At 37.3% G+C, this 64,324-nt stretch overlaps 2 protein-coding genes across 5 annotated transcripts; both read left to right on the top strand.

Annotated features, from left to right (window-relative positions):
- The first annotated feature begins 8,457 nt into the window (after window positions 1-8,457).
- Window positions 8,458-33,718, top strand: LOC139138364 (uncharacterized). 4 transcript variants are annotated; one of them, XM_070706703.1, is made up of 8 exons: window positions 8,458-8,542; window positions 14,727-17,640; window positions 18,049-18,193; window positions 23,616-23,703; window positions 25,429-25,517; window positions 27,860-30,770; window positions 32,254-32,398; window positions 32,873-33,718. In XM_070706703.1, exons 6-8 carry the CDS (start codon window positions 27,897-27,899, stop codon window positions 33,061-33,063), a joined length of 3,210 nt encoding a protein of 1,069 aa, XP_070562804.1. In that variant the 5' UTR covers window positions 8,458-8,542; window positions 14,727-17,640; window positions 18,049-18,193; window positions 23,616-23,703; window positions 25,429-25,517; window positions 27,860-27,896; the 3' UTR covers window positions 33,064-33,718. The 4 variants fall into 4 exon arrangements, 2 of the variants coding, with proteins under 2 accessions (XP_070562804.1, XP_070562803.1); XR_011553592.1 differs by lacking the exons at window positions 27,860-30,770; window positions 32,873-33,718 and having other exon boundaries at window positions 32,254-32,387; XR_011553593.1 differs by lacking the exons at window positions 23,616-23,703; window positions 25,429-25,517; window positions 27,860-30,770; window positions 32,254-32,398; window positions 32,873-33,718 and adding an exon at window positions 18,680-19,919 and having other exon boundaries at window positions 14,727-17,701.
- Window positions 33,719-56,179: 22,461 nt separating this feature from the next.
- Window positions 56,180-63,245, top strand: LOC139137881 (uncharacterized). The gene is made up of 3 exons (XM_070706149.1): window positions 56,180-57,399; window positions 60,884-61,028; window positions 61,919-63,245. The coding sequence occupies exons 1-3, from the start codon at window positions 56,248-56,250 to the stop codon at window positions 62,107-62,109; spliced, it is 1,488 nt and encodes a 495-aa protein (XP_070562250.1). The 5' UTR covers window positions 56,180-56,247; the 3' UTR covers window positions 62,110-63,245.
- Window positions 63,246-64,324: the final 1,079 nt, after the last annotated feature.

The following is a 64,324-nucleotide window of genomic DNA, read 5'->3' as shown; positions in this document are numbered from 1 at the left end:
ATTTTGGTAACACTGTGTTCCACTTTCCGTTTATAATGGTATGGAATTAGTGTTCTCGTGCACCATGCTGACCCTCCTAAATGCCGCTCAGGTTCCACCTATTGCTCTAACTGACTAAGAATTTTTTTTTGAAGTTGCATGTCTAACACAAATGATACCTTCCATAGAGAAGTACAATAACATTTAATTGTTCTTCACAAAAAAACAGGAATTGAGTTGTGACTTTTGCTTTGTTTGGGCTGTACTTTCCACAGCCCTGATGTGCTGTATACTTTGACTTACCTAACACACGGTTGGAAGTAATTTGTGATTATTAGATAGTGCAGGAAGGCTGCGTTTACAAAAAAAGGTGAAGATCATTCGGGGGGATTCGAAATTTTTCGGGGTAGTAGAGGGGGACTTGAATTTCTTTCTCTGTGTATAGGGGGACCTGAAAATATTTTCGTTCCCTTTTACTTTTTACATTTTTCGATTAAGGTTTGGCAGATAATGTAAAGTGAATAATATTTTTATATCACCCAATTGTTCTAGTGCTATCAATAATTGAACAAAATCAAGAACCATTATGTCACTCAGTTTCATGACTTTGATCTCGAAAAAATAAAAACATGTACGATTTTTCGATAAACAAGTGGACATAGTAATGGAGCAGAAGCTGCAACTGTTGGTATATTTTTCAATATTTCTATGCAATATCTCAAATACAGTTTCTTACTGTCTCGCAACAGCATGCTGAGACACACAATATAGCCTGTATATGTAAACATTTGGTGATAATTGAATTAGAGTCCAGACTGAAAGTCATTTGTCAATGATACAAATGTACGGTACGCATACACACATTGTACTGGCAAGCTGAATCAAAGTTAATACAGCTACAGCTCTGCTATTGCAGTGTCACTATAACTACATACTGGCATTGACAAATTTGGCAAAATAAAGCCAGGAATAAACGATTCGTTTCTCTCTCAGGATGGTCATTTTGTGTGCTCTTCAGCAGGTGTCATTGACTCGGTCAAAGTTGGACTAACTCAAGTCAACTGAGACTGATAAATCAAAAAAGTCCACTGATGTGTTAAAATGAATCAATTTAAGAACTTGTCATGGGAATATTGTGTACAAACTGCTAATAACAGCTGGTGTCGAAATCAGGGAGCAGAACTGCTAATATATATTTATCATTTCTTTGCCTGCATTCTTTATTAAAATGTGGCTATATGATAACGGAGGGACTTGACAAATATTGATCATTTAGACGGGGGACGTGAAAACGTTTTGAGGCTATGAAGGAGATCTGAAAAGAATTCAATCACCATTCCTCCGGCCCCACCGTTACTTATGAACACCGCTTATGTTGTTGGTTTAAGCTAAGATGCGTTTTTGTCTTTGCCATACAATTTTTTTAATGTATAATTTGTAATTATGCAAGTTTCAGCTATTGGACACCTAACACCCTTGATAAATTAGGACAATCAACGATAAATAATCGCAATCATATCCGTAATCCATTACACTAGGTCAAAATTCGTAGTACATTAGTCATAAACATAGACACAAAACAGCACATAACAGACATTAAAGCACCGATACACACAAAAAAGGCAAATTCATGAAAGAAAGATATATGGACCTCTGGGCAAAAGGCCAAGAAGTGATGTCAGATGTTTCGAAAATAGTAAGCGCATCCTGCCCCACATGTGGTAATCCCAAATTAGTTCAAATCGTTCTAATAAGTGTAGATAGTATGTAACACTAACACACACAGACACACACTGACACACACAGACACACAGGCACATTTTATGTATGTAAATATAATGAATATGATGTATATATATATATATATATATATATATATATATATATATATATATACTTTATACACTTTATACACTTTATACACTTCAACCTTATTTTGAGTATTAATGACCGACTTACACGTTACAATACGCATTGGAGACAAATATTCACAGTCTCGAATGTGTTTCAATATTATACTGCTCTACCACTTTGTTTGGGGGAAGAGCTTATTTTAAAGCTCTTATTAAAGAAAAAAATCACCTTCTGAGTGTTTCATAAAAAGGAAGAGGTTTCGTTTTCCTAACCGAGTTAACATAGGCAGGGCTGCCATTTTAAATGTCGAATATTGAGCAATATTAGGTTCTTTATATATCTTGTAACAACATCTGTACTGTTTCCCCGAACTTGGTAAGAGCATGGTTGAAAGTTTGATTGAGGAGAGATCAAGCAAAAGTTAAAGTATTCACGTTCGAGGCCCGTAGTATCTAAGAGAATATTGTCAAATGTTGTAAGGGGAGGAGGTGACACATATTGCGAGCTAAACGTCCACGTCTTCTCATAATTACAGTCGATAAGCACCTGGAAGAGAACTTCACATTGAACTGTTATCACATGATTCAGGTTTACCATAATGAAAACATTTACCTACTGGCAATACGTGCGTCGACTGAAAATATGTTACTAAGTTGCATAATTGCATCATTTAAGAATATGCAAAAGACAGTCGGTATAAATATATTTTTATTTATGAAAGAATTGTTCCTTTATTTGCATTCTTCGTCAGATTGCGACAAGAATACATCAGACGGCCAAAGCAAAGATGCATCGGGACGGAAAGATCATTGACATGCCACCAACGCTGCATAAGCAAATATGTAATAAATTGAACGTAGAAAATGTGATTGCTGGTGACTGGCGAGATTTAGCAGGTAAACCGTTTGCAAATTTAAGATAATGTTGGCATCATACATTTGTGACCTAAATTACAAAAGTATTGATTCATTAGCATGAAACTTACAAAACAGATTTGTTCAGTTTTTAACTGTTTTAAGTTATTGATGATGACGCCTTACACGTTACATAAAAGAACATTACATTTTGGATAAAATAATATATAAATATGCATTACTTCACGTATTTTCGCACACACGCACGCCTGGCCTCACGTACGTACGTACGTAAGTATGTACGTATGTACGTAAGTATGTACGTATGTACGTACGTATGTACGTATGTACGTATGTATGTATGTATGTATGTATGTATGTATGTATGTATGTATGTATGTGTGTATGTGTGTATGGACGGACGGAAAATGGGTCTCAAATAATCAGATAATACACTGCAGACAGGCACATTTAGAAAACCTATCGGCACTCCATGCTGTGTGGCTATTTTAGCTCTTGATAATCCCATAAACTAGGGCAGATCACACAGTTAATAATAGGTATCAGCTCTTTGAGGGCCAACCGAAGTATTTCAGAATAACTTCCTCCCAGTTTTCATGGTTTTCGAGTACAGCTATAATTCATGTAAATTGCCATCGCAATATAAGATATATGGATGTCTTCCCTTTTCTCTATGATATCATCAGATCTTAACTTATATTTGTGATATTTCATTCACTTATTTCGAGCTCTTTTTGCAATATTTCAAACTTACATCTTGGCATTGTTTTTTGTTCTTTGCAACTTTATTTTTCAATGATTTTGCAGGCCTACTTTCAGTGAGAAAGCTAACAAGAACTGAGGTCTATTGAAGCTTAGTGCCTGATCGTAAATTGTTTGTGGTGTAACTTTTCCGTCCTTAAATTTGTTTAGAATGTCACTTCTTATTTCCACTCTCTTACCTGACACAGATAAACTTGGCTGTTCGATTGAAGATGTTCAAGTGTTCTCCAATAGTGAAAATCCTTGTGGTGAAGTGTTGTACTACTGGACTACAAAATACCCTGTAACCATCAAGGAGCTTACGGAAGTTCTTCAAGATCCGCCCTTGTCCAGGGCAGACATCATTTCACTCATAGAGAACCATATCGTTTCATCGTAGGACAAACATGTGACTCCTCGAAATAGTCATTCATTTTTGCTGTATACTATATAAACTATAAAAAAGTAATTCATTTACCGTGTCAATCAGTTGAAAACCTGCACATAAACACCCAAGTGAGGCTTTGGATCTACTACAAAAGAGTCGAGCAGCGAGCGACCCTCGCACACTGATCTCTAAACAAACCTGACACTATTACAGATTATTCCAAAGTGAACGGTTTATTAACCCAAGGAACATAAACTAAGATGTAGGCATTGTTTTGCTTTTGGCCACGATTACTGCAACAAGCTCAACCTAGTGCATTATCTGCACTTGCAACAATCGATATAGATTATAGTACAAAACTCGTCATGAAAAACTCAAAAATATGTACGATCAGTCTTCTCAGAGAAATGGCGTCTGTTGACAGATAGGAGTTTCATTCTGAACATGTTTTTTCATGTTGGATGGGATGTCAATGAAATTAAAATACGTCGGTTTTGTTAATCCAGAAAGCGTACTGACTCTTCCACTTTCAGTGAAAAATAAATTACAATATTCTCCTAGCAAAATGTTATGCTTTATAATTTTTTTCAGATCGTGTTGCTATTTGTAATATATCTACAAATACAATCTTGAAAAAGAACTTTATAGTTTTGGGGTTAAGAATTAGGTTAAGAATGTGTGTTTTTAATAGGATTTTGGCAAAGAACAAGATTTTGCTGTATTGTAGCCTTTGTAGACTTTAGCCTGTACCTGACATATTTTACTTTGACGCATATTATTTTGTTATATTTGAAGAATAATTATGGTAGATTTATGATATGTCAGTTGCCTTCATTTATTAGTTTTTGTATGCATTTCAGTGTATTTCCCATAGGCTTCAATTTTAACCACGGTCTATATATGCAAGAGGGGTAACTAATCTTACAAATGTAGACTACGTAGTGACAGCTATTATACAATAAAGCATTCCGGGCACGGAACATGATTTGTTTAGTCCCACTTATTCTCTTGATCATTTTTTGGATTATAAAGTCAAAATCGTAGTCCATGATCAAAGATTGCTTCAGTCTGGAAAACAAGGGTTAAGGAAATGCACCATTAAAAAAATTGAAACGAAGGAGGCTGGTACATTTGCAATGCCATCTTTTTTAATTGTTATATGATTGTAATCAAAAGAAAGTTTACAAATTGAGGAATGTGATACAATGTATGGGATATTTCTGTGACATAGCGAAGATTTTAATTCTGTCCTGTAAGCATCCGTGAAAATCTCCTAATTTATTTCAATGTTTACCGAGTTTGCTTTTACATATGCCAATAAGACTATTGACTTTTTTGTATTACAAATAAAACCCTTGCAGTAAAGTTCAAACTTTCTTTTCGCATCTGGATCTGTCGGCGACCAACAACGAAAACATTACAAATCAAGGTAAAAAGTGATCCGTATACTGATGCAACACTTTTTGCATTAAAAATATATACCACAGGTACGGTCTTATTAATGTCCGACCAAAGTCCCTTTATCACTTTGGTTTCATAAAGCTATTGTACGTAACTTTCATACTCTCTATGACAAATTCTACAATCTGACGCAGGTGCCTTTGAAGACATTATTTTGTGAATAATTTATGCAATCTATATTTTGTTTTTAAGACATTGTGGTTATTAATTTAGTAGAAATTTTTAATCTTTGTACTTAAAGTGATTCCAAGGGACAGCTGATAAATTTCTTTACAAGTTTTATGTTTAAAAGATGGTCGAAATGTAATTGTCGAGCCGAAATTGTAACACGATTTGCATTCGGATGTGCAGAGTGATATTTTTTACTTAAACTTACTCAAAGTTTAAGAAACATTGGAAAGACTAATTTGCACATTAGATTTTAACATTCTTTTTTTCAACATCACTTGTAATATCAATAGCACCATTCAAAATGTTTGGCAGTGCTTCAATTTTGCCGCACCGCCTTAAAATGTCTATTGTGGGAGTCTATATCCGACAATATTCCAATTCTTAACACTCCCACGTCTTCCAAAGTGTTGGCCAACATCTATGAGCTCAAAGTTATACAATTCTTCATAGAAAAACTGATTTGCCTCATATTAATTTTTATTATTTATTTAATTAAAAACCTGGCTTACGGAATGCTAGTATCTCCTTCAGTACCTTTCGTCAATTCTTTACATGTCCTAAGTATACTATTTTCAAACTCAGATAAAATACAGGTGGACAAGGAATACTGCTTTTAATGACTTTTCAGACACAGTTTCCGGCACAGAAACGGGGAGGAACCAGTTTGTTATCTTTTAGCTTTGTACAATAATATCTGGCATTCCAAAACCTCCTTGATCAATTCTTCAAATAGTCTCGACTTCCAGACCCAGGTCGCTTCGCTCTTTCATAAAAATCCCAGAAAATTGCGCCGCAAGCGTTGGGGAGGAGTGTTACTCAGCATCGAGTCCACGGTCCACGACATGTCTTCCCGTACGGCCAGGGGGCGCACTTTACTTCAATGGTTCAAATTGTGTGAGCGAAGCGAAGAAGGTCTGGAAAGCGAGATCGTTCCTCCAAGTGCTTTTTTGAGAGTTATTTATAAGGACCATTCCCTAAAAGGAAAACAATAAATTATAAATTTGTTTAAGATAATCAAAGTGAGATACAGTGGGATTTGAGCTTGGTGGCAGTTTTTTCATCATACGTTTCATCATCGTACGTGAATATTCATTGTCATACAGGCTTCCGCTTCATATCATTTGATGGCTTCCTATAGAAAAGGATTTCTTCTCATTGGTTTTACGGGCAGTCTGTCAGCTTGTTCCCCCCCCCCTCTCCCTCTCTCTCTCTCTCTCTCTCTCTCTCTCTCTCTCTCTCGCTCACGTACGTGTTGATATGTTGACATTCACTTTAACCCGAAACCTTGCACTATCATTGGAATGCAAACGAATTGTGCATGGTTTATTGCTATTATAAAGTGTTAAAGTTCATTTAACTGAGAATCTGCAGGCACCCTGACCACGTGTAACACTTGAATCACTTACACTTGTGTTATTTAACCACTCTTTTTTAAGGGCGGGGATATGACCGAGCGGTTTTGACTGTGATGTCTTTGCTAGGTGACTTGGTGCCGCACGCTGTGAGTTCGAATTCGATCGAAAATCTTCTGTATTTGCATTATATATTTTCATGATTTCATTCAAATATTATAAAATTATTTAAACCTTACACTCTATATTATGAATTTGTAGACAGTATAAAAACAGGAAAAACTATTTTCGCCATTTATAACTCGCAAGATTTTTTACAAAATACGATAAAAATAGTACAGGAAGTTGCCCATGTAATTTGAGTCATGGGAAAAAAGCTCCAAGCTTGGAGCTTGCATAATGTGATATGGAAGGGACCATCTCCGGACGGGTATGGCCCCAACATTGTCCACTCACAGTAACACAGTAGTAAACAGCAATACAAAATCTGACAGTGGAAAGTTCATTATAAGTGAATCATCGTTTATACAAGGATACTCAGTATAAACAAAAGGTTATGTAAATACGCACAGCCTGGTTTAAGCATGGGTGAGTTGACAATGCCATACCTATGGGAAAATGGTCCCTTCCATATCACATTATGCAAGCTCCAAGCTTGGCGCTTTTTCCCATGATTCAAATTACATGGGCAACTTCCTGTACTATTTCTATCTTTTTTTGTAAAAAATCTTGCGAGTGAGAAATGGTGAAAAAAGCTTTTCCGGGGTAAGTGACCACAAAGCTATGCTGACGCGATGCATCGTAAACAGTATACATGCAATTTAATAACTTTAAGTTCTGACCACTATTCAGAGGACCTTACGAGCGTATAGGCTGTATTGACTTGTGGAATACCTGGCACAGAGAATGAATCGTTTCAAGCAATTTGACGTTTAGTGGAAAAACAAAGTCTTACAAGGTGTGAAATAGATATAAATATAAATATATATATACACATACATACATAAGCACCATGTCAATCAATATACCCTTTTGCCCATTCACCACAGTAGAGTGAATCAAACCGCATAATCATATTTTTGTAGAGTTGAGCCTGTACCACGGAAAATAGTATGATGGAGTGATAGTTTGGAAATGGCTCGTATTCAACATGACAGCACTGCCTTACATATGGCTACATAGATAATTATCACTTGAATTCAACTTTCCGTGATAATAAAACACGGTTCATAGTTTTGAGTACTCAGCAGCTAAATATGTTATTTCGGTCAAAAACATGAAAATGTATAGAGTACAATGTGTTTGCCCAAAATGCTATGTTTACACCTTAAATCACTGAAAACGCTTTTGTTGAAATGTCTTCAAATAGGCATATTGGCTAACCCTGGTGTAGTTTTCATCCAAATGACTGGACTAATTGACCACTTGTGGTGTTAGATCGTACTTTATACTATTAGTCCGCTGCTCTGGTTTTCATGATGGTACGCGCAACATTCTATGCATGCCATAAAAAACGTAGCATTTCAGGCGTAAACAGAACAGAAAAACAGCAACTAATCAAACACTGTGGCTGAGTCAATATGACGTGAAAGGTGCAACGTAAATTTTATATCACTTCTGCTTCCCTGACAGGTCAAACTGAGGTCGTCTGACATCAAATGATCAAGCCTTCCCACAAATTCAGAGACGGGTCTTTCTGGACGCTTTTCTTGTACTGGAAGGTAGGTACAGTATTTTTTAAATGCCACAAACGTTCTCATAAATTCAAAACCAGGTTTTTCAGGAAGTTTATTTGTACTGGAAAGTAAGCAGTGTATTTCAAAATGCCACTAGCTTTGTAGCAAATATACAGAACTCGGTCTTTCAGGACGCTTATTTGTACTCGAAGGTATAGGTACAATATTTTTTTTTAAATGCCACTATCGTAAAGGCTTATATGTTTACCGGCGTCGTGCAAAGTCCCACCGTAGTGAGACAAAGACAACCCTTAGTTAGACTAGTAGTCTAACAAAGATTGTGTTTGTAATCCTGATTTCGGTCTGAGCTTGAAATGTCATAATTCCAAGAGCAATGTCTGCCAACGAACAAATTTTCTTTCTAAACCGATGCATTTCCTGGTAGTGGAAGAGAAGAGTGGGGCTAATAGCACAGTTGAAATTGCGGGCTCCTGGCAGGAGTTGACTGAGTTTAAGCAAGCAAGAGGCAAAGCGTGATGTCAAATGCAGGATTTGCATTTGTTCAGAAATCCTTTCATGCTGTAGGATAGCTGCACTATCGATACATAAACGTTATTTCAGAAGAAGATGCATATGAAACTTATCTTAGAAAATATAAACGTAGGAATTAAAATTAAAAGTTCCTTTTACTTTGTTTTCTATTGTCAATTAGAATTAACAATGGCACACGACCACTACAGACATGCATTTTGTATGACAAATCTCTTACAAAATAATGATGAAATACATGAATAAATTGTAATTTGTCAGTTGTTATCACCATGCACTGGCCAGAGAACTCAGTACCGAGTTACTATAATAGAGGTAGGTACTTCGGTATGGCTGCAATACTGTTTCGTTGAGCAAGGCATTTTTCCTTACGACAATGCGGAAGAGGCGAGCCCTGTATTGTTGAATACTTTATTTACCCCTTGTTCTTTGGCATTTTTAGTGATGGCACAGTATCCACAATGTTGTTTGCGCGATGAAATACAATTTTTGAAAGTAAAAAAAAACTAGTGACTCCAATTCTATGTAACGTTTGTCACCATCACCGGAGCTGCATGCTCATGAGCGAAGTTCCACTATAACGGCATAATGAAAAACAAATAATGTTGCTGTCCCCGAGCTTTTTTCATCGTTTTGTCCCAGTCGTTTCTCCGTACGTATACGTAACAACAGGAGCTCATGGACTGTTTAGTTTTTACGGCTAGGGAAAGGAAAGTCCATGTCATAAGTTTTCAAAAGTAGATAGGCCCCCCCAATCCAGGAATAAAATATAATGACCCCAGGAAAAATTAAACAATTATGAACAGCATACTAAAAAACTAGAAATAAATTACGACACAGTCCCTCTATCCACGGACAGTGATTATGAACTAACTTTATATAAACTGCTTATATAATATTGCTGCAGGTTTTGTATGGTAAAAACATGCAGATGTACTTTCTATTGACACAACACACATTGCAGATGGACAAGTCATATTATCATTAGCGTTCTTACTGGTCGATAAGACAGGAGACTTAGGCCAAAAAAATAAATTGTGCCGTTCCGATAACATGGTTTCAAAATTAGGGTTGGTAGATCGGCAGGAATTTTTTTTCCAAAATATTTTTATTTTTAAATATGCATTTTTCAGGTGTTCAGGGCGGTCAAACACTGGCCACGACATTTCCAGAAAAATGTATCATGCATATAAAAGGCAAAAGATAAAAGATATCCTCGTTCAAGCAAAAATAGTAACGAACGAGTCATTTTACGTTTTTTTTTTCATTCTTTTTTTTCTTCTGTGTTTACGTAGCTCAAAAAAGTTCAGGGTCGGCAGGTAAAAATAGGGTAGGTTGGATTATCGGAACAGCAAAACTATTTTTGTTCGGCCTTAGCTTTGACACAGTTACTCTCTCATTTGTAATATGTTTGACTAGTCTAAACGTGAACCTGAACTACATTAAAGGGGGCCTGTCTGTTACTACATTGTAAAGATTCGGATTGGTTTACGCATTGATCATGAACAGTTTTTGGTGAGTGGCGTGGCTGCGTGTCTGATACTTGGGTGTGGTCTTGCCATGAATCATGATTGAGAAAACCATTTATGTTCAACTGTTCCATTTTTTGAAAATGCAGTGATCCCCTGAGTGCTTCTTTAAAAAGATGACCCCTCCCTTTTCGATTCCAAAATTAAAGTGATTCCCCTGATCCCCCATCATACAGACTGAAATGAACGGTCCCTTATGAGGAAGATATCTTTTGGCATTCTTCCAAGTATAATTTCCCTATTGGTTTATCTGACAGTCAATCAGTAGCTTGACTAAGTTGCTCAGCAGGTCTGCCTGCCTTCCTGCCTTCCTGCCTCTCAGGTGACTGACTGTCTGTCAGCCTTTCTTTCCGTCTGTAAGTACGTATCTATCTATGTATGTATATGCAATACCAATAGGATCGCACAGTCCATAGGCACTGTCAGCGTCACAGGAGCTCAATGTATCAAACTGATTAATGCTACAGAAATTACCATTTTACAATTGAACCGGAGTCGCGTGGTTTCAAATGTTACAATACTTATCAGAGTAAATTTAGGGCAAATGCTTCCTGGTACAAGTGCAAAGTTCGAGAGAGAGTAAACTAACGATACCTCTGCAAACATGTTGCAATACATCAAGTCTGCTAGCCATGTTTATTGATTTTGGTAAACGTGTTTTGGTAACATCACAGCCGTGTTAAATATCACATATCAAGACGACCTTATGAACCGATGACTCAGTTTCCCATGCAAATGAAAAGGAATAAATGAATAATACAACCTAACAATTTATTCACATTATCAATAGACTTGTTTTCGTAGCCTAAAATGAGGACTTTACATGTTAACAAGCTATGTAAAAACAGCCATCTCCACACTGTAATCTTTAATGTACGTTAGAGTGGACGTGCAATGCAATGATGTGACCAGGGAATTCCATGACGTGTCTTGTTCATGTGTTCACATAAAAATTGTGGCTAAACAAGTCTATATTTCATACTATGATGTGTTGATCCATTTTGCCTGGCTCTCATAGACGACGAAAGACCAATAGATCTTCTAAACAGTGGTCACGGCACTGAATCACTGACCCTTAATACTAAAGAATTCTTACGTTATTTCCTCAGTCGTGGCATTTTCCAAATCCAAAGCAGACACACGTGGAATTACTCTTATGCAAACCACACGGAAGTAGTACGGATCCGTCCGGATGAGCAACGAAAGGCTCGACCGTTTGATGGGAAAACACCCTTTTCAACAGACAATGTACACAAACATGCTAAGAAGAGTCAGATGCATAACATCCTTTGCCTAGACTTTCGTGATCAAGGTCACATCACTAAACTTCCCTCTAGCATTCAAGTACCAGAAATAATACCAGGAAAAAATCGCGCTTAGTAAAATGGTGTGATTACGAGCGCGTCAAACTTCAGCCTACATCCGGAAAAACCACATACAAAGGCTTGTCCAGGAGGACAGTTCATGATATTTATTGAGAGGCAACTCGGAGCCACTAACTACCACGCGCCCGAGTACAAAATAACACACGATTGCTTACATGGAAAAAATATTGTCCATCGTACAAAGAAGAGGTTTAAACATTTAACAAGTGTCAAGCAGCGAGTTGGCTTACTATATGCCCAATTCAACGCCTTAGCACTAGTGTAATGATAATGTGCATACCATTTGAAAATTAACCATAAAATCAGTTGTCTCACTCAGGTTTACGCGTTTGACGCACTTTAAATACGTACTTAAAGCGGCAGCAGTAGAAACATTTGATGATTTTCCCCTCCTGTTTGGTTCAATGTCAACTACAGTTTTCTACTGTATTCCCTCAGCATATTGAGAACTCAGACTGTACAAGCAATTTTATTTTTGACAAATTAATTCTAGTTCAGACTTAATTTCAAATATAAAATATTAAAGGGTATTTTAAACATATAGAAACTGTGTTGACAACGTTTATAGTGATTTACTTAAAGGCCTATTTTGACGTAGATCAAGAACTTGCATTTGAGATACGAAGCAAAAATGAAACAATAATCAAAAGTTACAATTGCTGGCTCGCTAAAGCAAAGATGATTAATGGTTTCTTCAGATCGGTTCTCTTCTTTGTTTTCGGGGGAAGTCTTCTTATATCAAATTGTATTTACAAAAATTGAATTTGCATTCATATCCCGTGGCACATTTCGGCCAACCAATAAACCAATTTGCACTTTAAAAAATCAAAGTGGAACTAATTTTCAATTTTCAAATGGTTTTATCATCTTGATTATTAACTTTTAGGCCTATTTCTTAATTTAAAATCTTTGGACTGAGATTGAAATATAGAAAATGGGTGTACACTGCCCTGAGGATTGCACTTAGCGACCGTTCAAATTTTCCTCAGGCAAACTCTATTTTCAACAATGCATATTTCCAGTTTTTTTTTGGATTTCCTAACATACTGAATATCCAATTTTCCTATTTCATTTGGGGCGTGGAGCAGTATCTTTGGAATCTTTGGATACTATGGCAGAAATAAATTTATTGAATTGGAATAGAAGCAAATACTGTTCTTCGGTTGGTAGAGTACTTTTACTTCAGGCAATGAATTTACGTTGGTGCGTTCAGCCGCAAGAAATTCAGGAAATGGTTAATAAAGAAAGTCACCGCGAAATCGCGAAATAAGTGTTCATCTCCAAAATGTTTTGCCTAGTGCAAGTGGTATCTCTTAACGAGGTGGAAGATGACACTGTCTCAAACATGATATCAAACGCCTTCGAGGTCAAGATTTGGATCGGGTTGTAACGGATGCAATTCATAAAATGGGCCGGCATATGGTTAAAAACTATGACGGGGTACATAGATAATTACGCGCAGAACATCATCGCGTACAAAGATTGACAGCTGAATAAATGAATCAGATAAAATTTAATATGGATGCCGCACTCTGATTGGGCTAATGGCTGTAGCATTTTATCACAACGTAAAGTTTGCGACATAAGACAGGTTTGGCTACACATTTCACGTTTTTCGTGAACGCGAACGTCCCGAATTTCTGTGATTATGTCATCGACTTGTGCGTACGTTCTTCACGTACACGAAGCCGGCGTCGCGTATTTAAGTGGAGACAGCTATTTCTGGTAATTTGTAAAAGTGTAAATTTAAATATCATCTTTAGGTAGCAAAACATAATAAAAAGTGTGCATAATTCATGCACAATTCAAGTTGGATATATGATAGTGACATCATCAAAGATATTTATATGTTTTTCTTATTTTTATGTGAAATTTCTTCGTTGATTCGTGGCATACCGGATAACCATTAAGCTATCCCTGTGATGCGCGGCGGAAACCTGTCTATTGACGGGAAGCGAGCAAAACTGTAGCAGGTCAGGTCAAACCGATTATATTGAACTTTCCTTTCCGTCGGCTTTCCTTTGCCTGCGCAAATAATTGACACAATTTGATGCATTCCTAGGTCAAAGTTAGACACTATCAGCTGTGACGCCCAAAATAAAGTAGGAAAATGAGATCTTTCGTAAATTGAAAATCGGGAAAACGGAAATATGTATTGTGGGAAATAGAGTATGCTAAGGGGAAATTTGGATGGCCGCGAAGTGCCATCCTCATAGCAGTACATAACAATTTCCTATATTTCAATCTCAGACAAAAGATGTTAAATTTAAAAATAGGCCTAAAAGTTAATAATCAAGATGATAAAACTATGAGATGAAAATTGAAAAATTAGCTCCATTTTGATTTTCTTTTTTGAAGGTGCAAATTGGTTAATTGGTTGGCCAATATGTGCCACGGATTATTCATACTTGTTCATTTATTGTTTTGCCTTTTTCATCTTCCTTTCAATATACTCCAGGGTTGCAGGGATTGTGCAATTTTGTATGTAAGATAAATGAATAGCAACATAACTGATTAACTGGTGTTCTTGTATTTGAGCCCTGTTGGAAAAAATGACTCGCCTCCTAATAATGAATACATTTTCAATTTTTAATCAAATAAAAGTGGACATAAGTTCCTTGGTTGCGAAACGTTAACATTATGGAGTTAAATCATGAAAGATTGCAAAGTACTACATGATGGCACTACCCTGATTTACCTGCAACCTTCGAGTTCATTGAATGATGTGACAACTTGATGCATTGTTTCCTTCTTTGCCATCTTCAGATCAAGCAACTTAGTGCATCTGCGTATCTGATCAAGCATGGCAAGCCAATTCCAGAGATGGTTGTCAGGATTTTCGACGTACCGCAGCTACAATCTCGGGGTTCTTTGCAACGATGAAGAAATTAAGGAAGTGTATGCGGAAGCCAGAGGACGCGGAAAGCTTCCATTTAACAGAAGCAAGGTTATGTTTTTGGGCGACGCTCGAGTTGGAAAGACAAGCCTCCGACGTGCTTTGACGGGAGAAACGTTTCGAGAGAATGAAGCAAGCACTGAAGGAATCGAAACAAGAATGTATGAATCCACGGAAGTAGATAGTGCATGGCATATGAGTGCAGACAACAGCCATGATGATTTTGAATTTGCGTCTGCCTGGTATACTGCCCTAAAAAGCAAAAGTGAGAAAAGAAAATTAGGGAAAAGGCCCATCGGTAACCAGTACAACCGTTCTTCGCTAAAAGCGACAGCAGGAAAGTACATTATTGATGCTTTTTACATATTCAGGATTTATTTAAGCGTTCAGCTTTTGTGCATCATACCACATTGTGATATCTTCAGCTACGGCTTTGCTCCATTTGAGTGGTTCCTGTTCCTAGCAATGACTATCGCTGGACTCGATTTTCTCACCGAAGCCTATCGCTTTGGTACAGGTGTTGCTCTTGTGTTATTCATAGAACATTACATCCGCTGTTACCTCACAGTTGATGCAGTCATCCTTTTTTGCAAAACGCCTTTTTCAAATGTTACTTTCATAAATTACTTCACGTTTATGATACTCTTTCTCTGCATAGGGTTTGTCTTAGGAGCTCTTTGTGGTTGTGGTTTTCGAACTGGACTGGCCTTCGGCCTGTGCCTGCTCCTTCCACCCGAATGGGCGATACAGAAAGACCCAATTCTGGTGTTTGATTTCACAAAAGGTGTCTCAACATTTCTCGCAATGGCACCGATTACCCTCGGCCATATGATAGGACTTATTCTAGTGCGCTCATGGACCCTAACAATGGGACGATTACCATCTAAACTTACTACTGATTTAACATTTTTGATGTTGAGTTTGCTTGCTATGAGTGTTCTTCTCTCAATAGCAATCCCTGAGCCGAACGTTGCTCTTTCTTTACTGGGTAGCATACTGTTATTCTTTGGAAAAACGACGGGAGAGTTCATCGGAAGAGAAATCGATGCAAAATTAAATTTTAATTATTTTACTTATAAAGGAATCGGCACACTGATAGGTTTGGTAGTTGGATATTTCATGGGCTGGACATTCTGTCTTACAAGCATAGTCTCCCCGACTTTTCTGGTTTTTCTCATATCAGTTTTAACTCATCCCATAATTGAAATGTATGGGTTTTGGAAAGTGAAATCTCAAACATTGCCCGTTATCGATGTCAGGAATGCTTTTAGGGCACAGAAAAGAGGTTTCACACATCTCCCGACGAGGTTAAGCCTTTGGGATTTTGCAGGTAATGAGCTGTATTACTCTACTCACCATGTCTTCCTTGCGAGCCATGCTATCTATCTTCTTGTCTTTAGTCTCGAGCAGGCTACTAAAAATAAGTATAAACAACTAAACCGGATACTGTTTTGGTTACAATCGATTTCCATCCACGCGAAAGATAAAGATGCTGTCATCTTCCTTGTTGGAACGCACAGAGACAGTGTTGGACTGTCAGATCAAGAGGACATAGATCAGTACCTATTTGAAAACCTCTATGTTAATTTCTGTGACCGTTTAAAAGTAAATCCCAAAAGGCGTCTGGTGTTCATGGTGGAAAATTCTGTAGCTAATGATAGTGAGAGGTCCAGAATTAAATATTTAATCAGCTCCATAGTTAATGAAGCAGAGTATATGACGAGGGAATATCCCATCAAGTACTTAAATTTCTACAAGCTGATACTGAGTAAGAGGAACAAAGACAATAACAGACATTTTTCTCAAAGCATCTCATCCTATACTGATGTGGCACAATATACATGCAGGGAATGCGGAATTACAAGCGATGATGGTTTTCGAGACCTCCTCAGTTTCTTCCACCGGGCTGGGGATATAATATACCGAACAGATGACCCAATACTGGAACAATACGTTGTTTTTGATCCGCAGCTCCTCGTAGACGTTATGAAAGTACTGGTGAATATTCCACCACATTATAAGAGATCGCAGAAGGTTGCACCATACTGGCTTAAGTTGGAACAACACGGAGTTCTCCACAGTTCCCTTATCGAGCACATAGTGAAACCGTTTAATGTGCCAACGAATGTCATCATTTCACTGTTAACTGCCTACGACCTAATATGCCCCATACTTCAGAAGACAACAAGAACCGTGGATGAACTCTTCAGCGTACCTTGTCTAATGCCACGTTATTCAAGTATGATAAATGAAGCACCAGGTACTACGATGAACGATTGGTGGATATCTAGTGAAGATGAAGAGACTTATTACTTTGACTTCGGCTATTTGCTACCCGACGCTGTCTTTTCTCGACTTCTAGCACGGTGTTTAAATGAAGATCAAGTGAGAGACCAGGCAAGAATGCGAGAGGTTTTCTACGACGTAGGCAAATTCATTGTAGACTCTAAGATACTTGTTAAACTCGAACTTCTGCATTTCTTACCTCAACAGAATCTGATAAAAGTCACAGTTCAGAGACCCATAGGCTCCGATTCAAGAAAGTGCATAGCCTGGCTGATAGATCACGTAGAAGCCATTCGACGGCGAGATTTTAAATATCTGGAGTACACATTTGGAGTTCTGTGTCCAAGTCTGCATCACTGCAATCCAGGATTGCAAGGGACGCTACATATTGTGAGATTGGCGAGTCAAGTGGATTGTCATTTGCGGGAAGCTGGTCCTTTAACCTTTCTCTGTGAAGGCCGATCTCACGTCTTGGAGGTTTTCAAGAGCAGAAATGCTGTAAGTGGTATACTTAGACTATCCACTGGCACAGGTATCATCTCCCAAGCAGGACGTTTGTGTTGAGTATTTTCTTTTATATTCTATCGTGTATAAAATGCAGTAAAATGCACATACTGAAATGTTTCCAGCTTTACTGTGTCCTAAAGGTTTCCTATTAGATAGGTATGAAACTCTGGGGCTCTATCAATTGACGCCAGGTAAATTGGTCTATAAAATAACCTCTATTTATGCTTATCACTTGAACAGCAGTTATGGCCAATAGATTACCGAGTGGGACAGGGATTACTTTTCGCTCACTGTACAAAATTTATATATGATTTAAAGAGATGCCACAAGTGAGGACGCCAAAGTAACACAATAACAATATCTGTGAAATAATTTCTGATACAATTTGTATGTTTCCAGTCGATAACCGGGATGCATGGTTCGTCTGTCGCAGTGATGCACCCAGATGGAAATATCATTGATCTGCCACCAACGCTGCATAAGCAAATATGTAACATATTGAATGTTGAGAGTATTGTCGCTGGTGATTGGAGAGATTTAGCTGGTAAGCACTTTGCAGAACTGTTGAATTGTACATATAAGTATGTCAGTACATTTATTGGTAATTATCACCATTAATTGAGCTGAATAGCAATATCCCTTCACAGGAGGGAATACATGAGATTTCGGTAGGATTCGCTCCATATAGAATTCGCCCGACCGCCTGTTCTCCACGTCGCCCAATGTACCAAATACCGTGTACACCTACCTACGGCTGCGTTATTGCTTAATAAATCACGTTTTGGCAATACAATGCTAGCCTCTTCTGGATGTTCGACCAAGGAGTTCACTATTCAAATCGTAATTTTTTATTTCCTCAGCCAATGCATTATTTTGTCGATTTAACTGGGCCTTACGTCTGTTAGTGTTACGAGCAACAACACCTATTTGGTAATCTGAATGTGAAGATGTTTTACAGGCAGACTTGATGTCTTTATTTTGTGATTTTGTATGACACTTGTCATCTTTTTCATTCTCTTGTTTAATTCAGCTGAAATTGGCTGTTTGATGGAAGATACCAGAGTGTTCTCGAATTGCAAAAATCCTTGCGGTGAAGTGCTCCACTACTGGTCGACAAAATGCCCTGTGACCATCAAAGAGCTGATTGATGTCCTTCAACGACCATCCCTGTCAAGAGTAGACCTCGTTTTGCTCTTACAGAACCATATTGTGTACTCCTAGGAGAGACAATTTGGTAAATAACAAGCTCGGTGCATCTTAAGGAGACGAGACGAAGTTGATGACAGGCATTATACGTATAAACTGAATAGGAAAAAATGACATAGCTTACAACCTAGGCGTGAGCACTAGTCAGACTGTTTGCCTTTTATATCCGTTATTCGAGGACCAGTAGAGTTCACTGAATTCGTTTACAAACTTTAGTAATGTAGAACTAATTCTAATATAGATATAAGTTTCAGATACAGTTTGAACATAAGATTATATATGTACTTACATAGAAGCATGCATATGGCGATGAAATGTTTGTCATAGTTAAAGCTTCAGATATCACGACAATCACATTTCACTAGCCTGGCTTTACCATGGTGGAGCCAGGATGGTGCATAGTCATCGGGCCAAAGTGGTTCATTGTGCGCCCCGCATTAATCCTTGTCAACGATATACTTTTGTTCTCGTCACACTGTACAAAGAAAGGATAATATGATAGGATATTTTGGGATTCAGTGCTGCTCTTGGAAGAATATACTCTATAATGATAAAAGGGAACGGTTCTATAGATCCTTCTAAATGAAGAAAAGAATGAAATTCCATAAAATGTTCATTTGTAGAAAGCTTAAACAATTCTATATCTGAAAAGGTCAATTACTACTCGGGATATTTTCGATGATTTGTTATATTTTTCCGGAGGTACTTTTTGATTTGTGTTTCTTCTAATGTAAAGAAAAAAGTTGACAGCCTTATTGGTGACAAATCATGGATGGCTGTAGAGATAATATGAATGGCATAATTAAATATGAAGCATCATAAATTAAAGCTTTGAGAACAATACATATTTCCTCTTCTGTAACGAAGCTGAGAAAGATATATTTCGATTGAAATTAATGAATTACCAAATGTTGAATGTTTAATGTGTTTTCTGCAGTTTAAATTCAAAAGAATTACTCCAAAAGTATTCCTAAGTGAGTTGAAAATGTTTAAAAGTTCACTCACTTTTAGTTTGTCGGATGATTGAATATTTCATTAACCATTAAATTATTGATTTGAATGAATTTTGGTTGTTTGAGAGTCGTTATTTAGTGTGAATCTTCGTTGTAATATAATAAACAACACATGATAGCGAGGGCAATATTATTCACATATTTACTGCCCACGGGGCAACAGCATACATCTGTACCCTGAGGGATGTGAGTCATCCCAAAAACAGTTTCCTGAGGCCAAATGCAAAGGGATAAAGTCTGTTTTTGGAAGTAACTCACAGGCCCGATGAGTTAAAGACGTATGCTGTTGCCCTCATGGCCAGTCAATATGTGTTCTATAACACATCTCATCCACTGTCATGCACAAGAACGTCCCGTACACATAACTTGTCGCATATAATATGTTTGAGTGGTTCAGAAAGAAAAGGTTTTCCGGACAGCGATGCAATAATTCTGCAAAACGTTAAATACACCTTTGATTATCGTTTTCATCCGTTTCGAGTCATTGTTGGAAACCGGAGTATTCAGATCTTCTTCAGAAAGTACAATAATCTGAGAAATTTCTCGATTATTGTTTCGCGCGGTCGCAGACGACATCTTTGCTTTGCTCCCAGTTCGTGCATGCGCAAATGTTGTTTTTGAAATAAGCCGCATCATTTTTCGGAACTGATGATGTCTAGCAGGTAGCAGTTCCGACAAACGATGCCTGATCACGTCGTTTACGTGGATACGTGGATCAGCACAAAAAGAACGCGTCCCACGTGATAATCAATTGACTAATTAGAACACACTCTGCGGATGAAGTGTGTTGTGACACAATTTGTTGCCTGCCTCGGGCTGCTGCTCATTACCGGAATATTGATGATCCCTCACCTACGGCTCGGGCATTATCAATATTCCGGTCATGAGCACCTTCCCTTGTGCAGGCAACAAATTGTGATATTGCCCTCGCTATCAAATGTTATTATTTAAATATACAGTATATACACTTGAAGTGTTACGAAAACAGCGTCTGATAACAGTTCTTGGGATGTTATTTTAAAACATAACTTGATCAAAGAACTACACATTGGACAAGATGCAGAAACAACATCACGGGTTGGAATCAACCTGTAATGCACAACCTCATAAATTTAACGTTCATTCAGTATATGACGTCACCATTGGTTGTAGTCAGGGAAGCAAGAAATAATTTGCAGGGGAACACATTTCCCTTTAAAACATGTCAAACTGTACACCAAAAAGAGCTGACTGGAGTTGCGTGCACCATGGCAGGCGTTGAAGTAGAAAAGCTAAGTAAATGCTACAGCCTAGCCAGTCTCATGTGATATGTGCCTACATGCTACGTGCATTTAGTATAACTTCTGCTTCCTTGAAAGGTCAGATAGGATATTTTGATACGTTAATCATGATATTTTGATACTTTCCTACATGCTACGTGCATTTAATATAACTTCTGCTTCCTTGAAAGGTCAGATAAGGCATTTTGATATTGATTGCACAACCTTAGACAAAGTAAAAACCCAGTCTTTCTGGAGACGCACTTGCATTGGAAAGTACATGTATCGTAGGTACAGTATTTCTAAAATGCAGGCTTGTATACGGAATATTAAGAACTCTTACAAACTATTCATTTTTCCTGCCATTCTTATTTAAAATTGACTTAGATACGTCGCCCTTTCGATGACTATTTAGCCGAGGAGTAAACACAGCAGCTGGTCTACATCGATTTCTTGATAGGAAGAGAAGGGTAGGACTGCTAGCCGTTTTCATACTAATGTATTTAATCGTAATCAACTGTAAGAGCAGCTCTCCTTTGAGGGTAATAGATCGCCAAAGGAGGTTTGAACGGATAACATGACTTTCGAACAACAACAAATTTTAGCAAGTGTAGGGAAAGTTGGGCTGCGTTAGTCAAGCTATGTCTATTTCCTCAATCATGTTGAAGTACCGGGCTGTAACTTGTCATCACGACCTGTATATGTGTTATATGTATTACTATTAAGTGTTCTGTTAGTTATTATGGCCGGGTTGGGCCACTATTTTGCAAGAAGAAGTAGTCTGAAATTTGAAAACCGGAAGAAGGTTTGTTTTCCGTATAACACCGAGGAATAAATTGGGGGTTTTTTTTAAACACCGCCAAGTCTTGTTTTAGTTTACAAAAACAGTTTTGGATTGTTTTTGAATTGCTTTTCAGCAAGTTCCTATTCTCTTGAATAATCATCATAATAGGATTACTAATACTGCCTTGCTTCACACATGACCTTGCAAGTTATAGAGCTTGCCTTGCCGTAATTGTGCAATGTCAGGCTTAAGCTTAGTAAATCAAGCCTCCGGTTGAAGCTAGGCATCGGTTAATTTTGTAATATAGCTTTATTATTCCAAAGAAGAGCAATAAATTTTCCTTTTAAATATAAAGAAAACTGTTTGTGAATTTTTCTATGTCAATTGGTATACATACATATATATATATATATATATATATATATATATATATATGTGTGTGTGTGTATGTGTGAGTGTGTGTGTGTGTGTGTGTGTGTGTGTGTGTGTGTGTGTATACTTATGTGTTTTCACTGTTACTCTTTGTATATTTTAAACCTAAATATATGGTAAAGTATATTTAAAGCGGCATCACTGTGCAGTAGCCGGATCAACCCCTCACTACTGGGCCGCTATACCGGACCGAATGCAATGCGTAACTGTGTCTTCTGATAAGTTGCATTTCCTTTATCATGCAGGGGCAGCAGAGGCTTGTATTTTTGCACCGGTGAAAAGTGATTTTCGGTCAAAATTCAAAACCTTATTAAAATACAATCATGTGAAATACCAAGCAGCGATCTGGTAAACAAAGAGAAAGATTTTAATTCGCTCGAAAACTGTAAAATCAATGGTATTGATATGTTAGAGAAAGACAGATACTCCGGAGAAGATGATGATACCGTAATTGAAATTGGTTCAAGAACCTTTCGAAACTTCTTAAAATTGCGCCAGCGGTTGTCGTTTTTTAGATGATGTCCTCCTTCTGCTTGAAACCAATTTCTACAGGATCATGAAATACAAGTTGCAGTGGAGTACATGTTTCCATTGCTTGTAACGCAAACTCAAGTTCTAATAAGTAGGTGACGAATAGCATTCGTGAGTCTTGGCCAGTCCTGTATGTCTAGATGTCTAGATATCTGTCTGTCTGTCTGTCTATCTGTCTGTGTTTACATGCATGCAGGTGGATGGGTTGGTAGGTAGGCACGAAGGTAGGTAGCTAGATAGGACGCATCTGAGAATATTGTGTAGCAAAGTAGCAAGATTTGTAGCCAGTGTATGTGTGTATCGTTCCGAGCAATATAAAGTTCAGTGGAAAACAAAATCATGCAAGTTGTTTGAATTCGAAAGGTACATACACGAATAAATCATAGACCCTTAGGGTCTATGGTTCAATATGTGCACCATGTTAAGGAATATACCCCTTTTGCCAATTCAACGCCGCAGTTTCAATCAATCGCTTCTTGTAGAGTTAAGCCTGTATCACGGAAAAACGATAAAATATTAATCACTTGGAAATGACAAGCACTACCTGTACTTTTAATATGTTTTTCGGTATAAAAATGAAAATGTATAACCGTACACAATAAAAACGCTCAATAGTATCACAATCATGCAGCCGCTATCACGTAGACTTTATAAAGTAGGTCAAACATTTGAAATTTATATTTTAATAGGACTCCACGTTTTGATATCTTTATCGCTTTATCACTTCTGCTTCCCTGTCAGGTCAAACTGAGGTCGTCTGACATCAAGTGATCAAAGCCTTCTCACAAATTCAGAGACAGGTCTTTCTAGACGCCCTTTTTACTGGAAGGTAGGTACGTTATTTTTAAAATGCGGGTTCTGCGGGACGTTTATTTGTACTGGAAAGTGAGCACAGTATTTTAATGATGCCATGAAGTTTCTCATAAATAGATAAAGGGAACTCGGTCTTTCAGGAAGCTTATTTGTTCTTGAAGTGGGGAACATGATTTTTTAAAACGCCACCATCCTTAGGGTCTATGTAAAGTCCTAACGCAGTCTAACAAAGACTTGTATTTGTAATCCTGATTCCGGCCTGAGCTTGAAATATCATCCATCTGAGAACAATGTCCGCCAAACGACAGAGTTTCTCGTGCTCGAAGAGGAGGGTGGGGCCAGTAGTTTTGTTGCAAAACTTTTTTTCATCTTTGAATAGCCCTCCTCCGAATGAAACACTTCGCAAAAAGACAATTATAGGGGCGACGTAAACGTTTAAGCATCCTCGAGGAAGATTACCCTGTAAATTTAGATATATCAAACTTCTAAAGCATAGCTTCGAAGCCATACACCTATTAAAAAAGACTAGAAACTCTTTTTGTTGAATTTCTTGAAATAAGCTTGTTGGCTACCCTGGTTTCAGTTTAAAGGTACACGACTGGCCTAATTGTCCACGTGTGATGTAATATCCTACTTTACACTATCCTAGTCCATGGTTCTGGTTTTTACTATGGTATGCGCAACTCTCTTTGCATGCTATCAAATCGTATTACCATATACCCATCCCCATATTGCTCCATCCAGGTGACGTTTAGCGTAAATTATCAGCAGTAATATGTTCCGGTAAGGTCGAGATATGCACATTAAACGTCATCAGTTTTGGAGTGTTCCCGAAGTACTTTTGCAACTAAAGGAAACAAAATGGCTGCCGCTCTCCACCTACGATGCGATGTCACTGACATAAAATTTGAAGGGCTTTAAGGAATAAGAATACTTTGGGTAGCTAAAAACGGTTATAACATGTTGAATCTTGCAATGTTTTCCTGTTGTTTTTCCATTAAAGTTCTTGTAATTGTTGACAAGCTGAAGCAAACACGGCACGGTACGGCACGGCACGGCACGGCACTGTTAGCTCTGTCAGTCAAGTCAGTGAGTCTAACTCTCAGTCACTGTGTAATTAAACAAAATAGCCACCTCTCTCCGCTCCGTACGACGATCGAATGCGATCGAAAAGCAGTGGAAAGTTTTCAATCGGTTACGATTGTAATTACTTATGGCATCACAAAAAGTTCTTCCCGTGTGACAATTTTTGAGTCTCAGTTTCTTTTCTCGTGGTGTTCATTGAGACATGGAGGATTGGTTGCGTGTGTTGTTGACTTCTGCTCGTGAATAGTTTATGAATGAAGCCTGTTTACACAAGTGTTCCCATATTTATGCGCGTGGCTGAATTAAAGTAGAGTCGAAAAATTCAGGGCTTTTCCTGTCATTTCTAAAATTCTGTGCATGGGTATATGATAATCGGCTATAACCCAAAATCGCCAGTTCTTTGCGTCGTATCAGCATTCGTGTCATTTGTGCAGCCTCAGACACTCGACGCCTAACGCAGCACAAATGACAACCATGACGACACGTCACAGGAACAAGGGATATTGGGTAAGAACCTCAAAGTTTTTTCACGCCTATCAGGATACGTTTACTGTGACTGGCATAGACATAGAACAACTAAACAAATAGTGTAGCTGGGCCGATATAGCGTAAAAGTTGCAAAGTAAATTTTATATCACTTCTGCTTCCCAAACAGGTCAAACTGAGGTCGTCTGACATCAACTGATCAAAAACTTCTCAAAAATTCAGAGACAGGGCTTTCTGGACGCTCTTTAGTACTAGAAGGTAGGTAGAGTATTTTTTAAAATGCCACGAGATTTCTAACAAGATCAGATCAGGTCCTTAAGGACGTTTGTTTGTACTTGAAAGTAAGCACAGTATTTAAAAAGTTCCACTGGCTTTCTCACAAATACATAAACGGAACTCGGTCTTTTAGGACACTATGCAATAGTTATTGCGGGAAAGACTTTGTACTCTAAAGAGTGTGGAAATGCGGTGTCATTTTGATCAATCATGACATCTTTCCAGACGATGTTTCAACTTTTGACAAATAGATTTCTTTGTTATTGACCTATATTATGGTCGATATTGCAGACGATAATTGCGCCAGGCAGTGTTGGCAACTCATCATTTAAGACAGCGTGTCTTGTTCTCGTATTGCCATTTTGTATGTATGTCTCACTGTGTCTGTCTGTCTGTGCCTGCCTGCCAGCTTGTATGCATGCATGCATGCCTGCATGTTGTATGTATGTATGTATGTATGTATGTATGTATGTATGTATGTATGTATGTATGTATGTATGTATGTATGTATGTATGTATGTATGTATGTATGTATGTATGTCGTATGTCTGTCTGTCTGTCTGTCTGTCTGTCTGTCTGTCTGTCTGTCTGTCTGTATGTATGTATGTATGTATGTATGTATGTATGTATGTATGTATGTACGTATGTATGTACGTATGTATGTATATTATGGAATAAGAGTAAATCTTGGATAGCACAATCCATAGGCGCGGTCTGTGTCACAGGAGCTTGGTGTTTAAAGTAGCTACATACCTTAAAGGTACTTTTAGATGTTTATTTTTTTCCCAGTTATAAACGTTATGTAAATTGTGAATACGTATTGTGCACGGTCAGATTTCCCAATATCAGGGTTTTCAGAAACTATATACTTTATCGGGGTTTTGGACTTCTATAACTGAGAAAAGAATCTGTAAAAGTGTGTATAAGGTATCTAGACACCTTAATCAAGTAAAGAGCACCGTTTCCTTTTCATATGGAAGTTTGGCCCTTGACAACATTAAATAATGTTTGTTCCTTGCGAGCCGAGAAATGTTTGATCAAGTAGACATGTCAGGATCAATGCTTCAGAAATCTTATCGTAAAACTGAAGCGGAAGCGCGTGGTTGCAGTAAATTTCATTAGAGTAAATTTAGAACGAATTCTTCCCTGTACAAGTAAAAAGTTCAGCGTAGAGGAAACTAATGATACAAGTGTAAACATGTAGCAATATATCAAGTCTGTGGGCAATGTTTATTGATTTGGTAAACATTTTTTGTTAACGATAAACCGTAATAAGCATCACATCATCGAAACGACCGATGACTCAGTTTCACATGAAAATAAATATAAATAAATTTTATGTATTTGTATCGTCACTATGACAAAGCAAGCTAGCTAGCATTTTACGCACATAATCAATAGACTTGCATTTCATTCCCTAAAACAAGCCATATGAAACAGCTATCTCTATGTATAATCTGAAACATCGTGCAATTTGCGTTAGAATTTCGCAACAAGTCTATTCATGTTAACAAAAAACTTGTGGCTCAACAAGTCTATGTTTCATGCACTAGTGTTTTGCTATGGCTGGCTCCCTGTGATGTATCTGGCAATCGATCGACGACGAAAGGTAGATAAGCTTGGCACTGCAAAGAATCAGTTACCTTTACATCACCTTTACAAGTCTCATATTGTTTTCTTCGGTCAAGGGATTTTCCAACGCGCGCGAAAGTTGACACAAGTGAAGTTACTCGTACCCAAACCACTCGGCAACTGCACGGTCTCCACCAGGATTGGTAGCGCAAACCTCAATCATTTCAAGAAAAAAAGAACGTTAAAACTTGATAAATAAGCGCTATTTCACTATATTTTTGTATACAGTCTCAATGTTAAGCAGGGCCAGACGCGTACCTTTCTTTGCCCATACTTTTATGCGTGAACAAGGTCTCAACATCAAACTTCCCTCTAGCATTCAAGAGAATCGCAACACTAGAAAATAGTGCGCTTTATTTTTGGTAGTCACACGGAAATCTCCGATAGGGAGGGCTGCGGACACGTGTTTTATCCGATCAGCATCTGATGCCACCAACGAAATATCGTGTCAGACTTAACTAAATTCATAAAGAAGATCAGTGGGAAAGTAACGTGTTGATTGCCGTTTTAAATTTTTGATCAAAAATAACAGTGATTTTATGTTCCTTTGCGAAATTTTCCCATTATTGAGTTTAATTCATGAAAGAGTGCAAAGTACTACACAATAGTACAGCCCCCTTTCACTAGCAAACCTAAATATAATTGAATGATGTAACAACTTGATGCATTCTTTCTTTGATTGCCATCATCAGATCAAGCAACGTAGTACATGTGTATATCTGACCAAGCATGGCAAGCCAATTCCAGAGATGGTTGTCAGGATTTTCGACATATCGCAGCTACAATCTCGGGGTTCTTTGCAACGATCAAGAAATTCAGGAAGAGTATGCAGAAGCAAGAGAACGAGGAAGGCTTCCATTTAACAGAAGCAAAGTTATTTTTTTGGGCGACGCTCGTGTTGGCAAGACAAGCCTCCGACGTGCTTTGACGGGAGAAACCTTTCGAGAGAATGAAGCAAGCACTGAGGGAATCGAGACACGAATGCATGAATCCACGGAAGTAGATAGCACATGGCATATCAGTAAAGACAACAGGCACAATTATTGTGAATTGGCGTCTGCCTGGCTTACAGCCCAAAAATGCACAAGTGAGAAAAGAAAAATAGGGAAAAGGTCCTTAAGTAGCGATTACAAGCGTTCTTCACTGAAAGCAACGGTAGCAAAATACTGTGAAGATGCCATTTACATAATCAGACTTTATTTAAGTGTTCAGCTTTTGTGCATCATACCACTATGTAATATCTTTAGCAACGGCTTTGCTCCAGTTGAGTGGTTCCTGTTCCTAGGAATGACAATCGCTGGGCTCGATTTTCTTACTGACGCCTATCGCTTTGGTACAGGGGTTGCTCTTGTGTTATTCATGGAACATTTCATCCGATGCTATCTTACCGTTGATGCAGTCTTCCTGTTTTGCAAAACATTTTTTACAAATATACCAATCCTAAGTTATTTCACGTTTATGATACTTTTTCTCAGTATAGGCTTTGTCTTAGGAGTTCTCTTTGGTTGTGGTTTTCGAACTGGACTGGCCTTTGGCCTGTGCCTGCTCCATCCGCCCGAATGGGCGATACGGAAAGACCAAATGATGGTGTTCGATTTCACAAAAGGTGTCTCAACATTTCTCGCAAAGGCACCAATTAACCCCGGCCATGTGACAGCACTTCTTCTACTGCGCTCCTGGACTCTCATATTAGGACGATTACCATCTAAAACTACTACTGATTCAACATTTTTAATGTTGAGTTTGCTTGCAATGAGTGTTCTTCTTTCAATAGCAATCCCTGAGCCGGATGTTATTCTTTCTTTACTCGGAAGTATACTCTTATTCTTTGGAAAATCGACCGGGGAGTTCATCGGAAGAGAAATCGACGCCAAATTAAATGTTAATTATTTTACTTATAAAGGAATTGGCACACTCATGGGTTTGGTAGCAGGATATTTTATGGGCTGGACATTCAATCTTACAAGCATTTTCTCTCCGACTTTTCTGGTTTTCCTGTCAGTTTTAACTCATCCCATAATTGAAATGTGCGGGTATTGGAAAGTAAAATCTCAAACATTTCCCGTTATCGATATCAGGGATGCTTTTAGGGAACAGAAAAGAGGTTTAACACATCTTCCGACGAGGCTAAGCCTTTGGGATTTTGCAGGTGATGACCTGTATTACTGTACTCACCATGTGTTTCTCGCCAGCCATGCTATCTATCTTCTAGTGTTTAATCTCAAGGAAGCTACTCAAGATAAATACAAACAACTCAACCGGATTCTTTTTTGGTTCAACTCAATTTCCATCCACGCAAAAGATAAAGATTCTGTCATCTTCCTTGTTGGAACGCACAGAGACAGTGTTGGACTGTCAGATCAAGAGGACATAGATCAGTATCTATCTGAAAAACTTTATGCTAATTTCTGTGACCGTTTAAAAGTAAATCCAAATAGGCGTCTGGTGTTCATGGTGGAAAATTCTGTAGTTAACGATACTGAGATGTCTAGAATGAAAACTTTAATCAGCTCCATAATCCATGAAGCAGAGTATATGACCAGGGAATATCCCATCAAGTACTTAAATTTCTACAAGCTGATACTGAATAAGAGGAACAAAGACAAGAGCCGATATTTATCTCAAATCATCTCGTCCTATACTGATGTGGGTCAAGATGCATCAAAAAAATGCGGAATTACTAGTGAAGATGGTATTCAAGATCTCCTCAGTTTCTTCCACCGGGCTGGCGAGATAATATACCAACCAGATGACCCTGTACTGGAACAATACGTTGTTTTTGATCCGCAGCTCCTCGTTGACATAATGAAAGTACTGATGAATATTCCACCTCGTGATAAAAGATCGCAGAAGGTTTCACCGTACTGGCTGAAGTTAGAACAACACGGAGTTCTCCACAGTTCTCTTATCAAACACATAATTAAACCGTTTAATGTGCCAATGAATGTGATCATTTCACTGTTAACTGCTTATGACCTAATATGTCCCATACTTCAGCAGCCAACAGAAACCACTGATAAACTGTTCAGCGTACCATGTCTAATGCCACATTATTCAATCATGAAAGAGGGTGATTCGGATACCGTGCTAGAAGATTGGTGGATTTCCAGTGAAGATGAAGAGACGTATTACTTTGACTTCGGCTATTTGCGACCCGACGCTGTCTTTTCCCGACTTCTGGCAAGGTGTTTGAATGAAGATCAAGTGAGAGATCAGTCAAGAAAGCGAGAGGTTTTCAGAGACGTGGGCAAATTTATTGTAGACTCTGAGCTACTTGTTAAACTCGAACTTAAACATCACTTGCCTCAACAGAATCTGATAAAAGTCACAGTTCAAAGACCCATAGGCACTGATTCAAGAAAGTGCATAACCTGGCTGATAGATCACGTAAAAACTATTCGACGGCGAGATTTTAAATATCTTAAGTTCAAATTTGGCGTATTGTGTCCAAATCAACATCACACATATTCAGAAAACGAAAGGAAGCTTCATATTGTTGAATTGGCAAGTCAACCAGATTGTAAATTGCGGGAAACTGGTTCATTTAACTTTCTTTGTGAAAGTCAAAATTACGTGATGGAGGTTTTCAAGAGCCGAAATACCGTAAGTGATATACTTTGACAATTCTCTGGCACAGGTACCACCTCCCTTGTAGGACATTTTTGTTCGATATTTTCTCATATATACTACCGTGTGCCAAGTACAGTAAAATGCACGAACTGAAATGTTTTCATCTTTACTGTGTCCTAAAGGTAGCCTATTAGTTAGTTTGAAACCCTAGGGTCCCTATTCATTGACGCCGTGTAAATTGGCCTACTATATTGCCCTCTATTTATGCTTATCACTTGAACGAAGGTTATCTATATCGCGTCGGTCAATAGCTTATCAAATGGGATAGTGATAACCTTTCGCCCACCGTACAAAAAAGTGGAACAATGATAACCTTATGCTGTATAAAATGATACATTATTCAGAAATAAATCTCACAAGTGAGCATGCCAAAGTAACACAACGCTAATATTTGTGAAATAATCGTCTGCTGAAAAATTACGTTGAATATAGTCTCTCCAGCATCAATGCCCCTCATCCGTTATGTTATGAAAATACCCATGCCCATATTGCCTTATCCTAGTGACGTTTACCGTAAAATATCAGCCGTAATATTTCACAGTAAACGTCGAGATATGCACGATAAACGTCATCGGTTTTTGAGTGTTCCCGTACTACATTTGCACTTTGATGGTAAACAGCGTAAACAAGCAAAATGGCTGCCGCTTTCCGCCTGCGAAGCGTTGTCGCCGGCATAAAACATTGAAGAGCTTTGAGTAAAATGGATATTTCGGGTTGTTAAATACGGAAAAAAACATGTTGAGTCTTGTAATGTTTTCCCATGGTTTTTCTGTTAAAGTGTTTGTGCTGCATCAGACACTCGACTTCGTCTCGTGTCTGATGCGGCACAAATGACACTCATGCTGATACGACACAGGAACAGGCGATATTGGATAATAACCTCTAATAATCCTTACATTATAGTAGTGTACTTCCGAAGACAGTCTGCAAAAATTACGCTTCGAAAGTCATAACCTTTAACCAAAATTCGCATTTTAGTGAATGTTTATCAATTCACTTACTCATCATCATCATCATCATCATCATCATCATCATCATCATCTTATTCACAATTAACTTTGTATCAATTGTATTACTTGTTCGGCAGACTTTTAATAAACATCAAGTAGTGATAACTTTTATCAGGGCCACTTTACTATAAAGGCTTTCATACCAAATGTTCCTACAAATTTGTAAACGCGAAAATGACTAGTACGCTGACTAAGGTCTTGTCTCAACTATGTAGTGGATAGAAATCAACTGTAAAGAAATCTCCAGATAGAATGGTTGTTATGGAAGAACCTCTGTCAGATTTCATGTATGAGACTTACCGATAGCAATATGTGCATCAATGGAAACTCAATCAAAATTAAATACCATAAATCACATTATTTTTTGTTAAGAACATGTCAAATACTTAAATGGGCATTGTCATTAAGAAGTTGTGTGTGTAATGATTCTATTTGTATGTTTCCAGCCGAGAACCGGGACACATGATACGATTGTCGCAGTGATGCATCCAGATGGAAAAGTCATTGATATGCCACCAACGCTGCATAAGAAAATATGTAACAATTTGAATGTTGAGAGTGTTGTCGCTGGTGATTGGAGAGATTTAGCCGGTAAGCACTTTGTAAATATGTTGAAATGTCAATATTAGCTTGTCACTACATTTATTGGTGATTTTTACTATAAAATGGAGCTCTGAATAGCAATACCCCTTCACAGGCGGATAAACACGAGATTTTGGTATTATTATATATAGAACTCACCCAGCCGCTTGTTCTTCATGTCGCGCATTGTACATAATATCGTGTGCACCTGCCTGGGTCTGGGTTGATGCTTAATAAATCAAATGCTGCCCTGTTGCGGATGCTTGACAAAGGCTTTCAATATGAAAGAGTAGAGTTTCCATTTTCTCCCGCCCTCTGAATTTTTGTTGTAGATTTAGCCAGCCCTAAGTTCTATAAATGTTGCGGGCGACAAGATGTATTTGGCTTATCTGAAGGTGACGATGTTTCAAAGGCGGACTTGATATCTTATATTGTTATCTTGAATGACGCTTCTCGCCTTTTTCATTTTGTTGTGTAATTCAGCTGAAATTGGCTGTTCGATGGAAGAAGTTCGAGTGTTCTCGAGCAGCAGAAATCCTTGCGGTGAAGTGCTGCACTACTGGTCAACAAGATGCCCTGTAACAATCAAAGAGCTGATTGAAGTCCTTCAACGACCATCCCTAGACCGAAAAGACCTTGTTTCGCTCATAGAGAAGCACATTGTTTACTCGTGAGAGAGGCGATTTTGTAAGTAACAAACTCCATGCATCTAAAGGACACGAGATGAAGTTGAAGAAAAGGCATGAAATGCTATTCAACGTAATATTTCTAGAAAACGGAGACAATGAAAAAAGTCAGTTACTCTTCGGAATCTCTTTTGATTGTTTTTGATATTTTTCATGTTTGTTTTGATTTGTTTTTCCTTTACTGTTAATGAAAAGTTGACAGGTTAATAGGTCCATTGAAACGAGTTTTACACGCTGAATATGATAAAGGTGTTACCATTTTGTACTTCGAGATTTAATGATTACACGAAGCCCATTTGACTAGCATGCTTTGCTGTATGTAGAAAATAATGGATAGCGGTAGATATATTATGGATGGCATAATTACTTACCAAATATCATCAAATTCATTTAATTCATGATTTTGGAATAAGCTGTACCTTTCCTTTCCTATAATAAAGCTTAGAAAGATAGGTCCTTGTCAAAGAAACATGATACCTAGAAAGGTGCCCTTTGAAGCACCATTTTGTCATCATACAGTAGACACTTACAGGAAGTTTTGTTAGCCAAATTGTGATCCATTTTAAGAATTTCTGTGGTTAATCCTGTAATTCAGAGTGTAAACAATTCTTTGAAATAAATTGTGCGTTCTGTTGATAATGAACCTTCTTCATCGTGTTATTTGTTTGCCTTGTTCATATTGTGGAGAATAAGAATTGCAGTTTTGTAGTCAGTGCTAAGGCTAAAAGTAAGATATGTCTGGTTACCCACTACATTCTGGTATATATATATATATATATATATATATATATATATATATATATATATATATATATATATATATATATATATATATATATATATATATATATACTGTATATATACATGTATGTGTGTATGTGTGTATGTGTGTATGTGTGTATGTATCTATCTATCTTTGTGTCTGCGTCTGTGTCTACGTTCTCGATTGTAAAATTAGTGTGTTATTATAAATTGTAACATAAATTGCTTCAAGTACAAATTAATTAAATCCATTACTTTAGTTTCGTCCATCCTTAAATCTTCGACAAAAGTCATTCAGAACAATCCGTGAATCCAGCCAAAGAATAAATGTGTTTCATTTGCAGTTTGTTTGTGTATGATTTTACCTGAGGCCATTTTCAAGTGTCGACTATAAAACTTAGTATGGAATAGGAATATGGGCACGACTGTGAAAGTCGTGCTGTAAATTGCTCACTCGCTGGATTAAGTTTTATCAGTCATAACACGTGAACTACATATTTTTGCCAAACAAGTTACACCGTGGATGCCATGCGTCGGGGGCACTTCTCTCCCCAAACCTTTGAGCGTACATTGACCATTTTGCAATCGTCTTTGCTCGTAAAAGTGGCACGGTTCCTATAGCAAACGGCAACTTGTCGATCAAGGCAGATGCATGATGGCAGGGATGAGAAGAGAGACTTGCAGAAGTTGAAGTAACACGTGTGACGAAATCGTCATCGGAATATGATGTGGCAAACGTGTGTACAATTCATCAACGGAGGGTTTCCGACATGAAAATGATGATGATAACGTCATTAATCTTTATCTATTTCAGATAACATTGCCCGCAGTCACGTTTTTTGGACCCTCAAGTTTCGCAGTAGTCGTTCTTTTTCTAGGGATACTCTGATTACACTATCGAGCATTCGATAAATAGCAAAATTTGAATCGAACATTTCTCAACACTTGACAGGAAATCACATTCGCGGGTTACTTCACATAAAACTTATTAGGTTCACATCCCAATATTAAATGTAATAGCATAAGTTACAACTTGCAGTTTTTGTTCATGATGCTCTTCATGCCAGACTTCTATGTACCTTTCAGGACCTTGTACCCATTTCCCATTCATATAGCACTCGACAAAATGATCGGAATGACCGTGATATACCCAAAGAAAATCATAGATTAGGCCAATTTACAGTAAAATATGCAGCGACAAAGATTTTTAATAGCATACCAGACGTCATAGAGAACATAATGAGTAGAGCCCATTCCAAACATGAATATACAAAATACCGGCCCTCTTTGCATCACTCTGTTCAGTATATTTACAATTATCTTCTTCATGTCTTTTTATGTAAGGTTTTGAAACTCGGCTCGGAGTCCGTAATTTTTTTACTCTGTCGTTGTATGTATGTTCCCCAAGAACAGCTTGCCCAGAATTTTCAAAAGATGTATTATATACGTGTTTGGTGGCGGACTCAATTAGTTGCTGGACAACTATTTTCCGCACTCCTTTTCCTTTTTAATGATCTGCTCAAATCAATTTATGAATTCCTGTTTCTTTAAAAATGTTCTGGGAATAAAAAACATTATAATTAATGTGAATCTTTCGTTCCTCATCTGAAGTCAGCATTCGGTTGAAAATATCACTTACTCAACATAGTTTTCAAAACCTCTGAAGTCAGGGAAGCAAGAAATAACAAGTTGCTAGGGAACAAGTGTCCCTTTAAAACATGTCAAACTGTACACCAAAAAGAGCTGTCAGGACTTACGTGCACTATGGCAGGTGTTGAAGTAGAAAAGCTGAGCATGCTACAGCTTAGTAAGTCTCATATGATATGTGCCTACATGCTTTTAATGTGCATTTAATGTAACTTCTGCTTCCTTGAAAGGTCACTTAAGGTACTTTTATATCGAGTGCTCAACCGCTGCTAACAAAGTGAAAAAACGAGTCTTTCAGGACGTCTACTTGCATTTTAAGCTACTTACAGTATTTCTAAAACTGCTTTACGTGCAGGCTTGTGTGTAGAATCTTCAAAACCCTTACAAACTGATTCATTTCTGCTTGCCATTATGATTCGGAATTGAGCTGGATACACTACCCTTTGACTAGATCTATTTAAAAAAGGAGTTAACACAAAGCAGCTGGTCTAGATCGATTTCTTGATAGGAAGAGAAAGGTAGGGCTGGTGGCCGTTTTCATACAAATGTATGTAATCGTGATCGGTCGTCAGAGCAGCTCTCCTTTGAGGTAATAGATTGCCGAAGGAGGTTTGAACAGATCACATGACTTTCGAACAACAACAAGTTTTAATGTCTAGTGAATTATGTCGAAGTACCTAGATTTAACTTGTCATCACGGCTTGTATATGTGTAATATTTATTGCTATTAAGCGCTGTTTTTATGGCCGGGTTGGAGAGAAGTCATCAGTTTCAGGGAGAAGTCTTCTGAAAGTATGAAAAACGGAAGGAGATTAATGTTTTTTTTACATTATATTACACACAGGGATAAGAAACAACTGTAGTTTCGCTGTACAGAAATATAATTTTGATACTGATGTAATAATTTATAAAATAAATGGCAGAGGTGCGGCTACGTACTAATACGGCGACAACAGGTGTACGTTGTGGAACTTGACCAGGTTTATCGACCTTGCTGCCGTGCGCGAACGGCCTATCTCGGCCGACTCTAGGCCTAGGTGAAAGTGTCCCTCTCGAGACCGTAGGCCTCTGTGAGAGAGGTGTGTCTCTGTGTAGATCTGAATCTAGTGTAAATCCCCACTTAATCTCGAAAGTAACGTCAATTTATACATTTACAGTTCTTTGTCGGCTCAATCGTCTTAGAAAGTACAATAAATATAACTTTGAGTTCTACTGACTTTTGAAAATGTTGAAATGTACAAGTTATCAGTTTGCCCACATAAAACTATTGTTTAAGATCCAAGCCGTGAAAGTATGAAAAGCACCCTACCAGCGTCTTTCTATTGTTCAACTTTGTACACATTAAGGGCATCTATGAATAATCATAAGAGTTCATACTATACGGGTTCCTGAAAGGCGGCACCATTTAATTAGAACAAAGAATTGTGAAAATGCACCTTCGCGCCAATTTTGAAAGATATGCAGGACATAATCTCACGCCCATGCGATTTTTAAGAAGGTAAATTAACAGCAAATGAGAAAATTACAGAAATATGACACTGAAATGATTTCGTACAAGTGTTTATTCACTTGAATAATAGGCATAATTGTATTGTCTGGCTTAAGGACACAAGTCTATAAAGCTTGTCTTGCCGTACAGTGTGCCATGGCATGGTTTGACTTATTAAATTCAGCCACTGATGGACGCTAGATATTATTTAAAGACCCGGCATATTTGTAAAAATTCGGTTTATTCTTCCAAATAGCTTTGTTTCTAACATCTCACTGTTTTCCTAGGAGCAGAGAAATAAAGTTTATGTTAAAAATATAAAAGATAAATATGAAAATATAAATTTATATGAGCAGAGAAATGTAAATGAAGCATTTGTTTGAATTTTTCCTATTGTAAATTTGTATATTGGAACCTGACGAATAAGAAATTGCGTTTGCATTATAAATTTTTCTATATTTTAATCATAAATGCATATAGTAAACTATATTTAAAGTGGCATCACTTTCCAGAGTCCAGATCATCCCCATACTGCTAGGAAGCTTTACTGGTGCATTACTGCGTAACTGTGTCTTTTGATAAGATACATTTCCTTAATTATGCAGGGACGGCAGATGCATAGGCCATTAACTGGTGGTAGGTCAAAATGCAAGGCGTAGCTTTTCTCCGGTGAAAATGTATTTTCTCTTAAAATACAAAACTTTGTGAAGTACCAAGCATAGATCTGGATAACAAAGAGAAAGATTTTAGAAAACTTCAAACTCGATGGTATTGACATATTTGAGAAAGACATATACTCCGAAGAAGAAGAAGAAGAAGAAGAAGAAGAAGATGATGATGATGATGATGATGATGATTATGACGATACCGTAATTGAAATTGGTAGCGGTTCAAATGTTGGGAATTTCGAGAACCTTCCGAGACACACAATATTGAGCCAGCGGTTGTCGGTTTTAGATGATGTACTCTATCAGATTGAAACCAAATTCTACAGGATCATGAAACACAAGTTGCAGTGGAGTTTATGTCTCTATTTCTTTAAACGTAAACTCTAAGTTCTAACAGGTAGGTGACAAATAGCATTCATGAGTCTTGGTCAGTCTTTCTCTATGTCTATATGTGTATATGTCTGTCTATCTGTATATGCATGCGTGCATGCATGGATGCAAGTGGATTTGTGGGTTTTAGAAGGTAGGTACGTAAGTACGTAGGTGGTAGGCAGGCAGGTAGGTAGTTAGGTAGGTAGCTAGGTAGGCGGCATCTAAGAATATTGTGTAGCTGGGTAGCCAGCTTGGTAGACAGTGTGTGCTTGTATGTTTGAGGTCTGTTTGTGTGTGTGTGTGTACTTCTCTGTCTGTCTGTCTGTCTGTCTGTCTGTCTGTCTTTCTGTCTGTCTGTCTGTGTGTACATGTTTGTTATAATGGGGAAGTTAAGATTGCACAGACTTACTCCTCGCAGACACTGGCAGGTAAAAGAAGAGTGTTGTTAGGTCCAAATGCTTTCCGTTTTGAGGGGAAGGCGTATCTTTGAAGCATGAACTTCTGAAATGTACTGTATGTACAACGTAATTTTTTCCCTTGTTGGTCACAGAGTTGGAGTCAATAGCTCAAGTGTTCTGAAAAAGAAATATGTAGTGCAACATTACAAAAGTTCCTATTATACATTTGAAGCGGAATGATTGGTTTCCAACAGTAGCATTTTATGCCAAATGCTTGCTCGCAAAAGTTCAGTTATGTGGAAAGGTGATACGAGTGGGATTTGTGCAAACATGTAGCAATCCATGAAGTTCTCTGGGCAATTTATTGATTGATAAACATGAAGTACTTATGGGGTGTGGCACGGTACACGGCGATCTTCTTTCTTTGCCCAATATCACTTTTTTGCAAAGTTTCTTTACATTTTTACGATTAATATTTAAGATGAAGCATTGCTTGGGTTTACTTTTTCCATGAAACTGTAGTCGTAAGTTGGGTTTGGAAAAAGTATACCTTGATGCACATGAGTGCAAATCACCCGATTTCCTGGCTTTCTCTTCCTTTCATTTTCACCATTCCTAAAGAATGTAACTCTACTCTTTCTGTGCCAAATTTTGTTAAATTTTCACGCTTGTTCTAAAAATCATTTACACCAAATGACGATTTTTGACAATAAAGTTCTCACATTTCGAATAAGATTTATTTCAATTTTGGTTATCATGATATCATGAGTTTAAAACACGATTCGAACTAATTTGGGATAATTGGATTTTCATATTTTGCAAATTTTTCAAAAGTGTTAGGTGCCATATAGCTGAATGTTGCAATACCGCAAAGTACTCATAAAAGCAAGTGTGTAATATAAAAAGAAAAGCAGATGAGATAACATTTGTAGATTAAATCGACATTACTTCATTATCCAATTATCCCAAATTGGTTCCAATCGTGTTTTAAACAATCTTTGAATTGCAGTCTTTGTTTTTCTGATTCCTGTCATTTAAAAATGTGAGTAGACAATGCAAAAAAATTGCCTTTTTCACTAACATAAACTGCAATTTCAAATAGGATATTAAATTTGACAAAGTGGTGTCCAGTGTTTGACTCAAATTGATTTAAATAATCACTTTCAAAATAACATGAAGTTTTTTCACAACTATGCTGATCGATTTTTATTTTTAAGTCAAAATCGAAGAAGAAAATTACACTAACCGTCAACATTATTGGAACTAGTTTGGCACAATAACATATTGCAGTAATGTTGGTTAAATCGAAAAATTTCTGCTCATCTGCTTTTATCTTTTTGTTTACGAGCCATGTGTTATTTTCAACTTTCAGCTATATATAGGGGATCTAACAGATGGAAAAAATTGAAAACTTTAAGGATTCTATTCCCAAGCATTAGTTTCAATCATGTTCGTCATAAAATTGTTTAATCAATTTAGTCCGTCGACGTATGACTTCAAATCAAACGACCATGATCACCGATCTATTACAAAATCCTTTTATTAGTGGGACTGCTAAATAAAGAAAAACATATACAAATTCAGATTTTCTCCGTCATTTACAAGTTAGAACGAAGTTTGACAGCCTCTTTCACTGACATCATAGATGCATGCTTCAAGATTCGTAATTGTTACCATCATAATTTGTTTTCTGAAAGACTATTATGCATTCTCGATTCACCTCTGATTCTGCATATTAATGATGCTTGTAACCATGTAACTTAGAAAATCAGATCATAAAGGGGAGATGTGGCATGTGTAAATATTGTAATAAATTGGGCCAAGGATGGAACCTTGAGGTACACTGGTATCAAGGATAGAAAGGCGACTTAGCAGAGTTCACAATTACGCTCTGCCACTGTCTGCGATCTGAGAGATACGTCTGAAGCCAATTCAACGCAGCGGCAGTAGTACTAAGGCAATCACATAAGCGAATAAACAAAATAAAGTGGTTGCCAGTTGTAAAAACAGCAAACAGCTAAAATGATGAATGCATTACACTTTGAGTAGAGAAAAAGATAAATTTGCTTATGTACATTAATTTTTTAAACAAATTGCAGCTACGTAAATGTTTACTTTTGAGCTTGCAGTCAACATGAACCGGGCGTTTCTGGTAGTTTGTATAAGATAATTCAAATTAATAAGAAATATCACAGACAAAGGGTCAAGATTGTCTTGGTTCATGGAATCGTCGTAGGATAAGATGGAAGTCACCATTAATTTACTTTTACCTGTATAAGCTTTCAATTTTTTCATCAATTAAAAAGTAGCTCTAGTAGCTTGAAGACAAGAAAAGCTTCCATTAAACAAAAGCAAAGTTATATTTTTGGATGACGCTCGGGTCGGAGACACAAGCCTACGATGTGCATTGACAGGACGGAGATTTCAAAAAAAAAGAAGCAAGCACTTAAGGAATCGAAATGCGAATGTACGAATCCAGAGAAGTAGAGAATACATGACATATATGTGTAAAAATAACAGCAATTTACCATACATGCAATGCCTGTATGCCTTTCTCCTATTTTAGAGAGCACTGATATGAACCCCGTATTTTTAACATGTTAAAATATGAAACACATTTTCAATGTAATCGGAACTCCTTACAGGTACGCGTAAGCCTAGGTATGATCCAACGAGTGGTATGATCATACACATTAAGCAGCTGAGCGCTCAGAACTTATGACACAACGAAACGTCATTTAATTTTGGTCAAAATTTTTGTTTGCTTTCAGTTTTTGGCATTGCACTGAATTACAATCTCAGTATTATAAAAAAAGACAAACCCCAACGAACGCATTGAAATGTTTACGCATTGCGACCAGCGTCGCGAACCTTTCTCAGGGTTCATTCCCGTATGGTGTTTTGATGGCATCTGCGCTGCTGAAGAGTTATGTCCTAGTTGACTACTACATAACAGAGCTGCTGCACGACAAGTTTCTTGTTGACGAGTTTAAATATCTATACAGCCTATACTTTATATTTACCGTCGTACTGAACTTAAACATAAACGTCCTTCAAATTGTGAAAAAATCCGTGTCCTCATCTTAATATTTAAATTGTTCGATCTAAAAGTGCAGCACAACCCTTTGATGAAGTGGAATGGCCCAACTGCGGAATAATATCAACAGGTATTACGGTTGGCATCTCTCCTTAGCAACAGCGAGGAGCAGGCAAGGTCGCTTTCTGTCGATTTTGTCGCTAATTTCAGAACGGCGTCAGTAAAACAGTCTAGTCATAACCAAAGTATGCATGCACGATAAAGGGGTTATTACACGAAGTTTTGTCGATCGTGTCGTTTTCTCGTGATGTGTCGACGTCGGCATTTTTCACCCGTTGCACAACCCCTAATGATTATAGATATGCCAGCAAGAATGATAGAATTTTGCTAGGATGTCGACAGTCCCTTGTGTCTTTTCTGTCTCTTATTAGTGTAGTATCTCGCACTACGACCGCGTCGATGTCGGGGGGGGGAGCGAAAGCATACATTGACACTGTTGTTTCGCACTAGGATTGCCCAGCTTGCACGTTCGGCGCTACGCTTGCTATCCCCCAAACCGTCGTATGTGCCATAGACGACGCCAATAAGAGACAGACAAAAATCATAAGGGACTGTCGACAGTCTAGAAGTTTGCGTGCGCTAAAAAGCCATAAGGAATGCCCATTCCGTATTATGTACCGTGCCCAGGCTACAGGCGCTCCTTAGCTGGGTAACCTGCTAAGTAGATCGAATTTTGGCTCGATCTATCGAGCCCGTAGTCGATGTGCCCGCCACTGCAACCTAAATACACACAAGGTGTGCAATTGAACCACTAAAAAACACGATCCGGGTTTTCAACTGGCCGTTCCGTCTATGTGCCAGAGACTACGCCAATAAGAGATAGAAAAAGCACAAGGAACTGTCGACAGTCTAGAATTTTGCGTGCGCTAAAAATATGCAAATTAGGAATTTGCTGATATAAAATGCATATTGACTTTGAATAATGTTGTATCGAAGTATCTACAATGTACATTGCAAGTCTCAGTCAACTTTGGTCGACTTAATCATGATATATATCCTTAATTACGAAAGTTAATTAAGTATGCAAATCATAAATTGGCTGAGTATAAATGTCTAATTACTTTCAATAATTTCCTCATATACTTATCTAGGTATCACTTTTATCTCATGTGGAAATTTTAAAAAAGCAAGGCTTTCTATAAAAATCGAAGTATTGCATTTTTAATTGCATTTATGAAAACCTTTAACTCTCAAAATGGGACACCAGTAGTGGTGCAATTGCATCTTTTTGACTCTCTAGTCAAACCAGTGTTATTGTATGGATCAGAGGTATGGGGAGCTACTTATTTAGAAAAGTAAGTTCAAATAGATTTAGTGATTACTTTCTGAAACCTAACGGTGAATTTGAGATTGTTCAGATGAAGGCATGCAAACACATTCTTGGTGTCAATAAAAGTGCATGCATCCATGCTTGTTTTTTGGGAACTTGGGCGTCTTCCCCTTCTGCTGTGTATTATCGTTAATGTGATTAAATATTGGAGTCGTTTAGAAAGGCTTTTAAACAATAGTCTCCTTCCTGTAGCTTTTTAACTTGAATACAAGTGCACGAGAAGGGTCTATCAACATTTTTAGACTTTTTTATTCGAGTTATCAAAAAGGGTTCAATACATGCCTTATTACATCTCAGAAAAAAATTGTTTTACATTACAGAAACCAATAAAGTATTGAGCATTTATCATACATTATCATTATCATGTGTCATGTCGGTTGTGCATGGGTGTCGGTGAATATTAGAACTGTAAATCACCCACTTCTTATCACATGCAAACATTTTTTCTTTTCTAAAGGCAGTGTGAAACTCTATTTTTTGTACAGAGTCAACAAATCTTCTGTATGCTATAAAGCTGGGTAGTTCCTTTTTACTACGACAGATATAAATGTACCTTTTACCAATAAGAAGTAGGATATTCACAATAACAGAAAGTTTTGGATCACCTAGTATGATCTGCCATATAGTTGGTCTTTTTCTCAATTTTAAATTTTGTTCCAATAACATAAAAAATTATTCCCAAAATAATTGCACATGTTGACAATCATGTAAAATATAAAGTAGCGTTTCCTTGTTGTTTTTGCAGAAAGAACATAGAGCATTATCAACCGTGGACGAATTCATTTTACTTAGTCTAGCATTTGTATATAGGATATTGTGTAACATTTTAAGTCGAAACTCTCTTAATTTAGAGTCTATAGCTATTTTAAATGGAAGTTGATAAATTTGATTCCAGTTGTCAATATTAATCTTAAATTCATGTTTAAAGTACAGTTCTGATTTTGGTTATATAAAATTAATGTCATTGATTATCTGTGTGATTACTTTTATATCAAACAGCTCCACACTGATTAGTCTGTTATTTTCAAATGCAATTTTTACTTCATCGTCATCATCAGCTGTACTTTGCTGATTTACTTGTATGTTGATTGGCATAACACTTTTTAGTCCAAACCATTCAAATATGGATGATTGAGGGATACCTTTATTGTGTACAGAATCCCAGTCCATCTTTTGACCATTTTCATTGTACAGTTGTTCTAAATACAGAATGCCTGCTCCCACAAATTCCTGGTAAACACAGAACATTTGCCAATCAAAATGTATTTATTGTTCAATAGAAGAGTTTTTCTGGAATTCAAATTACTTTCACTGTGTGGTAGTTTCAAAATCAACTCTTCCCATGCTTCAACATGGTGTAAAAGAAACCTGTGATTTTCAACGGTAGTAAATCAACTTTAAAATAACATTTCAGTAATAGCTTTAAACCTCCAACTGGCTTCAGTACTCTAGTAAAACAGTTTCTATGGGTGGTTATTTTGTCCATTAAAATACCTTTTGATCCAGTCAACCCTGGTGGCATTATATATTGCAAATATATTTGGCATACGCAACCCGACATTTTCTATTGTTCCTACTATTGTGTACCTGACAATCTTATCTAAACCTTTTCAAAGAAATTGAAAAATAACATTCTGTTTATTTCTTTCAGCTTATTTTTAGGAATATCAGTGATACTCATACTGAATTTACTGACAGCCCTATCTGAATTTTACCAGGTAGGGTGAGATCACTAGTTTTCCACATATTTAAGGTAGCTTGTAATTTCTATTTCTATTAATTTCTGGGCGCTTCATGAACGTTACGATGATATGGCTCGGCTGACCAGCACCTCCCCCCTTTCTTTTCGATGTTGCCTTTCCTGTGGTTGTGACTGTGCGGTGTGTGTTCTCCAACATAGCGGCGGCATTTTCGAATCCAAGTTTATCCTCAAGTATATCTGCCAGTATTTGTGTACAGTTCTCTCCCTCTCTCTCTTGTATCCCACCAAAGCGGAGATTGAAACTTTTGGAATACCGCTACAAACGCAGTATTCAGTATGGAGCTTGGATTCTTGGGCCCGAATTGTGAGTTCGAGGTCTTTGATGCGTTTCTCTGTGACCACGTACAGTCGAGTGTTCTGGTGACTTTTCAAATTCATCTTGTTTTTTTCTCAATACTTACAAGTCTTTCTCTGAAGTGTTTCTGTTCGTTTGCGGCTTTACCTATCTTTTCCTCCATCCTTTGGAGGGTGGCCTTGACGAACTGTTTGAATTCTCCTTTGCTGTGGCTGTGCATGTTGTAGGTCGTTATCGACTGCTCTCCAGAACATTCCAGTCGGTTGTCACGTGCTCTGGCGGTGGCATGGCTGTTGAAGTTGAAAGGCTTTTGCGGGGTCTTTGCGCTTTCTTCGCCGGTTTTTCCTTTTGGTCGCATGTTTTCACTCCTTCAGTCGAAGTTTGTTACTTTTAAACGTTCGCGAGTGGCAAAATTGTGTAGGATGATAATTGCTGTACTGTAGAATTTACTGGGTATTTCGGAGCAATCTGATCAGTGGTGCATGCTCATTACAGTGACCCTAGACTTTCTTAAATCTGTCTTTGCATTCTGTAATTCATGAGAGTGAAGAATTGTAAAAATTGTCTATATACATTTATTAGGACAGTAAAAAAAAGCAAAGTTTTGAAAGCAAAGTTTGTTGATGTCTGAAAGAAAGCCTTAGAAAGTAATGAGAAACCAAATTTTAATGGCAAGATTAACACTGTTTTCAAATATGAGAAGTATCTGTGTCTTGTTCAAAATCCTTTTGATAGAATAGCATTAACCAAAACATATTTTCCTAGTCGGTCGTTATAAGAATGTCCTTCGAAATCTTAGACTTTGTACTTTATGCAAAATGTTAGCAAAATGTTGGCGATGAATTTGATTTGTCAAGTGCACCTACACAAGATTTAAGACATACTTGCTGTAATTCTATTGTTGATATTCAGGCTCAGCTGAAACATTTTGACAAGATGTCCTTCTTCAAATTCATAATTTCTTATTCTGATGATTCCTTTGTGCATATTACAACAAAATTCTTTAATGAGCTGATGAAAACTTATAACATGAAATTTTGAGATGGCTTTTTTTCATCTCTTTCTTGCAAAATTTTTCAAGTTAGTAATTCTTTTGTTTTGTATTTCATTTTATGCCAATGGCACGCATGTGTACATGGCTAAATAAATAAAGGAGGCAAGAGGAACGTCCTCGAGCGATAGATTTTCCACTCTACATTTTGACAGACTGTCCAATAAAGATCGTGGCATGTAAACGCGATGGCCTTTGTCAGCAAGTAAGGAAACCGTCAGTATTTACGGTCTGGGGTATTCAAAAAATTTAAGCTACAAGGCGGTGCTCAAAATGTGGAGAGGAAGGAGAGGCTGTAATAAATTTTTAGCAATGTACTGAAGCATTTAGTGACGTTATGAAGTGATATAAAAATAATAGAAAAATAAAAAAAAGATTAAAACTGGACAATTTTATACAAACTACAATTTGATATATGTAATTTAACTTTATTGAGAATCATTATCAAGTGAATAATTTTTCAGTATTTCTTTATCAAGCATGAGAAACATGTACTCTCTATTCTGTAGCTACTGGGTATTTGGGAGAATGTGTAAAGAAAGCTGATTCCAAAGTACACGAAACAGTGGACTACCTCAATAACAAATTAATCTTTCACTGCAAGAACGGACTTTGTCATAGTCAAAAATGATTGAGAAATGGAGATTCCTTGTATCTTTCAACCAAATGTAAATTTAATCTCTAACTTAAATTTTTGTTTCCCTTGTCTTATTTTCTTCGTTCTTATTTTCTTCGTCATTATTATTTGATAATGTATATTTTACTCTTATACATGTTAAATATAAAGCAAATAAATGCTTTAACAGAACAATACATATTAAATACATGAAATCAGGCAAAAAACTGCAAGTAGGTGCCACTACCACCAATACTCATTATGAAACAGAAGACAGTGATGATGGTGATGATATTGTTGTTTATGTGCTCAATGGCGACAGTGAAGATGAGGATCGACAGTGGTGATGATGATGTCACACAGTAGTTTTCAACATTTGTGACCAGAGGTGGTAGGAGAGCTTGGTCATTGAGAAATGCTCTCAGCGGATACCAGGATTAGTGGACAAAACTAAACTGTTATGAATTCATCCTTTATATTATCACGGAAATGTATATTTCATGACTTAATAACCATTTGGACATTTGACCATACCATAATGACATGATACCCATCCAAATTAAACAATACTATATGGTTGGATAATAATTATTGTCTGAGCTTTTATATCTACATTTTGTAATGACTTTGAATTTCAATTTATTGGTTTCACCTTTTCAACCGAGGCAACTGATGGTAATCTAGCTGGCTAAACCGGGACTAGAAAGACTTTGACTATAGCTGTATTTTGTAAAATTTACAAATACATGTATTGAAATTAAGCTTTTCGAAGTTGGGCAGGGGGTAAGCCAAACTTTCTGTGTTAGAGAGGTGGTTACTCAATTTATCATGGTTGGCTTGGGTGTTACTCAAAATGTCTGAGATTCTAATGTGATAAAATTCCTCAGATCCTCAGACCATAAATGATGACGGCTCCCTAAATAGCTGTGTACTCCCGATCAGTAGGATCTGCGCCAGTATACGCAGGGCTGATAATTCAGCGAAATTTAGAAACAAACATAAAGCTACTTCTAAGAAATTTACAGACTCTTGGCCTTTTATGCATCAATTTTTGAGCTTTTAAACCAGTATAAGGGACTGGTCAGTTACTTCGGCCTTCTGAAATTCCTATCTACAACTGACATGATAAGAATTCCATTCAAGACAGAATGACTGAATGTTTAAAATATACCTCCATTTATATATAAATATATTCGAAATTTGGAATAGGGAAGTAACCCTCTTTTCGAAAGTTGGAACAGGGAGGGGGTAAGCCATGTTTTGACGTCGGCAAAAATGTAAAACTGAACGTCGACAGCAGCTTACAAGAGTTAAGTGCACTATTGCAGGAGTAGAAGCGGAAAGGCTAAACAAATACCAATCTGATTAAAATAAGATGTAGAGTACTGCGACGTCTATGCTTACGCCGTATTCTATTGCTGTCGCCTGTAGTGAGAGGCGACAGCAAGAGAATAACGCGTAAGTATAGACGTCGCCGTACTCTATATCTGATTTTAATCAGATTGAGCCAATACACGCCTCGTGTTAATTTTACCCATGCTTCCTTGAAAGGTCAGCTAAGGTCTGATGATTCGAGTACTCGTCGCCTGCCAACGAAAGCATAGACAAATAATTCAGGCGGCAAACTTGCGCTGGAAGGTAGGTGCACTATTTCTTAAACTGCTGCCTGTGAAGGCTTTTGTGTACCGTGTCTTTCAAACTCTTATACACCCAATACACTTGAACTTGCTATTCTTATTGGAATTCAGCTTGAAACATCGCCCTTTTGATATAACTATTCTGCACAAATGAACAAAGACTCTTCGTGAAGCAACTTGTCGAGATCAATTTACTCGTAGGAAGAATGGGCCAGGGTTATCAATGTTATCAGATATTGAAAAAACACTCTAAGAAGGTAACAGATAGCGAAAGAATGTTAGAACGGATGACGTGACTTTCGAACCACAACAGATTTTATCTTTGTGAGGAAGGTTAGACTGGATACGTTAGGCTATGTCTGGTTCCTAAATCATGTCGATGTAACGGGGTTTAACATGTCAACACATCCTGTATGTGTAATATTTATTGCTATGAAACGTTCAGTTATTAAAGACGGGACCTCCTTTTAAAAGGACGCGACGCTATGGCGGTGTTCATTGTGTAAGTGGACACCAAACAGGCAACACGCGGGCACACGCTCCAGAAAATGCCACTTTTTTAGTTTTCTCCGACCGCAAAAGACAGACTGCAAAGCGGTCAGCGCGAAGCTGCTACCAACTCTGTGGTTATATTCAAATTCTAATGCGACTGGAAGACAATTTTATAGGAAATTCGAGCGTTGGTGGTGGAGAATCAATGACCGTTGGCGATTTGAACCGACCGTCAATCAACCGCTTGTATATACTCTGTTTGCAGGATTAGCAAAAGGTGACAAAAGGTTAAGATCAGTTTGTGTAATTAATGATATAGAAATCAAACATCGTACTGGCCAAGTGTTTGACAGGGAGAAGAACTCCATTAATGCGAGAACCTTGGACTGAAAATTGCGGCTTTAAGATTGGCCATGTCGGGCAAGCAGTACCAGATTGACACCCTGATATTTGAAAACCAGAGGGAGTTAATGAATTTTTTAAGGCTTTTGAAGACCTTTCTTGCCAAACCAAAAATGTCATTCATGGTATTAATTGTACTTTGTGTGGGTTGATATATGTCGGCAGATGTGTGGCCATAAGTCAGATATAAGTAATAACTTGCCGACATGCCCATACACTCATTTTAACGTACCTCAACATTCTATACTAAACATGAAAGTCCGAATATTGGAAAAAATCTATCATCCTTCCAATAGTTCCAAACTCAGCAGGAGCTATCGCGAGCAACGTGAACACTATTGGATCACTGAACTTTGCACAGCTATGCCCTATGGATGTAATGATAACATTCTAGAGGTGGGTAATTTATCCAGCCCTAGGGGGAGTCGTGTAAATGTGCTGGGTCAATTTAACTCTCACTCGAGAAGACGATGAAGCCATGGGCATAGACATAGTAATACCAGCAGTCCTCCCAAGTTCAGTGATCTACTGTCTATACTTAATCTTGGAGTTCACAAAATAAGAACTACTTTGTTTGCTTGCTCCTTGCAGAAATTGAGATTGTTACTCTCAAGAGTTCAAACGATGAATATCAACCAAATAGCCTGATTATCATTTAGTCCAAATTATTATCGATATCAGCAATTACCGGCTGTTTAAGCCAGTAAGGACAGAACTCTTGAACAGTGAAAAGCGTTTATTTTTTCAAGTACCATTTGCAAAAAAAGGGATTGACCAAATAAACATCAGCGATATTTTGCATGATAAGAAAGTTGGGGAAAAATACCTTCATATTTTAAATGTCAAGAACCACCTATAGTTTCTTACTCATACACAAAAACCATTGATAGGAATTTTTTAACTATAACAATGTCTTGAAAAATTTCAACTTTCCTTCATTAACAGCAGAACTTCTAATTGCGTGTCCTCCCTTTTTGCTATAAACCACTTTGTCACATAATAACTGGTGACCTGACCATAATTACCAACAGCAAACTTCGGCAACTCTTTCAATATGGCCAAAAATATCGGGAGCACCAAAATATTAATTGGAAATTTAATTTCGGAATTATCACGGATTCCGCAGAAAAATATTCAAGACAGGTGCCTACATTTTTTTCTAACAAGAAGGAAAGAATTCATATATTTTGTCATGTCGGAAATTTTCCCGAGATCAACGAAAGTTCTGCTTCAGTTCCCTCCATCGATTTTTCCCGAACTCTTTGGCACCCATGCCCTGGTCCCAGATAACGCATTTCAACATAATGGATCATTTCCTGTGATGTGACGCTTGGACGCTAGTTGCGTTGATGCGGTTAAACATGACCGATCAAATATAAAACTTTCTGATTTCAGTTCATAAAGTGAACTTTATTACGTTTTCAAAAGAAATGCGATGTCATCAGAATAACACAGAAAGGTGATCACAACAAAACACTCAAGCGATACAGAAAAATAGTAAAAAATTATAACTATACAACTCTGTTCAGTTACGGAGAGTGTCTCTCTCAATCGTCCTTGATGTCCTCCTTTTCACCGATGCATTTGCTTTCCAGTGTAGTTTTGTGGTACAGCATCATCTTGAAGTTTTGTGCTAATCCTTATTTGATTATGGATCATCAAACTGCTGTCGATTTCCTTGTATACGCAAAAACGTGTACCATAGCCTACTTATAGTTCTGAACACTTATGTCAGTGCCAACCTTTGCCGGTAACAATTTGTAGAGGCTTTTTTCACCTTGGGTTTCGAATCATACATAATGCATAATCGAAATCTCGCTCACGATTATTGGTACATCCGTAATACTTACATGTGTATGTTTATATCTGAGGGGACTCCCTAGATCGGACCCCTCCCCTAGCCAAATCACTAAACCTCGAAAAATTTACGTCATCCAGGCATTTCTCCCGGCATGCTTTGCAGAAGAAGTAGACAATGGCCGCGTACGGTCAGCTTGAAAAGTCTCAATATTGCCTGATTTTGATATTTATTTTGGTGTATAACTCCAACAAATTGCTCTTAATTTGTGCAAAAGGTAATGATAAGTGCTTTTGTGACATACGTGTACGCCTGTATACAGCTGACGAAATTTGGGGTGGACTATCCCTTAAAGACTAGCTCAGTCTCATTATGGGCGTAACACCTTAACTTGTTTGCCCTTCATGAACAACCTCCCTGTCAGAATAAATCTTGAAGTAGAAGGATGCTGTGTATCATTTGAAACTAAAAACCACAAATACACATTTGAGGTCTAAATACGGCAAAATCAGAGTGCTGAAGTGGTATTTCCAAATGATCTTTCTCTGTCAGATGTTCTCGCCGACCTATGTTGAGGCCGCGGCTCGAGTTGAACAGTCAACCGACAGACTCGCCTCACTGAATGTAGCATCAGTGAACTTTTCTCTACCTCCTTAATTGATAAAGCCTCCTCCTGAAGTTCAACTTCAGTTAAGGTAGACTGAAAGACTTAAATGTTCTCTCAAACGTTCCTAAATGAAACTGTCTACCATTCTCTTACTAAATCAACAATAACTAGACATTAACTGAAAAGGCTCACGTGTTTCATTCTATATTGCAGATGTGTGCATATTAAACTTTTGCCACATGTTTGCAACTTCATCGAAAGTGTTATGATCAACATCATGAACAATATATATTACAGATTAATTCTACTGTCATTAAGTATACAAATATGTAATTAGCTGAAATAAAAAAAAATACTAAATGTTTGCTGTCATTGTATCACCACTTTATATAGCAATTGCCTTCAGTCAAGTCCTTCAAGTTTTATATGCCAAACTGTGAAATCTTATTAGATACAAAAATTATAAATGAAAATGCATGAAAATGCGAATGAAAATGCGAAATGACTTTCAATATTGTTTTAACCTGATATTATCAATGTATATAGCATGTTTTGCCAACTTTGGTCAAGTAAATCCCGGTGTATATCCCTAATTAGGAACGTTCATTAAATACGCAAATAGGAATCTGCTGAAATAAAATGCTTGATGACTTTGAATAATGTTTTATCGAAGTATCTTCAATGTACATAGCAAGTCTCGTCGACTTTGGACGAGCCAATCAAGATATATATCCCTAACTACGAAAGTTTATTAAATATGCAAATCATAAATTGGCTGAAGTAAAAATGTTCAGTGACTTTCAATAATGTAATGCCATAGTATCTTTCATGTTCAAAGCAAGTTTCGGCAACTTTGGTAGAGTCAATTCAGATAATTATCCCTATTTAGGAAAGTTCATAAAAAATGCAAATTAGAAATTGGCTGAAGCAAAAATGCTTAATGACTTTCAAGAATGTTGCATCATAGTATATTTAATATATGACGCAAGTATCGTCGACTTCAGTTGAGTCAATATAGATATATATATATCCATAATTATGACAGCTCATTAATTAGCCTAAAATGCTAATTAGGAATTGACTGAAATGAAAATACTTAATGACTTTTATTAATGTTATATCATATTATCTTTAATATATATAGCAAGTTTCATCAACTTTGGTCAAGTCAATACAGATATATATCCTTAATTAACAAAGATTGTTAACTATGCAAATTAGGAATCCGCTCAAGTGAAAATGCTTAATGACTTTCAATGATGTTAAATTACAGTCCCTTCAATATACATACCAAGGTTTGTCAATTTTGAACAACTCAGTTCAGATATATCCCTAATTAGGAAAGTTCATCAAATATGCAAATTAGTAATTATCTTTCATGCCATGCCTTAATACCTTTCACAGCTGATATATCTTGATGAGATCAAAATTTGTAGAAATTGTCATCAAATCGTTTACAGTCGTTCTCCATGTATACCCTTTTTCTTAAATCATTAATTATGCAAATAAGCAAAAAGTAAGCAAGTCACACCAACCAAAAACAAATAACTTCTTGCCATTTGCAAAATGAATCTATGTTCCATATTTGACACTTATCAGATGAGCTCTTTTTGATATATCGAGCGCATAGACAGACTGACAGACACACAGCAAACAAACAGATAGACAGACATCGCTGTGACATCAGCTCAAGTGACAGTGTGTGAGCACATGAGCTAAAAACATAGGGGTCACCGTGCAAAGTTTGGAACTAGAAAAACAAATAAAACAACATTTTGCGATATTTGAAATTCAAAATGGCCGTTATTCCTGTGTTAACAGTATAAGGGAAAAAATAGATATTGAATTTTCAAAAAAACTAAGACAGTGAAAGATTTTTTTTCTTCATGAGCTTCCAAATGGGCCCCTACAAGTGGTAGGTCAGAAAAGAATTGCAGACATTTTAGAGTCCGCCTGTCTGTCCCAGAGGCGCGCTCAACCTTAAACCCATTGTCAAAGCTTAAAATTTTACCAGTTGCTTGACAGCATTTTTGTGGATTTCAGTGTATTCGATTCTAAAATTTTACTATTTTACAGTGATAAATATTTCGAATTCTGCAGGTGACTCAGCGATTTATGGCTCCGTTGATAAGCTGGGACATGTACATCTCGTAGTAGACGAAATCGTAAAAAGTGCACGCCGTCATTTTATTACGAAATTGTCTGCTACTTTTATTTTTATCGATACATATAGATTTAAATTATATGTTTATGGAACATAATTTCGCCAATACAGACATTGTAATCCCACCAGGGTAAACACAAAGATACGTATGTAGAGACACACAGACAGACAAAGACACACAGGGACACAGAGACACGGAGACACAGACACACACACATATATATATATATATATATATATATATATATATATATATATATATATATATATATATATATATATATATATATAAACATACTTCCACTTGAAGAAATTTGTATTTAATTATTTATAACTCTCTGCTTTAGCATCGAGCACTATAATTTCCCACGAGGACATCTGTATACCGACTATATATATATATATATATATATATATATATATATATATATATATATATATATATATATATATAACCCCTTTTTCTGCAAGTTTTTCTCATATAATTCAAAATTATAAGTATTTCACAGATGAAGGATGGAAGATTAAAAAGATGAAGATTGTATTACTTCATTTAATATTTTGCATGATAAAAAAAGAGGTAGTGGTAATGCACGTTTACAAAAATGATTTTGTTTCGTTCATCACACAAGTATACGTAACTCTATTTTTCATTTTGATGAGGTAATGTCATCTCAACGAAGTTGATTTCATTAAAGATTACATATTCCTCCCAATTGCAAAGTCTCCTTAAATGATTCAATTTCCAGGATGAGATATCAATTGCTGCTGATTTCATGATTGTTTGTTTGTTTACTTCAGAAAAAGTAACTGCACTCAGATAAAAGCCAATTTTCACGTGAATGTATCTGACTAGGATGGCAAGTCAATTTCAGAGATGGCTTTCGAGATTTTCAACGTATCGTAGCTTCAATCTTGGGGTCCTTTGCAACGATGAAGAGATCAAGGAAACGTACGTAGAAGCTGGGAGGCAAGGAAAACTTCCATTCAATAGGAGCAAAGTCTTGTTTTTAGGTGACGCTCGTGTCGGAAAGACAAGTCTCCGACGAGTGTTGATGGGAGAGACGTTCCAAGAGAGTGAGGCCAGTACTGAGGGAATCGAAACGAGAATGTGCGAATCAAGGGAAGTAGATAGTGCATGGCATTCGTGTGAAGACAAAAGAGGTACTGACTTTGAATGTGCGTCAGCCTGGTATTTAGCTAAAAAGGGTACTGGTGAGAAGAGGAAAAAAGGAAAAGAAAGGTCCATCTCTAATGAATATAATCGTTCTTCACAAAATACGACAACAGCAAGATACCTTAAAGATGCCATTTACATATTTAAGCTTTGCTTTAGTGCTCAACTTTTGTTCATTATACCATTATGTTATATCTTTACATACGGTTTTGCTCCATTTGAGTGGTTTATGTTCCTTGGAGGGATAATCGCAGGGCTTGATTTTCTCACTGAAGCCTATAGAGTTGGCACAGGTGCTGCTCTTTTTTTTCTCATGGAATATTACATCCGATGTCATTTTACTCTCGATGCAGTCTACTTGTTCTTTAGCACTATTACTTCAAATAACACTCTTCTGAATTACTTCTCTTGTTCCCTGTTCTTTCTCAGTATTGGGTTTATCTCAGGGGTTCTTGTTGGTTCCGGTTTTCGAAGTGGTCTTGCATTTGGCATGTGCTTACTCCAACCACACAAGTTGAACTCATTGCAAGACTTGACCTTTGAATTGGAGTTGACAGAAGTTGTCTCATCATACCTACAAACAGCACAGATTGTCCTCAGCTGTGCAATAGGTCTGATTCTAGTTCGCTCCTGGACTCTCTTACTTGGACGATTACCGTTGAAACCTACTACTGATGTACCTTTTCTAACGTTAAGTGTACTTGCAATGAGTGTTGTGCTCTCAATATTACTCCCTGACTCGACAATTTCCATATCGTTCCTAAGCACTGTACTTTTAGTTTTTGGGAAAATAACGGGTGTATTCGTCGGAAGAGAAATCGATGCGAAATGCAATGTTGGTTATTTTACTTATAAGGCAACTGGAACATTAATAGGTTTACTCCTGGGATATTTCATGGGCTGGACATTTCAACTACCAAGCATCTTCTCTCCAACTTTTCCAATTTTTTTCATGTCTATTTTAACTCATCCCTTAGTTGAAATGTATGGGTTTTGGAAAGTTAATTGTCACAAATTACCAATTAAGAAAATCAGGGATGCTTTCAAGGCCGTGAAAGGAGGCTTAAAGAATCTTCCAACGAGACTTAGCCTTTGGGATTTCGCAGGCGATGAACTGTATTACTGTACTCACCATGTGTTTCTCGCCAGCCATGCTGTCTTCCTATTAGTGTTTAATCTCAAAGAAGCTGTTCAAAATAGAAATAAACAACTCGATCGCATACTATTTTGGTTACACTCGATTTCCATTCACGCAAAAGATAAAGATTCTGTCATTTTCCTTGTTGGAACGCACAGAGATAGTGTTTCACTGTCAGATCAAGAGGATATAGATAGGTATTTATTTGAAAAACTATACGGTATCTTTTGTGACCGTTTGGTAGTTAACTGTGACAGACGTCTGGTGTTCATGGTTGAAAATTCCGCATATAAGGACACTGAAATGTTGAAAATTAAAGAGCTAATAAGTCATAAAGTTCTGGAAGCTGAGTATATAACAAGGGAGTTTCCTATTAAATACCTAAACTTCTACAAACTGATACTGAGTAAGAGGAAAGAAGGTGAGAACCGGCGATTTTCTCAAAGCATCTCATCCTATGCTGATGTGGCAGAGTATGTGTCAAATGCATGCGGAATTACTAATGAAGACGATTTTCGAGAGCTTCTTAGTTTCTTCTACCGGGCAGGGGAAATAATATACCAAGAAGATGACGCAGTACTAGAACAATACGTTGTTTTTGATCCGCAGCTGCTCGTAGACATCATGAAAGTACTGATGAATATTCCACCTCGTTATAAAAGATCGCAGAAGGTTGCACCATACTGGCTGAAGTTGGAACAACACGGAATTCTCCACAGTTCTCTTGTTGATCACATGATGAAACCATTTAATGCGCCTACACACGTCATAATTTCGCTTCTAGCTGCGTACGACCTTGTATGCCCCACATTTCAGAAGACAACAAAAACCAACGATGAGTTGTTCAGCGTGCCTTGTCTAATGCCATATTTTTCTAGCATGCAAGAGGGTGATTCAGGTACTGCGACAGATGATTGGTGGATTTCTAGTGAGGATGAAGAAATATATTACTTTGAATTCGGCTATTGGCGACCAGACGCTGTCTTTTCCCGCCTTTTGGCACGATGTTTGAACGAAGATCAACTAGGAGGTCGGCTAAGAATGCGGCAGGTTTTCTACGACTTGGGCAAGTTCACACTAGACTCTGAGATACTCGTCAAACTCGAACTTTTGCATCGCATACCTGAACAGAATCTGATAAAAGTCACAATTCAAAGACCAAGAGACGCAGACTCAAGAATGTGCATAACCAAACTTCTAGATCACGTAGAAGCCATTCGTCGGCGAGATTTTAAACATCTGGAGTACAAATTTGGCATTTTGTGTCCCGTAACCAATCACCGAGATCCAGAACTAAAAGGAAAGCTCCATGTTGTGAAATTGGCAAGTCAGCTAGATTGTCGTTTGCGGGAAGCTGGTCCTTTTAACTTTCTCTGTGAAGGACAAAATCAGATGGTAGAGGTTTTCAGGAGCAGTAATCATGTAAGTACTATATTTAGATCATGAATGAACACACAACTCCCTCCTATGCAACCTGCCATGCTACTTACATTTTGGTAACACTGTGTTCCACTCTCCCTTTACAATGGTATGGAATTAGTGTTCTCGTGCACCATGCTGACCCTCCTAAATGCCGTTCAGGTTCCACCTATTGCTCTAACCGACTAAGAAATTTCTCTAGAAGTTGCATGTCTAACACAAATGAGACCTTCCATAGAGAAGTACAATCATTTAATTGTTCTTCACGAAAAACGGGAATTGTGAAGTTTGCTTTGTTTAGGCTGTACTTTCCACAGGCCTGATGTGCTGTATACTTTGACTTACAGTTTACACACGATTTGAAGTAATTTGGGATTATTGGAGAGTGTAGGAAGGCTGCGTTTACAAAACCAAAAACGGTGAGGGGCAAGAGAAATCATTCAGGGGGATTCGAAATTTTTCGGGGTAGTGGAGGCGGGACTTGAAATTTTTTCTCCGTCTATAGGGGGACCTGGAAATATTTTGGTTCCCTTGTACTTTTTACACTTTCCGATTAAGGTTTGGTAGATAATGTAAAGTGAATAATATTTTTATATCATCCAATTGTTCTAGTTCTATCAATAATTGAACAAGATCAAGAACCATTATGTCACTCGGTTTCATGACTTTGATCTCGAAAAAATGAAAATATGTATGATTTTTCGATAAACAAGTGGACATAGTAATGGAGCAGAAGCTGCAACTGTTGGTATTTTTTCAATATAGCTATGCGATATCTCAAATACAGTTTCTTACTGTCTTGCAACAGCATGCTGAGACACACAATATAGCCTGTATATGTAAACTTTGGCTGATAATTGAATTAGATTCAAGACTGAAAGTCATTTGTCAGTGATACAAATGCACGCTACACATACACACACTCGACTGGCAAGCTGAATCAAAGTTAATACAGCTACAGCTCTGCTATTGCAGTGTCACTATAACTACATACTGGCATTCACACAATTCCACAAAACGGCAAAATGAAGCCAGGAATTTACAATTTCTTTACTCTCTCATAATGGTCATTTTGTGTACTCTTCAGCAGGTGTCATTGAACTGGTCAAAGTTGGACTAACTCAAGTCAACTGAAACTGATAAATCAAAAAAGTCCACTGGGGCAATGTGTTAAAATGAATCAATTTAAGAACTTGATATAGGAATATTGCTGTAGGCCTACAACCTGCTAATAACACATAGTGTCGAAATCAGAGAGCAGAACTGCTAATATATATTTATCATTTCTTTGCCTGCATCCCTTATTAATATGCGGCTATATGATAATGGAGGGACTTGACAAATATTGATCATTTAGACGGCGGACATGAAACATTTTTGAGGCTATGAAGGGGATCTTAAAAGAATTTAATCACCATTCCTCCGGCCCCCCACCGTTATTTATGAACACAGCCTAATGTTGTTGGTTTAATCTGCCAATATAAGCTAAGATGCTTTTTGTCTTTGCCATACAATTGTTTTTAATGAATAATTTGTAATTATGCAAGTTTCAGCTATTGGACACCTAACACCCTAAATAAATTTGGACAATCAACGATAATTAGAGGTTATTACCCAATATCGCCTGTTCCTGTGTCGTATCAGCATGAGTGTCATTTGTGCTGCGTCAGACACGAGACGAAGTCGAGTGTCTGACGCAGCACAAATGACACGAATGCTGATACGACACAAGGAACAGGCGATATTGGGTAATAACCGATTTATCATATACCCATGCCTATAATTTTAGGGAATTTTCATTAATAGAACGAAAAACCTTAAATTTTGAGGCTTTACTTTATTACGCCTTGCGCATAAATATCAGAATGTTTATGTGAACAGGCTTCATTCATAAAGTATTCGACGAAGATGTCAACAATCACGCGCGACATCGCTGCAAGTCGTCCATATCTCAATGAAACCCAATAAGAAAGACACCGGGATACAAAAATCGTCATACAGCAGGAATATTTTAAGGTGCAATATGCAATTGCAACTGTACCCGATCAAAAACTGCTCAGCTTTTAAATCTATCCTGATTTCGATCGTCGTACGGCACGGAGCTCGCGCGGAGAGGACGCCATTTTGTTAGTTTACCCTTCGAGTTGCCATGTCAACAGTCGTCGCGCGCGACATCGCTGTCACGCCACGCGCTCACTACCTGTTCGGTGGAGACCGTGCACAGTGCCGGCGCCGTGCGAACGGCAGAATGTTTGCTAGAACTTGACCAAAATAATACCATGGGAAAAAATTTCAAGACTCAACGTGATATTCCCGTATTTTGCAACCAGAAATACTAGTGTTCCTCGAAGCCCTTCAAGTTTTTACGTCGGCGACATCGCTTCGCAGGCGGGGAGCGGCAGCCATTTTGTTGTTTACGTTGTTTACCAACAAACTGCTGATGTAGTTCGGGAAAGCTCTAAAACTGATGACGTTCATCGTGCATATATCGACGTTTACCGTGAAATATCACGGCTGATATTTTACGGCGAACGTCACTAGGATGTAGCAATATGGGCATGGGTATATGATAAATAATCGCAATCATATCCGTAATCCACAACACTAGGTCACAATTCGTAGTACACTAGTTATAAACATAGATACAAAACAGCATAGAACAGACATTAAAGCACCGGTACATACAACAAAGTCAAATTCATGAAAGAAAGATATATGGACCCCTGGACAAAAGGCCCAGACGTGATGTCAGGTGTTTCAAAAATAGTAAGCGCATCCTGCCACACATGTGGTAATCCCAAATTAGTTCAAATCGTGCTAATAAGTGTGGATAGTATGTAACACTTCAACCTTATTTTGAGTGTTAATGACCGACTTACACGTTAGAATACGCATCGGATACAAATATTCACAGTCTCGAATGTGTTTCAATATTATTCTGCTCTACCACTTTGTTTGGGGAGGGCTCATTTTAGTATTAAAAAAATTCACCTTCTGAGTGTTTCATAAAAAGGAAGAATTTTCGTTTTCCTAACTGAGTTTACATAGGCAGGGCTGCCACTTTAAATGTCGAATATTGAGCACTATTAGATTCTTTATATCTCTTGTAACAACATCTGCACTGTGACCCCTGATTTGGTAAGAGCATGGTCGAGCAAAAGTTAAAGCATTCCTTCTCGATGCGCGTAGTATCTTCAAAGAACATTGTCAAATATTGTAAGGGGAGGAGGTGACACATATTGCGAGCTAAACGTCCACGTCTTCTCATTATTATAGTCGACAAGCACCTCGAAGAGAACTTCATATTGAACTGTTACACAGGATTCAGGTTTACCATGATGATACATTTACCTACTGGCAATACGTACGTCGACTGAAAACAAGTGACTAAGTTGCATAATTGCTTCATATAAGAATATGCAAAAGACAGTCAGTAAAATTTTTTATTATTATTAAAGGATTGTTCCTTATTTGCGTTCTTCTGCAGATTGCGACAAGAATACATCAGACGGCCAAAGCAAAGATGCATCGGGACGGAAAGATCATTGACATGCCACCGACGCTACATAAGCAAATATGTAATAGATTGAACGTAGAAAATGTGATTGCTGGTGACTGGCGAGATTTAGCAGGTAAACCGTTTGCAAATTTAATATAATATTTGCATCACACGTTTGTCACCCAAATCACAGAAGTATTGATTTATTAGCACGAAACCTACAAAACAGATTTGTTCAGTTTAACTGTTTCAGTTGACGGATGATGACGCCTTTCGTGTTACATTACATTCTGGATAAAATAATATGTGTAAATATGCATTCCTTCACGTACGTTCGCACACACGTACGCCTGGCTTCACGCCAAATGTGTGTGTGTGTGTGTGTATGTATGTATGTATGTATGTATGTATGTATGTATGTATGTATGTATGTATGTATGTATGTATGTATGTATGTATGTATGTATGTATGTATGTATGGACGGAAAAATAGGTCTCAAATAATCAGATAATACACTGCAGACAGGCACATTTAGAAAACCCATCGGCACTTCATGCTCTTGATTATTTTAGCTTTTGATAACCACATAAACTAGGGCAGATCATATAAAAGGTATCAGCTCTTGCATGTCTTGGAAGGCAAGACTTTCACAATAACGTTATCCTGAATGTTAATAGTTTACGAGTACAGCTATAATTCATGTACATTGCCACATCGTAATATTAGATATATGGATGTCTTCCCTTTTCTCTATGATATCATCAGATCTTAACTTATATTTGTGATATTTCATTCATTTATTTCGAGCTCTTTTTGTAATATTTCAAAATACAGCATTGTTTTTTGTTCCTTACAACTTTAGTTTTCATTGATTTTGCAGCCTACTTTCAGTAAGAAAGCTAACAAGAACTAAAGTCTATTGAAGCTTAGTGCTTGATCGTAAATTATTTGTGGTGTAACTTTTCCGTCCTTAAATTTGTTGAGAATGTTACTTCTTATTTCCACTCTCTTACCTGAAACAGATAAACTTGGCTGTTCGATTGAAGATGTTCAAGTGTTCTCCAATAGTGAAAATCCTTGTGGTGAAGTGTTGTACTACTGGACTACAAAATACCCTGTTACCATCAAGGAGCTTATGGAAGTTCTTCAAGATCCACCCTTGTCCAGAGCAGACATAGTTTCACTCATAGAGAACCATATCGTTTCATTGTAGGACAAACGTTTGACTCCTTGCATCCAGGGGATCAATACCCAGTCGGTGAAAACAGTCATTCATTTTACTGTATACTACATATAAACTATTAAGGATAATTACTATTAATTCATTTACCGTGTTGAGGCTTTAGATCTACTACAAAAGCGTCTATCACCGAGCGCCCGTCAGACACTGATCTCTAAACAAACCTGACTCTATTATAGATTATTCTAAAGTGAATGGTTTATTAACCCAAGGAACATAAACTTAGATGTAGGCATAGTTTTGCTTTTCGCCACGATTACTGCAACAAGCTCAACCTAGTGCATTATCTGCAATAGCAACAATCGATATAGATTATGGAACAAAACTCGTCATGAAAAACTCTAAAATATGTACGATCTGTCTTCTCAGAGAAATGGCGTCTGTTGACAGGTAGGTCTTTCATTCTGCAATGTTAATTTCATGTTGGATCGGATGTCAATGAAATTAAAATACGTCGGTTTTGTTAATCCAGAAAACGTACAGACTGTTCCACTTTCAGTGAAAAATTAATTGCAATGTTCTCCTAGAAAATGTAGTGCTTTATAATTGTTTCAGATCGTGTTGCTATATTTGTAATATATCTACATATACAATCTTAAGAAAGAACTTTATAGTTTTGAGATTGTTAAGAATGTGTTTAGTGCTTCTAAAAGATAGAATTGTTTCGAATGTGAAAGGAACAGTGCCATGCAAAAGGATTTTGGCAAATAACAAGATTTTGCTGTATTGCCGCCTTTGGAAAATTTACGGTGTACCTGACATATATAATTTTGACGCTTATTATGTTGCAATTTTTGAAGAATCAAGATGGTAGCTTTATGATCTCGAAAATATGTCAGTTTTCTTCATTTATGAGTGTTCTTGTGCATTTCAATGTATTTTCGCAGGCTTGACTATTAACCACGGTCAATACAAGAGGGGTAACTTTGCTTGAAAATGTAGACTCTGTGGTGACAGGGATTATTCCATAACGCATTTTGAGCATGTAAAACAAGAGTGAAAGAAATGTACAATTAAATAATTTCAAACAAAGAAGTCTGGTACATTTGCAATGCCATCTTTTTATTTGTTATTTCATTGCAGTCAAAATAAAGTTTACAAAACTAAGGAAGGTGATACAATGTGCGGGATATTACTGTGATACAGCGAAGATTTTAATTATGTCCTGTAAACATCCGTGAAAATTTTCTAATTTATTTTCAAAAATATGTAATTCTTCATAGCGAAAATATTTATTAGGTAAATAAATAGGAAACTATTTATTTACCTAATATCAAAATAGAACAATTATTCCGTATAAATTGGTTTACGATTTGCTAATATCTCCTTCAGTATCTTTCGTCAATTCGTTACATGTCTTAAGTGTACTTTTTTCAAACTCAGATAAAATACAAAAGTAGACTTTTTGTAATGTCAGTTTTCAGGCATGAAACCTTACTGTCATAGAAACAGAGTACAAGTTTGTCATCTTTTAGCTTTGAACAATTGAATAATATCTGGCATTCCAAAACCTACTCGATCAATTCTAATTCTTCCAATAATCTCGACTTCCAGACCCCGGTAGCTTCGCTCTTACATATCTTAGAAAAGTGCGCCGCAAACGTTTAGGAGGATGACTTAGCATCGAGTCGTTTCGCTCCACGATATGTCTGTCCCTACCGCCAGGGGCGCACTTTGCTTTGATGGTTCAAAGCAAAGCGAACGAGGTTCGGAAAGCGAGACTGTTCTGCCAAGAGCTGTCTTGCGAGGTATTCATAAGTTCCATTCCCTAAAAGGAAAACAACTAACAATAACGAACTATAACATAATCAAAATGAGGTACAGTGGGGTTGGGGAAACAAAGGAAACTAGAAATGCCATGGGCTTTCACTATGCTACTCTGCCAAGAGTGTGACATTTCTCTTCTGCCAGTGTTATATCAAAATATCTTTGTAAACTGTTATTTCCATAAGGTAAGCCATATTAAGCTTAATGGCAGATTTTCATCATACAAATAGTGGAATATGTAAAGCAATCGATAATTCTCATTGGCGTACGAGAATATTCCCTGTCATACAGTCTTCCGCTTCGTATCATTTGATGGCTTCCTATAGAAAAGTATTTCTTCTCATTGGGTTTACGGGCAGTCTGTCAGCTTATTGCACTCTCTCTCTCTCTCTCTCTCTCTCTCTCTCTCTCTCTCTCTCTC

Source organism: Ptychodera flava, chromosome 8, assembly GCF_041260155.1.
Source record: "Ptychodera flava strain L36383 chromosome 8, AS_Pfla_20210202, whole genome shotgun sequence".
NCBI lineage: Eukaryota > Metazoa > Hemichordata > Enteropneusta > Ptychoderidae > Ptychodera > Ptychodera flava.
Note: the sequence above shows the minus strand (reverse complement) of the source record. Positions and strands in the feature narration are given on the sequence as shown.

Bases quoted from the DNA above. Each gene is read 5' to 3' on its own strand.
- LOC139138364 (XM_070706702.1), top strand. From the start codon at position 14,764: ATGGCAAGCCAATTCCAGAGATGGTTGTCAGGATTTTCGACGTACCGC. The intron at 17,641-18,048 runs GTAAGTGGTATA...GTATGTTTCCAG, and splicing joins TTTTCAAGAGCAGAAATGCT to TCGATAACCGGGATGCATGG. The intron at 18,194-18,679 runs GTAAGCACTTTG...TGTTTAATTCAG, and splicing joins TGATTGGAGAGATTTAGCTG to CTGAAATTGGCTGTTTGATG.
- LOC139137881 (XM_070706149.1), top strand. From the start codon at position 56,248: ATGGTTGAAAATTCCGCATATAAGGACACTGAAATGTTGAAAATTAAA. The intron at 57,400-60,883 runs GTAAGTACTATA...GTTCTTCTGCAG, and splicing joins TTTTCAGGAGCAGTAATCAT to ATTGCGACAAGAATACATCA. The intron at 61,029-61,918 runs GTAAACCGTTTG...TACCTGAAACAG, and splicing joins TGACTGGCGAGATTTAGCAG to ATAAACTTGGCTGTTCGATT.